Source organism: Thalia democratica, chromosome 9, assembly GCF_965202585.1.
Source record: "Thalia democratica chromosome 9, ktThaDemo2.hap1.1, whole genome shotgun sequence".
Lineage (NCBI taxonomy): Eukaryota > Metazoa > Chordata > Thaliacea > Salpida > Salpidae > Thalia > Thalia democratica.
The window spans coordinates 37,492,299-37,564,387 of record NC_139173.1 but is presented as its reverse complement, the minus strand read 5'-3'; the positions used below and the strand labels follow the sequence as shown (position 1 = coordinate 37,564,387).

Genomic DNA, 72,089 nt, shown 5'->3' with positions numbered 1-72,089 from the left:
ACTTAAGTTTTTTTAATTATCTATTAAGTACTGTTTTCAATAAAATTCAATCTATCTGCATAAATATTTTTAATACTAATTCGATTTGAAAATGAAGCGCATTAGCGTTTCTAGCGGTAAATTGTTTTTTTAATTATGTTAATAGTTTTTTGAATTAAATATATTGAAAACTATTTTCTGTGTAAAATGGTTTATAGCTGGTAGTATCAAAATTAATTCTATTCTAAATGAAAGTTTTTAAATAACATTATAGATAAACAACATTGTTAAGTTTAATATCTTATTATACTTGAAAAGGTCGCAATTTTTTCCCACCGAAACCTGGTAGTAAATAAAATATTTAATTTTTTACTAAAATTATTACTTATCTAAATAAAAAACAAAACTTTTAGTCGAGTTTAAAAGATGAAATTTCTGTGAGTAGTTCGCCAAAATGTGATGGGAATCTACCTATAAAGTACTTATTTAAATTTTTAAAGCTTTATTAGGTGATTTTTCAATTAAGATGTTACTTCAAAAGCAAATTCGTTTTAAACTTTTATAGTTTTGTGAGAAATTAAGTTTTGTGAAAACTTTAAAAATTGACTAAATAGATGTTTGAAACTTTATATAAATTGCATTATTTTAGTTAAATACTTTTTGTTGTTTTAAATTTTAGATGTAAATTTAATTAAGAAAAAAGAAGTTTATCAGAACTCGTAAAATTCATCATTAGATATTAATTATTATATTAAAATTAGCTAGACTTATAACTTTCAAAGTTTATTTATTTCATTCACAAAATTTTGAGTATATACAAATACAAGCATGTTTTTAAGAAAAAAAATCTATGATTAAAATATAAACAGTTATAGTATTTATTTTTCATATTAAACTTTTTTTTTTATAAGGTTTTATTATATATCTTTTAAATTATTGAAGTAAAAGCTTCTTTATCTTTATTATAACTTGCTTAAATAAGCAAACAAGTTAGTCTGAGTACAATGTTATAAACATTCGCAAATTAACTATGAGTAACATTTATAAAAACACACTGGTACATATGTTATAATTGTTAAAGTCTTCAGAAAAATTTTTAAAACCATTTGGTTCTTGTTTAAACACAATTTTTGATTGGTTAATTATTGCAAGATATTACTATAAGACATTACTTGTTTATAAGCTTACTAGTTTACTAAAAATAACCTTATTAAATAAACTTTTTGTTTGATATATAGCTGAATAGATCTATTAACACTACCAACTAATGTAGAGTTTTTTAAAGGACAAAACAATGCTTAACTTAAATAACTAAGCAATTTTTTCAAAATTAAAACATTTGTCAACACAGGATTCTACTCATTCAGACAGAGGATATTACTCATTAGTTTGAAAGTATAATCCTAAATGATTAAATAAGCTTTTTATTTTCAGTTTTAAACCAACAACTCTTTCAACACATTAATGATAAATGAACTTAGATTTAAATTAAAGGTCAAATACTAGCGTAAGTAAAAAAATTGTTATTAAAGTCACTTACAAAGAGCTGGAATAAAAGTTTTCTGATAAAGTTTATGTAGCTATAGACCTTATTTTATTTCAAACTTTGGACCAACTTTTCTTTAATTGATAATGTTGTTCATTGATGTTAAGTCTGCTGTCATAGATCTTTAAGTGGTCTTTACTAATACAAATTTAAGCTTTCTTCGAAAATTTTTAAAAGTTGCTTTTGTTTTTATAAAAATAGTTTAAGAACTAATTTTTGAAATAAATTTTATTCGAAAATTAAAATAAATGACAAACAAAAACAAAACTGGGTCTCTTTCATTATTGATTTAACTTTTACAACTACTGTTTTTCTTACTTTTTTGATAATTAAACTGAAAATTTCTATGATATCATTTTTGTTTTTTTAATATTTATGTAGAAAGATATTAGCCTGTTATAAAAACTAATTGTCTATAAGAAAGACTTTCTTATTTATTAAATTTATGATACTAGTTAGTATATTTACAAGCTTGCATAACAATTTGTTTGATTCAAGCAATGTTTCGTATAGATAGAAATTCTAAAAAGTTAACTTAAAAACCATTTGATTAAGTTGATTACTAGCAAACAGATTTTTTTATAAGCATACATAAGTTTAAAATTTAACATATTATATTACATTTCAGCATACTGTATAATACCCTCAATTAACAAGTAAGTTTACAGTTTAGTGTTAACTATGTTTTTCACATCAATAAAATAAATGTTTAAAAATCGATTATTTGAATGTTTGATTTAATCGTTTTTAACAATAATTTTTTTTTAGATCGAATCAAACTTAATACATTACATTATATTTTTATACCAAATAGAGGTTATTAACGAAAATAGTATATATGTATTTGTTTACATAATCACATACTTCTAAGAAATAAACTCAATTGAAAAAAATCATAAGTTTTACAAAAGTGGACTTTAAAATTACTAATAAAAATATTTATATATTAAAAATCCGCAAAAATACATTAAATAGCAGTAAAGTACTGGTATCATTGCTCAGTTAATGACATAATTTTATTACTTTACTTTTAAGACGGCCGCTGTTATAAAAGTTCGGTAAAGCTCATTTGAAGTTGTTTGAAAGTAATAATTTCAATGACTGGTGATTTAAAATTTATAAACCAATAATGTTGTTTCAATTCAGAGAATATTCTAATGTTTTGAAAATTTATAAGAAAAAAATTTAGTTTATACAAAGTTATTTTGTGAATTTTAAGATAATTTGAAGCTAAATATAAGATATGAAACGGTGAATTTTGAACTAAAATTTTACTTATCGAAGTTGAGTATTTTTGCATAAAACTTTAGTCTAACTTTATGATTAAATTGATATTTTAGGGTTTTTAAGGAAACAAAAGTTTGAAAACAATAAATGATTTTCTAACGATACTTCTACGTTATATGAATTTATTACTAATAAAATTATTTAACAAATTTCTATAACTATATATACATATTGACTAGCAAAAAGTACTTTAAGTTTAGTTTTTTTAATTGAAACACATTCAATTTGTAAAAATATTTTATCACTTAAACAGCATAAATTTTATTTAACTTAAATCTAAAGACTAAAAAGAAACTAAATAGTCTTATATATCTATTTTGTAAAATCTACAGTTTTGATTATGGTTAACAAATTTAGTTAAAATTAAGTTTTGTTTTATTTATCTTGTTTTTAAGTTTAAGTCGCAGTTGTTTTTTAACAAGCTATGTACTGTAAATATAAAACAGGTTAGTTGAGTTAAAGTTGTTTTATTAAATATTTTGTTAAACTTAGTTTGTCCAAACTGTAAAGTAGTTTTTGATTTATGAAAAAAAAAAAGTTATTTGCTTTGTATAATAAAAACATAATTTTAAATCTAGTTACAATAAAGCTGTTTTCATACAACATTAATAACAGCGTAACTTTATATAATTCAAGCTTTACTTTCATAATTGAAAAATAATGTTCATCAGTAAAGAATTTATCAATAATAGTATGCTTTCATAAATATAGTAGACAGAGATTTAGTAATGCTGCAATATTAAACTTTTAATAATAATGCAACTAAACTAGTTGAATAAAATATTTTTTTAAGTTGTGTGCTTAGATAGAAAAAAAGTTTTATAATATCTGTTGAAATCTAAATCTGATTACTTAAATGTTGAAACTTCTTTTTTAAATAGAAATTAAAAAAAACTAGTGCAAACATGAATTTATATTGTATATGTTACTTATTAAAAATAGTTGGGTACTAAGAGTTTAGTAGTTTTGATTTATTTATTAAGTTCAAGTTTTTCAAGCTAAAAACAGAAGTAAGGGAAGAATGCTTTTTTAAATATTTAAATGTTTATGTTCTTGATAAAGAAAGTTTAAAGAAAACTTTCAACAGTAACTGCGAGTTTTAATTATATCATTGTGTATAGTTTATTATGTAAGCCTAGTTTTAGTTTAAGATAGAAATACTAACTAGTAGATAATTAGAATTTATGCTGTCATAAAAAGTAATAATATTAGAAGCACTTTATAGTTTGATACTTAGATTTATTTCATCAAAAATAAGTACTTTTACAGTGATTGTAAAACATTTTACTAAGTTGTATAGTTTTGTTGTGTTAAACTAGTTTTAACTTGAGTTAAGAATAGAAGTATTAACTATTGTTAGGTTATAATTTCTATCATAGAAGATTAAATTAGAAGCACTATAAGTTGAAAGTACATGAGTATTGAAATATTACATAATTTAGCTGTTACAAGGCAAGTAAGGAGAAATGAAGGTATAAGCATACTTCTAGTGCTCCAAGTAGTGTTTTTGCAAATATATAAACGCAATAAAGCAATTACCACCGTAGTCCTACATGGTCTAGTGGTTAGGATTCCTGGCTTTCACCCAGGCGGCCCGGGTTCGATTCCCGGTGTAGGAACATTTTTATTTTTAAGATTTTTGTAGTGAAGTACAAATTCAAGTTTAATATTTTTAATTTTTAGACTTGAAATAACAAAGTTTAAATTATGAAAAGTTATGAACTAGGTTTGAACTAAATAGAAATTTATTACTTACATGTTTAACTTTTTCTTGTAGTTTTTTATTACTTAGTTACTGTTTGAATTTAAAATTACAACTTATACATAAACTTAACCTCATGTAATTGAGTGTAGTTTTACAACTGGAAGGCTATGTAGATTAAAAATGTTTTGTTTGATTTTCTAATGTTATAAATCAAGCTTAAAATTCAACAGTCATACTTTTTTGATAAAAAGATAAAGCATATGTTGTTTATTTAAGGTTTTTTGGTAGTACACAAACAAATAAAAATAAAAAGGAGCCTGACAGGGGACTTGAACCCCTGACCGTTGGATTAAAAGTCCAACGCTCTACCGACTGAGCTAGCCAGGCTCACGTACTATGGCAAGTTAAAACGTTTATAAGCTTGTAAAATTCGGTCTACAGTGTATCAGTTTCATAAATGTTTTAGTACTGATTTACTTTCATTTTTATGTAAAGCTTACTACAATTAAGTGCAGCTCTTTAAACTACAAAAGTTTTATACACTGCTATTATTTGGTCTAAACTAATTAAGAATTTTTTAAGGGTTTTAAACAAAAAGGTAATATCACTAAGCTTTTACTAAAGTATCAATTTATTCTTAGCTTACTCAAATAAAAAAAATAAAGATAAATGTATTTGAGGTTTTGAAACTAAATACCTTTAAAAAACGACTAAAATTAATATAAATTTGTTATTTATGAAGTCTTGGTAAGTTTAATTGTGTTTGTTTTCAGTTTATAAACAATAACTACTAACAATTAGACAAAACTATAATTATGGTTATTTTTTAATATCTGATGCAAATTTTATTATAAAATAAATTTATATAAAAAACTTTTTGTTTGATTAATAATACAACTTTAAAATTAAATACTCGAAACTAGTCGTAGAAACAAGCTAATAAAAAGTATTGCAGATTTCATTTGTAACTTTTGAAATATAACTTCCAAAATAACTTGAACACGACAAAGTAAAAAAAATCCAATACAAAAAGATTTTGCAAAATGGAATAGATGATAATAGGTAATTTTCACATTATTTTGTATTCTGTAAACTTAAAAAACTCATACAAATTACATTTGCTTTATTTTTCACAGTTTGCTTAAGCCTAGGTGTTGCTTAAACTTACTAAATACTTGGTCTACTACCAATTAACTTGATACTTTTGCATAAACCGTTGATATCAAAATATTTACTTATTTTATCATCGTATAGCTATTTATTGGGATTTTTCTGCATATTTTTGGAACATTTTTATTGCTACTGAAATATTTTGAAAAAATAAAATATTTTAGTAGTCTTTTTTTTTAAGAAAATGAGGTCCTACCGAGACTTGAACTCGGATCACAGGATTCAGAGTCCTGTGTGCTAACCATTACACCATAGTACCGCACGTTCAACTACAAGTTTAAGCGTTTATAAATCTTCTATAAGTGTTTTACCGCATTGTAAAAAAATTATTAAAGATTTCTTAAAAAACATTCCTTCTTTTTCCTATTAAAATGAAACATGTCTATTAGATTAAGAGTTTAAATAATCATTTTACAGCAACAGTGTATATTTTATTAAATTTTGCACAAAGTTTTTCACTGTTAAAGTAGCAGCATACTTATGTTATTGTTATGATTACCTTAATTTTTGCGAAATAATCTATCAATTTAGGTAGACGACTGTTTTTTATTAAAAAAGTTGTTACCGAGAAAACATATAGTTAACTATTTATAATTTCAAAAATATTACATTATTTAACGCTTACAGGGTTGAGAACTATTAACTCTTTTCTTGTTAAAAAACAAACTATAAATTATATTACATAAAAGAAACAATATTTTTTGTGCACTTAACAAAACAGTGCCTCGACCCGGGATTGAACCAGGGACCTTCAGATCTTCAGTCTGACGCTCTCCCGACTGAGCTATCGAGGCAGATGTTAGTGATTATGCACCAGCGTTTATATACTAAAATATATCGTTTAGTGCAATTCAAACTGATTTTGAACTTTTGTAATCAATACTAGAAACAAAACATAAGCAACAAAAAATTTAAAGTTTTTAACTTTATATTTTTTCAGTGCCTTAAAAAGTTTAAAGTTTTGAAACTTAGATTAAACTTTTTGTCTACTTTTATAAATTTAAAAATGAAAAGCTGATTAGGACTTACAGATTAAAGAAAGCTAAAGTCATATTTGTTTGATTATGATAAACAAACTAATGAAAGTTTAAAAATTTCCTACTTGAAATGTCTATACAAACTATTAATCTAAAACTATCTATATGTACGAACTTAGTTGTTTTAACTTGTCAATATACAAAAAGATTACCTAACAAATCAATTAAAACCTCTAAATATTCAAGTGTTTTTTATTTATTTCTAGCAATATAAAGTTCTACACTTTTAAAGTAATTAAAATTTGAACCATAAAGCGTGGAGACGCCGGGGATCGAACCCGGGGCCTCAAACATGCAAAGCTTGCGCTCTACCACTGAGCTACGTCCCCACTTATTTGGTTTACGCTTGTACAGTCTATATACTTAAAAACACTTGATTATTTCTCTTTGTAAGCATAAACATATGCATTTGTAAACTATATGATGCTTACATGACATTGTTTCAAATCTAACTGAAAACATGTTCTTTAAAAAGGTATAACATTATATTTTTTTGTGATTTATCAAATTATAAAACTTCTATACCAATAAAAAATACTTATGTTATTAAAGGAAGCTTATACAAGTACAGTTATATACTTTTAATATTAACCATAACAGTTGTAATGTTTTATCTTGATCAGTTTAGATTATGATACATATATTTATAAATTTACTGATATGTTGCTAGTATTTACTTATTTAATTAGGTTTTATTTGCATTATTTTTACAAAATTTGAGATAAAGATTACAGGTCAGAGCTTAACATAAAACAGTTTTTTGTTCACAAAACCTTTACAGTTTGACAAAACCTCTGAAAAAAATTATTATAGTTAATTAAAATTGATTGTATGAACAAAAATTAAATTAAGTTCACTAAATAGCAATATACTTTATTCTAGCAAAATAAAAAACTAAAATAATGTAAATTAAAATCAATACTATTTACTCAAAAAAACATGTTAAATTTAAATTACGTATCTTGGCTCTAATTCAGCTAAGAGCTTTATGAAGCCAGAACAACATTTACATTATTCAGGGTTGTCACTCTTTAAGTCAATAAACTGCCCTGAATGACCTTAAATTGTCTTGAGTCACCTCAAGATTTTTCAAATCCTTAGAAAAAATTAAATATCTTTTCGACATCAATAAAAATAAAGTTCTTAACAAAATTGGTTATAAAATAAAGTGTTGAAATTAAATCAACTAAATCTCATTCAAAGTCTATGAAAAACTAGGCTAAAATTTTTAAAGCCTTAAAACTAACCTGAGATATCTATTAAAATTTAAAACAACCTTGAGTTTTCCTGAATGTCTAAGATATTTTCTAAAATTTTAAATTACCCTGCGTAATTAGATATCTCAGGTTAGTTTTAAGGCTTTAAAAATTTTAGCCTAGTTTTTCATAGACTTTGAATGAGATTTAGTTGATTTAATTTCAACACTTTATTTTATAACCAATTTTGTTAAGAACTTTATTTTTATTGATGTCGAAAAGATATTTAATTTTTTCTAAGGATTTGAAAAATCTTGAGGTGACTCAAGACAATTTAAGGTCATTCAGGGCAGTTTATTGACTTAAAGAGTGACAACCCTGAATAATGTAAATGTTGTTCTGGCTTCATAAAGCTCTTAGCTGAATTAGAGCCAAGATACGTAATTTAAATTTAACATGTTTTTTTGAGTAAATAGTATTGATTTTAATTTACATTATTTTAGTTTTTTATTTTGCTAGAATAAAGTATATTGCTATTTAGTGAACTTAATTTAATTTTTGTTCATACAATCAATTTTAATTAACTATAATAATTTTTTTCAGAGGTTTTGTCAAACTGTAAAGGTTTTGTGAACAAAAAACTGTTTTATGTTAAGCTCTGACCTGTAATCTTTATCTCAAATTTTGTAAAAATAATGCAAATAAAACCTAATTAAATAAGTAAATACTAGCAACATATCAGTAAATTTATAAATATATGTATCATAATCTAAACTGATCAAGATAAAACATTACAACTGTTATGGTTAATATTAAAAGTATATAACTGTACTTGTATAAGCTTCCTTTAATAACATAAGTATTTTTTATTGGTATAGAAGTTTTATAATTTGATAAATCACAAAAAAATATAATGTTATACCTTTTTAAAGAACATGTTTTCAGTTAGATTTGAAACAATGTCATGTAAGCATCATATAGTTTACAAATGCATATGTTTATGCTTACAAAGAGAAATAATCAAGTGTTTTTAAGTATATAGACTGTACAAGCGTAAACCAAATAAGTGGGGACGTAGCTCAGTGGTAGAGCGCAAGCTTTGCATGTTTGAGGCCCCGGGTTCGATCCCCGGCGTCTCCACGCTTTATGGTTCAAATTTTAATTACTTTAAAAGTGTAGAACTTTATATTGCTAGAAATAAATAAAAAACACTTGAATATTTAGAGGTTTTAATTGATTTGTTAGGTAATCTTTTTGTATATTGACAAGTTAAAACAACTAAGTTCGTACATATAGATAGTTTTAGATTAATAGTTTGTATAGACATTTCAAGTAGGAAATTTTTAAACTTTCATTAGTTTGTTTATCATAATCAAACAAATATGACTTTAGCTTTCTTTAATCTGTAAGTCCTAATCAGCTTTTCATTTTTAAATTTATAAAAGTAGACAAAAAGTTTAATCTAAGTTTCAAAACTTTAAACTTTTTAAGGCACTGAAAAAATATAAAGTTAAAAACTTTAAATTTTTTGTTGCTTATGTTTTGTTTCTAGTATTGATTACAAAAGTTCAAAATCAGTTTGAATTGCACTAAACGATATATTTTAGTATATAAACGCTGGTGCATAATCACTAACATCTGCCTCGATAGCTCAGTCGGGAGAGCGTCAGACTGAAGATCTGAAGGTCCCTGGTTCAATCCCGGGTCGAGGCACTGTTTTGTTAAGTGCACAAAAAATATTGTTTCTTTTATGTAATATAATTTATAGTTTGTTTTTTAACAAGAAAAGAGTTAATAGTTCTCAACCCTGTAAGCGTTAAATAATGTAATATTTTTGAAATTATAAATAGTTAACTATATGTTTTCTCGGTAACAACTTTTTTAATAAAAAACAGTCGTCTACCTAAATTGATAGATTATTTCGCAAAAATTAAGGTAATCATAACAATAACATAAGTATGCTGCTACTTTAACAGTGAAAAACTTTGTGCAAAATTTAATAAAATATACACTGTTGCTGTAAAATGATTATTTAAACTCTTAATCTAATAGACATGTTTCATTTTAATAGGAAAAAGAAGGAATGTTTTTTAAGAAATCTTTAATAATTTTTTTACAATGCGGTAAAACACTTATAGAAGATTTATAAACGCTTAAACTTGTAGTTGAACGTGCGGTACTATGGTGTAATGGTTAGCACACAGGACTCTGAATCCTGTGATCCGAGTTCAAGTCTCGGTAGGACCTCATTTTCTTAAAAAAAAAGACTACTAAAATATTTTATTTTTTCAAAATATTTCAGTAGCAATAAAAATGTTCCAAAAATATGCAGAAAAATCCCAATAAATAGCTATACGATGATAAAATAAGTAAATATTTTGATATCAACGGTTTATGCAAAAGTATCAAGTTAATTGGTAGTAGACCAAGTATTTAGTAAGTTTAAGCAACACCTAGGCTTAAGCAAACTGTGAAAAATAAAGCAAATGTAATTTGTATGAGTTTTTTAAGTTTACAGAATACAAAATAATGTGAAAATTACCTATTATCATCTATTCCATTTTGCAAAATCTTTTTGTATTGGATTTTTTTTACTTTGTCGTGTTCAAGTTATTTTGGAAGTTATATTTCAAAAGTTACAAATGAAATCTGCAATACTTTTTATTAGCTTGTTTCTACGACTAGTTTCGAGTATTTAATTTTAAAGTTGTATTATTAATCAAACAAAAAGTTTTTTATATAAATTTATTTTATAATAAAATTTGCATCAGATATTAAAAAATAACCATAATTATAGTTTTGTCTAATTGTTAGTAGTTATTGTTTATAAACTGAAAACAAACACAATTAAACTTACCAAGACTTCATAAATAACAAATTTATATTAATTTTAGTCGTTTTTTAAAGGTATTTAGTTTCAAAACCTCAAATACATTTATCTTTATTTTTTTTATTTGAGTAAGCTAAGAATAAATTGATACTTTAGTAAAAGCTTAGTGATATTACCTTTTTGTTTAAAACCCTTAAAAAATTCTTAATTAGTTTAGACCAAATAATAGCAGTGTATAAAACTTTTGTAGTTTAAAGAGCTGCACTTAATTGTAGTAAGCTTTACATAAAAATGAAAGTAAATCAGTACTAAAACATTTATGAAACTGATACACTGTAGACCGAATTTTACAAGCTTATAAACGTTTTAACTTGCCATAGTACGTGAGCCTGGCTAGCTCAGTCGGTAGAGCGTTGGACTTTTAATCCAACGGTCAGGGGTTCAAGTCCCCTGTTAGGCTCCTTTTTATTTTTATTTGTTTGTGTACTACCAAAAAACCTTAAATAAACAACATATGCTTTATCTTTTTATCAAAAAAGTATGACTGTTGAATTTTAAGCTTGATTTATAACATTAGAAAATCAAACAAAACATTTTTAATCTACATAGCCTTCCAGTTGTAAAACTACACTCAATTACATGAGGTTAAGTTTATGTATAAGTTGTAATTTTAAATTCAAACAGTAACTAAGTAATAAAAAACTACAAGAAAAAGTTAAACATGTAAGTAATAAATTTCTATTTAGTTCAAACCTAGTTCATAACTTTTCATAATTTAAACTTTGTTATTTCAAGTCTAAAAATTAAAAATATTAAACTTGAATTTGTACTTCACTACAAAAATCTTAAAAATAAAAATGTTCCTACACCGGGAATCGAACCCGGGCCGCCTGGGTGAAAGCCAGGAATCCTAACCACTAGACCATGTAGGACTACGGTGGTAATTGCTTTATTGCGTTTATATATTTGCAAAAACACTACTTGGAGCACTAGAAGTATGCTTATACCTTCATTTCTCCTTACTTGCCTTGTAACAGCTAAATTATGTAATATTTCAATACTCATGTACTTTCAACTTATAGTGCTTCTAATTTAATCTTCTATGATAGAAATTATAACCTAACAATAGTTAATACTTCTATTCTTAACTCAAGTTAAAACTAGTTTAACACAACAAAACTATGCAACTTAAGTAAAATGTTTTACAATCACTGTAAAAGTACTTATTTTTGATGAAATAAATCAAAGTACCAAACTATAAAGTGGTTTTAAAAATATCTAATTTTATGACAGTCTAAATTCTAATTATCTACTAGTTAGTATTTCTATCTTAAACCAAAACTAGTCTTACATAACAAACTATACACAATGGTATAATTAAAACTCGCAGTTACTGTTGAAAGTTTTTTTTCTTTTAACTTTCTTTATCAAGAACATAAACATTTAAATATTTCAAAAAGCATTCTTCTCTTAATTCTGTTTTTAGGTTGAAGTACTTGAACATAATAAATAAATCAAAACTACTAAACTCTTAGTACCTATCTATTTTTGTATAGATAAAACATATATATTCATGTTTGCACTAGTTTTTTTATTTTATTTTTCAAAAAAAGTTCCAACAGTGAAGTAATCAGATTTGGATTTCAACAGATATTATAAAAACAACTTTTTCAATCTAAGCACACAATTTAAAAAAGATTTTATTCAACTAGTTTAGTTGCATTAGTATTTCAAGTTTAATATTGCAGCATTACTAAAACTCTGTCTACTATATCTATGAAAGCATACTATTACTGATAAATTCTTTACTGATGAACAATGTTTTTAAACTATGAAAGTTAAGTTTAAGTTTTATAAAGTTACACTGTTATAAATACTTTATGATAACAGCTTTATTGTAATTACATTTAAAGGTACAATGTCTTTATTACATAAAGTAAATAACTAGTTTAAAATAGTTCAAACACTACTTTATAACTTAAACAAACTAATTTTTACAATGCAGTTAATAAAATAAAACTTTAAACTTAACGAATTTTTTAGCTTGTGTCATATTTAGAGTACATAGCTTGTGTTAAGTTTGAAAAAATACTGCTACTTAAACTTAAAACACAAGATAAAAAAAAAATAATTTCTACTAAATTGTATATACGTTAATATAAACAAAATTTATGTATTACAAAATAGATATATGAGTCTATTTAGCTTCTTTTTAGTTTTTATAATTAAGATAAACAAAGTTTATGCTATTTAAGTAACAAAATGTTTTTGAAAATTGAATGTGTTTTAACTAAAAAAATAAAAAACTTAAAGTTTATTTAGCTAGTCAGTATGTATATATAGTTATAAAAAATAGTTAAATAATTACCTTAATAATAATTTCATATAACGTAGGAGTATCTTTAGAAAATGATTCGTTGTTTTCAAAATTTTGTTTTCTTGAAAACTCTTAAAAAACTACAAAAAAAAAAGTAAGATCCAAACGTTATGTGAAAAATACTGAAGTGAAATTAAGAAAATTTTAGTTTAAAATTGACCGCTATACAATTTATATATAGCTTCAAGTTATCTCAAAATCTACAAATAAAATTTGTAATAAACTAGAAATTTTTCTCATGAATTTTCAAAACATTAGAATACTCCTTGAATTGAAACAACATTATTGGTTTATAAATTCTAAATTGCCGATAATTGAAATTATTACTTTGAAACAATATTAAAAGATTTTTTTACCGAACTTTCATTAGAATAGCCGTTTAAAAAGTAAAGAAGTAACATTACGTCATTAACCCAGTATGATATCTTAACTATACTATTATTTAATATACTATTGCAGATTTTAATATGTAAAAGCTTTTATAAGTAGTTTTAAGGTCTAGCTTTGTTAAATTTATAATTTGTTTTACTTGTTCAGAATTTATTACTTATAAGTATGTGATTATGTAATCAAACACAAATAGTAAGTTAATAATTTGTAGTAGTACATTAATACAATTTTTGTTAATAACTATAACTTAATACAAAAAATCTTCAGTATTTTGAACTATAAGCAACGTTTTTCAAAAGAGATTTATTAAACATAGAAGTAATCTATTTATAACTTTTTTTTATTGACATGGAACATATTATTAACACCAAATTGTAATATTACTTATTAAGGGTGTTATACAAACAGATGTAAGAAAACTAACATGTCAAACTTATTAATTTACTTATGACAGAAAATGTTTGTTAACTTGATTACATGGTTTTTGAGTAAAATTTCTAGACTTTTTATCTGTACGAAACATTGTTTAAATAAAAGGAAGTGGTTATGCAAGCTTGTAAAATACTAAGTAGTATCATAAATTTTATAAATAAGAAAATTTTTATTGTACACACACACAACTTTTAAAACTAGCTAACATCTTTGTTTTATAAAAAAAATAACGTCATAGAAACTTTCATTAAAAAAAAGACAAATAGTAGCGGAAGAAGTTAAAAGGATAATAGTTAAACCAGGTTTTATTTTTATTTATTACATGCAATTTTAAATTTCTAGTGTTTCGGAAAAATACGCCTATAAGTATCTTTTTAAAGTTTTTAAAAGAAAGCTTAAACTTGTTTTAGTAAAAACCACTTGAAAATCTATGACAGCAGACATCAATGAACAACATTATCAATTGACAAAAACTTTTTCCAATAATTGATATAGAATAAGGTTTATAGCTAGAAAACTTTATCCCAGCTCTTTGTAAGTTACTTTAATAATAATTTTTTTATTTACGCTAGTATTTAACGTTTAATTTTAATCCAAGTCCATTTATCGATAATGTGTTGATAGAGCTATTGGTTTAAAACTCAAACTAAAAAGCTTATTTAATCATTTAGGATTATTCTTTCAAAGTAATGAGTAATATCCTGTTTCTGTATAAGTAGATTCCTGTGTCGACAATTGTTTTAATCTAGTAAATCTTTTTATAATTAATAAGTTAAGCACTGTTTAGTCTTCTAAAAAATCTACAATAGTTGGTAGTGTTAATAGATTTATTGAGCTATATATCAAACAAAAGAATTATTCGATGAGGTTCTTTTATAAGTATTTTATAAGAAACGGGCTGATTCATGGAAAAAAAACTTAAACTTGTTTTTCAAGTTAGTAACTGTGCCATAATTTTATTAGCAGGCTACATCTGGCCTGCGGGCCGCAGTTTGACCCCTGGCTCATTGTATCGAAGCAAAAACAATTTCAATAGTTATAAATGTAAAACCAGAGTAAACCTGAACATAACTTTAAACGATATCCTGGTGTTTGAATCGATAACCGGAAAGTTTTTTTTGTACACCAGGTCCTAGGACCAAATATTTGAGCCCATTTTTTTCGTACATAAACATTATTATTATTAACATTGTTATTAAAGTTGGTAGTAATATTCAGATGTTACACTTTTAATTTTGCTGAGTTATTTGAAACGTTTGGTCATTATATATAATACCTAAGTTATTAACTCTGTAATTTTTTATAACACTTCGAAACTATTTTTTGTTTAAATAAAGTTTCAAACAAAACCATTGTTAGTATTTTACACTAATAAACACCACACAAAAATTAACTATAACCGTTTTTATACATGATTATTGACAATAACAAATCTTTCAAAAAGTTTATTAGATCTATAACATGTTTTAGATGGCAAATAATTAAATAAGCAAGTTTCCATCGAAAAATAAGTACGTGATAAGTTTGCTAAACTTAACAAATTAAAATGTAAAAAAAATTGAAAAAAAAATTCTTAGTTTTTAAAACTTATAACATAAAATAAAAGTGTTTTCTATCTAAAATGTAAGGAATTTTTGAAGAATTTCTACTTTAATAGGAGAATCTACATTAAATAATATCTAGAACAAATATTTAGAACTTTTAGATTTACTCAATGCAGATCAAAACATGAACAAAATTATGATAATTATCATAACGGAAATTTTGTTTTCTACTAAAAATTTATTCTAGAATGAGAAGAGCTTCGAAAAACATTGCACAACATTTAAAACATGAAGAAAAACACAAGAAGATTCAGAACCACGAAAATGAAAGAGGACAAAACGAGAGTGCTCTCGAAATTGATTCTCTTCCACGTCGGATGAACATTGAAGAACTCTCCCATGAGCGCCCCCTTGCGGTTAGAATGCGGAAACTCTATTTGTGGTACTTCGATGTCGAGAAATTTGCACAAAGGTCCCCATCCTTGGCTGATGTCGAAAATAAGAAGCTTCTCTGGGGGACAATTCTGTTTGGAAAATTTAATTTTAGATTTTGTATTTTAGATAGCAGATATAAATTTACTCTTGCTAAACCATATGTGGTTAACTCTATTACTACTTAAAACTTTTAAATAAAATGCATTTGATAACATGTTTTGATTTTTTCCGTGTAGCCATCTATTAAACAGATATTAACGATTTAATTATTGAAAAGAAACTTTTAAAGCTAAATACAGCTATATATTAGTTTAAAAAAAATTAAAAATAAATAAAAAACTAACGCTTTTGACATAGTCATTGTGCATTTTGTAAACTTTCTGCAAAAGTGTGTCATTGATAAGGGTCTTCTTGAAGATGCTGCTGATATTTGGACGGAATCCGAAAATTGAGTTATCTAATGTTATTTTTATTCATAAAAACAAAGTTAATTCGTTTTTAACAGTTATCAGTTGGTTAAAAACTAGAAAAGTTAAATAATATTTTTAGATTATCAGTCAAATAGTAAGCAGTTAAAATGAAATAATAATGCAAGCATAATTGAAAATTAAAATAACTTACATAGCTACTATTAAAAAAAGTTAGCATTGAAAAATACCATAAGGCCAACTGGAAGTTAGAAAATATTTCAACTAAAATTTTTATTTATTAAAAAAGTAGCAATTAATATCAAACTTAAAAATACTTTACAAAAACTTTAAATGATTTTGTGATAAAAAGCAATTTAAAACTAACAGGAAGTTTCAAAGTAATTGTCATGATGCCAACTTGTCGGAGAGAAGTAATTTTTCCAGTTCTCAGTAGCTTCTTGAACCTCGTATTGCTTCAAGTAACTCGCATACCATTTTTCCATGGGTCGCTCATAAAACACCACCTAACGATTAAAATACTTAATAATTATTTATTAAAATATCACTTAAAAGACCACTTAAGTTATTGCATTACTCACATATGAAATGCATTTCATATCTGTTACAAGTAACAAGTATATAAAACAATAGAATACATATCATTAATATAAAAAAAATTTGAAAATCCACAAGTAGTTTTAATTCCTTTAACTAAACCGTTTAAATAAGTGAAAACACATAAAATGTGAAAAATACGAAACTAATTAAATTTAGCTTCAGGAAAAGCCTCAAGTAATTCTTCCAAGTAATAATAAACAGGTTAATAATAAACTATATTACAAACAAACAAAACAAATCTTACTTTAGCTTCAGGGAAAGCCTCCAGTAATTCCTCCCAGTAATAATAAACAGGCATTCCAGTAACGGCGTCGACCCCATCATACATCTTCCGTAATCGCTCAACAGTAGCGCCGTCGCGGTAAATTTTCATCCAATCAGAAGCGAGATGCTCATAGTGCTCCATGAAATCGTACACTTTCATGCCCAATAAGCGAAGAGCTTTGGCCATGGATTTGGTGGCGCATTTTGAAAATCCCGCGTAAATTACTTTCATGATTGTACTATTTATGAACTCTTAATTAAATTAGTAGTTTTTTATTATTCATTTTAAATTTTATATGTCAGAATACTGTAAGTATGTGGTAAGCTTTTCAATAAAACATTTTATGAGTTTTCCATAAATTAACTCTAGTGTATTTGTAACTATTGTGTAAATAAATAACTTTCTTGTTTTTCCTGTTTAAAATTTAACTTAAAACTTTAAATTATTAACTTTACTTTTTGATAATAATAAAAAAATTTGCACTATAAGTTACAGCACTTAAAAACTTTTGTGAACGGCGTTTGTACTATTGGTGAACTGTAAATGTTTTTTGTTGTTTTCTATTTAATATTTAGAAAACAAACTTTTAAGTTTTTAATCAACATTTTCAAAGTTTTTGTCAGCAGTGTCAATTACTTTCATATTATTTATAGTGTTAATAGGCAATTTTTTCTACAGATTTAATTCATCAAGATTCATAAGTCGAAAGTGAAAAATTTACAACTATTTTTGAAAAATGTTCAAATTTAATTTGTTCTAAAATAACTGAACACTTAATTAAGCTACACAAAAAAAAAAACTTAAATATTGAAGCAGAGGTATTTTGTTTTACAAAGAGTTTTATCAAAGTAACTGCTTATAGTTATAAAATATTTGTAAACATAATAGTTCGAGACTAAGTAAACTAAAATTCTATCAAATACTATATAAAACAAAACTGTAAACGCTTCAATAAACATAAAACGGATTGATTAGAAGTTTAACATAAACTAAATACATTTTAAATAACTGTAATGCAAACTTTAATTCAGTTTAGCTCTTGTAAGCACATTATGGTGATAACTTAGACTGAAAAATATGTTAATATTATCTACGAGGCATAAAAAACATAAATATAAACAGCTGTTGTACAATGAAAATATATATTTAAGTTATTAAATTAAAGTTTCCCAAGCCTAACAACTACCTAAAGTTAGGCATTAATTTCATATATATTTCTAAACAACACTTTCAACTAATTAAAGTTATACTGCCAAAGTTTAAAACGTTAAAAGTTCATAGTCATAAAATAAATTAGAAAAAAATATATTATATGAAAATTAAAAAAATTTACTCTTACAAAAAATAATACTTTTTGTTACTGCCATCAAAACAAAGGAACTACAAACTAATATAAGTAAAACTTTTTTTTTAAATTAACAGTTTCTTCACTTTTAATACTTATTTGCTTTAAAAAAGTTTCTATTTATAATAAATTATTAGGTAAATGATATGAGAAATAAGTAGATGTAATTAAAACATCATCAAAATTTTTGTAGTTAAAACAAAAACAATTTCTAAAAACTATTCTAATAACTTAATAAAAAAACCAATACAGAATTTTTACAAATATTTCTCAAAACTGTAACATTTAAACAATAAACATTCTAAGAATTTTTGGTATACAATTTTTGAAAACAAACGAAAATGTAAGTTAAATACACAAAAATGATACATGATAACTTACAAAATAATAAACTATTTTTATAGAACATCCATAAAATTAATATTCAAATTTTTAGTTTTTAAATTTCCTTCATTTCTATCCAAAAGATAATTTTATTTTTAAAAGTTATTAGTTTTTTTAACCCATTTTATTGTATCGAATTCCGAACAAATACACATAAACAAAACAATTTTAATATATATACTGTTATAGTAACAATAAAATTACTGTACAATAATATTTATTTTATTTTATGCCACGTACATTAGGTATTTAGTTGTACAGTGCAAATTATTACTAATTAACTCTTGATAATCATATTAAAACTTAATTTTATAATAATTATTTAATTACTATGCCTAGTTTATGTTTAGTTTTCCTATACCTGTTCTAATTTTGCACTTGATTATTGTAATTACTTAACTTTATAATTTTTGTAAGAAAAAAAAGTATTTAACAATAACCTTTCAAAGAGTTGTGTTAGATTAATAGTAAATAATCGAATGATTTTTAAAAAACTAGCAAGCACAGTCTTTATTAAAACTATCTTTTATATGTTTCTAAGTAATGCCTGACTATTCTTAAGATTTTTTAATTAATCTGTATCTTTTATGATTGAAATACATAATCCATTTTATCAACCAAAATCTTTGTACACATATCTTATCTACCAATAATCTTAATACTTTATACTATAGTTTATAAGAAAAAATAAGCTAAATATTTTTGAATCAAACTATTTTAAGTTAAGTTAATTCACGTTTTCATATTTGTGTATTTCTAAAATCTTATTCAACATAAAAAACATATAAGTATTGTCGTTTAAGTGTTCACTATAAACTTATTAAGGCTTATAACAATAAAAATAAAATAAATAAAAATATTAAGCTGATAATAGAAATCTGGTTGAATATAACCGTGGATTTAACACAAAGAATTTTTATCAAACTACTTTCAAATAAAACACTATTTTTGATTTTTGGTAACTAAACTTACACTTTTAGCAAAAAAGTTGCAAATTGAAAAATCTAGTCCAAGCTTTAAATTGCAACTAGATAAAAATCTAGTTCAAGTTCAACTGTGTTTCTATGTTTAACTTCTAAAACTAGATTTAAAACAACTGAAACTAAAAAGTAAAGTTTCGACTTCCAACTAGTAATATACTTGTTATATAACTTGTTACATCATGCAACAGTATGTTTGATGGTTAGAAAATAAATAAAATCACACAAATATAATACAAACCAATAAAAATTTAAATAAAGCAGTTAAAAACAGAAAACAAAACACTAAAATACAATAATCAGTCTTTTAGATACATATATAATATACATTGCTTCAGTTCATATGCTTTTTAAAAGACAAAAAATATAAAATTCAATAGTAACTATAACTGAAAATTATATAAGTTGTTATTTCTGCAAAAAAAATAATGACTTGCAACTTTTGAAGTATCTCGATCATTAAATAAAAGTGCTACTGTTAGAGATTTAAGCACAAATAAATTTTGAAGTCTTAGCATTACTCGTATTAGTAGTTATTAGCTAACAGGTATTATTAAAATTAAAAGTTAACAAATTAGCATGTTATTAAACCTAGTTTTTAATTATAACAACTTTAACATACAACTAACAATTTAACCATAAAAAGCAAGAATTATAACAACAAGAAATAATTTGGTTAGGTTTCAATGTTAGTGTAACTAAGTAAATAAATTTTCACTATCCTAATTATGCTATAATTCTAATTTGTTAGTATAAAAAATGTTGAAGTTTTGCTATAATTGTTTTTTATTCAAACACCAATCTTTAAAAAAAACAATTCTTTTGTTTTACATTTTTTAAACTTATTTTCCGTAACAAATAAAGGTTTAATTCGACAGTATCAGGTCTTGTTTAAATCAATATCATAAAAAACACTGTAGCATTTAAATTTACTTTTTTCCAGGTCAAACTACAGGACAGCCAGAAAGTAGCTTAAACTTCTAGCTCTGGTTTTCCACTTTAACTTACAAAAATTTCTCAGGCTAGCATTCTGGCAACCATGCTATATCTATTCAACATACTACTTTATACTTGTCTTCAAGTATTTGTTGATCTTTTATGGATTTTTGAAAAATAAATATTATAAAATGTTAGAGCTTTAAAAATAATGTAAAGGCTTTAACACTTTTCACTAAATTAAAGCTTGGGGCTGTTAGGTTTCTTTTTCATTTTTAGCTCATTATAGTTTTGATTAAGCTTGGGTATGCAACTCGATGACCGAGAGGTCTTTTTGCTATCCAGGTCATTAAACCAAAAAATTTTTGAGCAAGTTTTTTCCGTTTTTGTTCAATAAAACTAAAAATAAAGCTAGCTAAGGAGAAAATGTCAGAATGAGTTAAAAATGATCTATTTTGACAACTGACAATTTGCATGGTTTTTAAAACTAAACAATTACTCTTAAGAAGAAATAAGATTGAAAATATTTAAAGTTATACTATACATCTTTTCAAATAAAGTTTTTATAGTTTTAATTTTTATAACTTTTAATAAATTGAAATACTTTAGTAAATCTTATAGATTGACTATGCATTAGATAAAGATAGTCTAAAACAGTATAAAAAAAAGTTTAAAAAGTTAAAGTTATTTTTGCAAGAAATAATTCTATACTAGTAGTTCTTATAAAATTTTCATGATTTTTTAAGCAATAAAAATATTCAAAAAACTAACCATAAAAAGCAAATTTAGCCTGAAAAGTGAAAACAAAACTGAGTTCAACATGATTTTAATAAAATGTGATGATATTTACTTACCTATAGATACAAAAAACTTTTCTAAAAATATGGTTGTAACTGTATCGATTTTTAGTTAAAAAACACTCCCAGTCATAGGATAAAGCTTCTCAGCTAAAATAAAACTTTCAATTCCTTTTATTTCAAAACTAACTTTTAACGTTTATGTTCAAATACAGCTAAAAACCAAGCCAGTAAATTCCAAAAAACTCCTTCATATTTTGTTTAACTAACACTTAAACCAGTATGGACTTTTAAGAACCTTTAACAAGCTTTAACTGAAGAATGCTATTTTTTGTTAAACTATAATATAGTAGAAAGTAGTTTAATAGTAGAATAATTAATCATTTTTAAAAACTATAAAGATTTTTTTAACTATATGGTAGTATATTAACTTACTAAAGTTTTTATTAAAAAAACTTTTCAACTTTAACCTATGTCTTGCCTTTTTTATGTTTAAAAAATACTTACTAATACATCTTGAAATAACTATAAAATACAAAACCATTGAATAAGTAAAGTTATGAACACTAAATAATTTTGTCCATTTGGTTTGTTTATAAAAACTACCTATTACTAGTATTTAAGACTGAAATAAAATTCTATGTTTTTTATTTATAACTTGAAAACTTTTTTTTTGTCAGAAAGTAAACAGTTTTAAAATTTTATGAAAATTCTAAATGCTTTAGAAAGTTAAATATAATTGCGCATATGTAACAAAGCTAATCAAAAATTAATTCTATACAAAAATATGACTTTATTGCATTTTCTATTATAGATAAAAGAAAAAGCAATAAAGCTCCAAAAATTCTTAATAAAACTAAAAGCAGTATAATCTAACAGCATTGCAGTTTGTTTATTTCCTCAAAATAAAACATACAACAATCAGAAAATTAATTTTTTAAATTCAAGGGAGCTCCATATTATGCATATGCAAAACGCTTCTCTCCTTATAGGTCTCCACGACGTCGACATAAGTCAAATAGATCAGGTATCCGCAGCAACCCAACCCAAATAGGATCAGGGGAAGCAGAATGAAGAATGTGAAAAACCCGAACCTGTTCACCAGTGCTATGATCGCCAAAATGGAAACCAATATGAACACGAAGACGTGGAGGTAGAACTTCAACCCGTCATTCCTGCGGTATCCCTTCTTGAACAAAATGGTGTTTTTGAATATTTCCGCGTCGGTTTTTTTCCAGTTCACTTTGCTGATGAAGTCTTGCAGTTGTTGGATTGCGTCAGTCATTTTTTAATTTGTATGTTTTGTGTGTTCTGGAAAAATACAATTTATTTTGTATCGTTTCAATTAAACAATAAAAAAAAAGTTTTTTATTTTATTTATATTTGCGAAATGCTGACGTTTTTTATGAGGATCAAGATGAACATAACTTATATTACAAGGTTTAATTAGACAGTCAAAAAAATATGATCATCTGTCACGTTTGATTTAAGTACACTTAATAATTTTTAAAAGTGTTATCTATCATTAAAATATTTTAAGCCACTAGCTTTGCTCTTGAAGAAAAAAAGAAACATTTTAGTAGTTCAAACAGATAAAAAATTTTCCACATTTGTGTAAAAGTTTTAGATGGTTATATTTTATTATTAACACGGAAATACTTATTATAACTTTTGCAATTTCCAACTACTTTAAATTTCAGGTTTCACTTTATTTTTATATGCTTGAATCGGATTAGTTCATCTTAAAGTTTTACGGTCAAACCTTTTAGGTATTTAAACTTAAAGTAAAATATTCTTATAATGTTTTAATTGATTTAGTTATTGAAAAACATATAAAATTTTAAGTAAAAGTAACTAAGTTCGGAAAACATTCTAAGTTTATATTTTTTATGAAGCCTGATTCCAGATCTAAATATTATTTAAATATATTCTTCACTTATCTTTAATTTATTATAAAAAATTACCTGAAATAAAAAAAAGTTTAAACTAAGACAAAAAGTATAACATTAAGCTTTTCTACACAATACGAAAATTACTTTATTACTTTTTATCTCCTTGACTAGTCAAATGTTGTTTATGCATATAATCCAACTAAACTCCACAGTAATTAAAAAATTTGATATCATTCCTCAATCTTTCTAAAAATTATGTACAGTTTATCTTTTTAAGCGGTCAGCACAATGTATTATTAAACTAATTAATAATAAAACTTTATTTATTACGATTTGGTCGGTTTTTAAAGTCTAAAAAAGTTTTAGTACAAGTATAAGTACAAAAGTAATTAAGATTTACACTGGTAGTAGATAAAGTAATAGATATGGTTTATAGAAAAATTTATTACTTACCAAGTGCTCAATGTTGAATTTAGTAACTTTATTTTTTTAATTACTGTAGATACTTTAAGAAAAACTGCATAGATATTGCTTTCGGAATAAATTTAAAAATATTGCTTTAGTTTCTATGACTTTTTTTTACCTTGAACGCTTTATGTCTTCTTGTTTCATTTTTGATGATATCTTACGATTAACCACGTAACACACTCTTAAAATACAAACTAGCTCTTAAAAATATATATATGAATTTAACTTCGTAATACATAAACTTAAAATTGAAGGCATCTACCGAAAAAAATTACAAAATTTTATTTGATATATATGCATAATTTTAGTTTTAGCTTTACATTTGCAAAAACTAAAAACATCTTACCCTTTTAAAAATTGTTACATGATAATAGTTTGACTTTGCAGTAAAATAATAAACCGTAATTGTTAATTAAAAATAAAAAAGTCTTACCATAGACTTATACACAAGACTTATAATCATATTATAGGACAGCAGATCAATAAGTAAGTTGTAAAATAATAAATGCTCAAGATACTTATGTACAAAAAAATTCTTAAACAAAAAAAAGACTTTAACAAAAGATGATAAAAAATAGAGTTTCATGTATTGGCTGAATTTGTGTAAAACTAAGCTACTAAAAGAAATATATATATATATATATACTTTAAACTGAAAATTGTTTTTATTTGTATTTTTAAGAAAGACGACTTTAAAAGAATTCAAAACTTCAACAGGGTATACTATAGCTAGTGTAACATAAGATGTATAGAAAAAACGATTTCTTTCTCGAAAACAGTTATCATTAAACAAGAATAATTAAACTTCAAATAATTTTTCTAATAAAAAGTATTTGCTCAGTAGTTACAAAATTACACTTGTTTTAACTTTATAAATATTTTTATTCTTTTTATCAATAGTTCTCTGTATTAATAAGAGTGTTTTTTCTCAGTACTACTTTTAACATGTTTTTGGTAATTCTTACATCTGTTAACAAAAACGCACAATTTTTTTTTTTTAAACTTGCTTTTTATGTATTTTTAGAAGTAATGTGTGTTATATACTTAATGTTTATTTTGTACAATTCTTAAACGATTTACACCTGAAATTTTCATAAAATTAAATGTTTTTTTTTATAAAGTATACAATTGTTTGTTTTATCTACCACGGAAAATTTAGCAAAGAAATTTTTTTAAAATCCATATCTTAACTTACAGTAACTTTTTTTAGTTTTAAAACGAATATAATTTATTGTAATCTAGAATGAAAATTAAAAATGTAAAATGTTTATTATAGTTACTAAATATAAAGTTAATAGTTTAGTCTAACTTGTGTTTTTTAATAATTTTTAAAACTATTTAAATTTTTAAAAGCTCATGGTCATGGGTAAACTACTCGTTTTATTTTTTTTATCAACTGGATTTTTGTAACTAAAATTTGTTTTCTTTGCTTATTGTCGTTTTTTATCCTTATTTTGATCAATTCATCTATTTCTGACAAGCAACGTGATTTAACGAATATAAACAGCTATGTGATGCAAGATTAAGGTTTTTTTTTGTAATAGAATTTTACAAATATGCTTTTTTTTGATAGTTTACAAGGTTCAACCATACCAATTCGATCATCAGACCACAAGATTTCGGTAGACTGAGGCCTAATGACTGATTAGTCCTAATCAGGACGAAACCGGTCTTGCTCAGTCTACCGAATCTTGTGGTTTGATGATTGAACTGGTATGATCAAACCTTGCAAACTTGAGCTTGTCTCACGACATACGAAAGTCTAATTTTTGTTAATCTTTTTGTTAGTGATTAATTTATGCTCATAATTTACGTTCATTCAATTAAGTTTTGATTTGAATATTTAACCTAAAATAGATTTTTTTAGAGGTGCTATGGCCCATACGAAGGACTTTTCTATGTTGAACGCGAAAAACTTTTTAAAATTTATAAATGACTTCCGAAACTTTAATCGATATTCTAAATCTTTTAATTATTATGATTCCTCTACACTTTTTGATTGTTTTTAGACTTTAAGTTCAAGGACTAGTTTTTATACAAACAGTATTCCCAACTTTTAAGGAAGCTTGGATTTCTAATTTTAATTAATTGTATTATAAATTGAAAAAAGTATGTATACATAAACTACATTCATAATAATTGCATAAAAACAAACTAAACTAAAAACAAAAGTGAAACATTTGTCAAATAAATACTTAATTTTTAGGTAAGTAATTGCTTGAAGTATTTTATGACTTAATTTTACAAGGAAATACTGCTTATTATTTTTTTAGCAGCAACCTAACTACTTTAAGGTAAGATATTTAAGGTTTTTTCTAGAAATTCATTATTGTTATAAAACTTCTCAGTTTAACAAACAATAATTTCTATCTTATACAATACTAAAAATTAAGTCTCAAACTGAGTCAAAACTTTAAATCGGCTCGACTCAGAAAAGATTAAATGAAGCTTTTTTTTTAAACGCAGCATGTAAGAAAATGCCATCAAGCTTTAAAATTTTGTTTGTAGCTTGTAGCGCAAATGCATTAAACACAGAAATAATTTAAAATGTGATTAAACCGGTTTGTAGACTATACAAGCTTTTCTACTGCTTCTTGCATTGCAGGACAAAAATCGCTTTTTGAGATAAATTTGCATACTGAAGTAAAAAATTAAACTACAGTTAAACAAAATTGTTAAGTCACAATCACAACCTTAAAACTTATTAAATCCGCTTGTTGAAGTTTTGTAGACTTGTTATTCTTGAAAAACAGTAAGGTATTTTTTTTCTTGTGCATTTTAAAGTTATCCTGTCATACTTAAGTTTTTCAGATTTATTTGTTCTAAGGTTTACTTTAAACTTAAGTTGCTGAAAAAAGTTTTTGAGTAATTGAAATGAGGAGGTAAATGTTTACCAGTAAATTCTTTAAGAACTTTTATTGATTTTCTAGCTTTTTTTTAAATTTCTTGGTACATACTGATATTGGTGAAACTCTTGTAAGAACAAAAAGTTAGTTATTAATATGAAAATAGTAAAAAAAAACAACACAAAGTTGTTGCAAACTTTAAGGGTAAAGTAGAACGCATTAAAAAACATTAAAAGGTATCCTTGGTTTGTGACTTGATAACCGATAGGTTCATTGTGCACCAGGCCCTAGGACCAAATAATTTGAGCGTCTTTTTTTAGTCGTTCAATAAAATAAATATATAAAGCCACAAAATATATCATTATTTGTTATTTGCTTAGCTTAAAAAAAGTGTCTTTTAACAGTCTGAAACTAATTTTCATATAAAAAAGGTTATTTTTTACGTTTTTTACTGTACAGTATACTTGTCAGTACGAACTATTTTCAATTCAACTTGGAAGTTTCTCTTAAACATAACTTAGTAAAACTTTGTTGGTTTTTTGTTGTAGTAGTTAAAATTAAAAAACGACAAATGAAATTAAAAAAAAAGTAAGTTTTAGATAAGTAACAATTTTTTAAAAAATACTTTTTATAAAAAAATCAAATTTTATCATCAAATAACACTCTTGCTTGATTCCGGTTATTGAATTTTATAACGTTTGTTTAAATTTTATTGATAAATTACTAGTTTTTACAAGCTACTTTGGTAAATTAATAACTAAATGCTTTTTACACTACGAAACATGATGATAAAAGAAGCAGTTTAGTTAATTTGATTGTGTGACTTGTATGACGTGATAACCCTTCATATTTCTCAAACATTTTTTGTAAAAGCCATTTTAGTACATTTGTGAAAAAGTTTTTGATGAAGGCAATCTATTTTTACTTGGGTGTTCCAACTGACCCTAAAAGTGGTCCACATCCTATATTTCTCAGATGAGTGAAAAAGAAAAGTTTGTCAATAGAACTCCGGTTCTATTTTTTTTGTATTTTTTATTTGTGCATTATTTTTTGATAAATTTAATTTGATTGAAATTTTTAAAATTAACTAATAAAATATTTTTTGCTATAGGTTAGTCTACAATTTCTTAACAAAATGCAACTATTCTTTTGGTCAAGGCCTAGAATTTTCTAGGAATATTGTTGTAATTGGATTAATGTTTATAAGACTATTTTTATGGCTTAATTGAATTAAGCTCGGGTTACATTTAATACATTCCCTAACCAAATGACAGTTTTATTATTTAAAAAAGTATTAGCTTATCCGTGGTACCCTAAATCTTATTCGGTTTAGGAAAATTATAAACTATAGAAATTACAATAAACTCAATTTTTTTAATTTAGCTCTTTTTATTCAACTCTTTTTGTCTAAATAGTATTTTCTTTGTACTTTAAATTTTCTATATGCCTTAGATGAAGTTTAATCAATATTTTAATCAAATAAAAATTCATTATAAGTTCAAGGCCATAGAGGATCAATAACAGTTTTTTTTACAATCTTGCCTTAAATTTCAGGTTTTTTAACAAACTATAAATTGATTTTTACTGCTTTAAAAAATAAAGGGACTTTTAAGTTATAGTGAATTAAGTAGTTAATAAAGCACCTTAAAAACAATTAAAATTTGTATGGCATTGGCAGAACAAAATAAGTTATCAAAAATCTACCATTACAGTTTTAAACAGTCTTTTCAAATGTTACTGATAGTCCTTATGTGCAAATCATAATCCCAAAAAAAAGTAAGTATGTTGATAACCTGTCCTTACTTTAATTTTTTTTTTAAGTTTATAACAGGGTTGCCACTTTACCTGGAAAAACCTTAGAAAACCTGAAATTCAACATTTAGGCAAAAATAACCTGGAAAAACCTGGAAATTGAGAAATTTTGAAAAAACCTGGAATTTTGATCAAAAAACCTGGAAAAACCTGGAATTTTTAATAAGTTTAATATTTTCAGTACTAAAATTTCAATTTGACACAAAAGATCTATCATATAAGTAAGATTTTTTTGTCATCATCTAAAATTTTTTTTATTAAAAAACACATTTAAAGTAACTTTACAGCATCTTTTAAATGTTTTTGTACTATTTAACTCAGTTTCTTTTATAGAAATTAACTTAAAACTAAAAATAGACCCAAAAGTGTTTACTTTTATAAACCTAGAAGAAATTTGGAAAACCTGGAAAGATTTTAGAAAAATGAGTTGCAACCCTGTTATAATCTTTTAATAAATTCAATTTGTGAAAGCTATTAAGCCAGAAATGTTTAGTTTTCTGGAAATATATGAATATCATATAATACTTATTTATAAGTTAAAGTTCAAAAAAAGATATATTTCATGTAGCTTTCATTTGTACCAAACTAAAAATTAAGTCATAATAATTTTTGGTATTTGAAGAATTTATTTACTGCTATATACTGTACATTTGTTTATTTATTTTTAATTCAATTAGCTGATGATTGTTGCAAGAAGCTACATGGAAAATTTGTTCATTTTTTTTGAACTTTTAGTTTTAAGTAAAGTATTTAAAAGCCCTTCCAAGCAAGCTCAGTGAAGATAGATTCAGCTGAATAAATATAATTTTATTTCATGTATAATATATATATATTCCCTAGAAAATTAAAACACTTTAGTCTATTTTCACAAACTAAAAAAAAAAATTAAGGAAATACAGGTTTTCAACATACTTACTTTTTTAGGAACTTTGATATTTATTTTAGATAAAGTCTATAAAAAGTGGATAGATATGTTACTGAAGTTTTAAAATTCCCCAAAAAAAGTAGTTGAAAAAATGTTGTCTATGTTGGTCTGTTTTAAAAAACTTATACAAAACTAATCTTATTCAAAAAGTTTAGAATTTTATATTGTATAAAAAGTGACTTAAAGTTTATACTTAAAGCCTTGTTATAATAATAGCTAAGTTTTAATTTTTCTAAAAAAAAAAACTCTTAGCCCATTATGGTATATATTAGTTATTTTGAAATTTTTTCCCAAAATGAGAATTTATTAACCAAATTTTACAGTTGTTTCCAGAACTTTTGTATGGATATTTATGAAAATTATGATTTTTAAAAAGTAATTAAGTTTCTTGCAAAACTAATAATAATTGGTCAAAAGGCTTCACTAGTTTTAAAGTTGAATATATCTAACTAAGGTTGCAAAAACAGGGAAGTTCTTTTAATAAATGAAGAGTTGAAAAAAAAAATTAAAGAAAAATAATTTTTATGTATTGCAAGCAACCTTAGCACCCTTAATTTAAATTTTCTCATTTTAAGATTGATCATTTGTATTAAGAGACCCTAATTGATTTGTATATTTGACAGAGATATTAACAAGTATTACCATTTTTTTTAAACAATCACAGGGTTCTTATCAGAAATATTTTAAGAAAATGAGTATTATTTCTTAGTAAGATAATTCATCAGATATGGTTAAAGGATATTTGAGCCATGCTTATATCCTAAAAAAATGAATAATTTTTTATATTAAGATCAGAGGAAATTTGTATTCAGTTTTTTATATGTTAACTCTTATTTTTATAATTTATTATAAATAATAAATAAATAAATTATAATATATTATAAATTATTTTTAGTCAATTTTTATATTCTAATACCACATTAGTTGATACTAAGTTTTTAAATTTGTTTATTGCTTAACAGTATGTTATTTAAATGTACATTGTGATTAGTTGTATGTAATTTTATCCTTAAATCATAGTCTTTTTAATCAAAAAAAAGTCTTACAATTATAATATTACTTTTTTATTGTTATCAATTAAAATGCTTTTTTAAAGTCGAGATTAATAAATATTTTGTTAGATTTTGCTTGTAATTTGATAATATGTAAAAAATTAAATTTTAAAATGTTAAATTCATCAACAATTTTGTGATATTGGAAAATTTCAAGCTGTTTACTATTATAAGAAGCTTAAGTTTAAGCTAATTTAAAAAATTAGCTTAACTTAATTTCATCAGTACTAATTATTAAGAGATTAAGTCTTTAAAAAAAGATTAAAGTTGAAAAGAAAGGTTTACCTGTATCAGTTTGTAAATATTAATAGTTCCAAGTTTTTTTTATATAGTTGAAAATATATTTAAAGTTAAAGCTATATATTCAAAAAATTATTTATTTACTTGAAAAATAAACCTATTTAAAAAACTATACACTAGTTCAAGTTAGTTTTTTAGGTTTTGTTTCTAATATTTACATATACTATAGCCTACAACTACTAACTCAAGCTAGTTGTGGTTTTTGTTTTTGATCTGATAAATAAAAACCTCCACAAAAACTATTTCAAGTGAAAAATATCCAGAGCAAGTGCAAGTTTTCTCACATCAAAAAAAAAAAGTTGAGTGCAAAATATTTTCCAAAAAAATTCTGACAATAAGTTTCATCATGAATAAAATAGTGCAAAATGTTAATTAAAAAAATCTGATGAAATGCTTCATAATAAATAAATTTAGTTGAATTTTTCCCCATTAAATAAAAATGATGCAAGCTTTTAAATGAATGAAACATGGTGCAAAATTTTCCTCATATATCAGGGTTGTCAAAAAACCTGGAATTTGACAATTTAGGCTAAAGAAACCTGGAATTTGAGAAATTTTGAAAAAACCTGGAATTTTGAACAAAATTCACTAAAAAATCTGGAAAAATCTGGAACTTTAAACTAATTTTACATGTTAAAATTTAGATTTTGCACAAAAAATTATTATATAGATGAAAATAGTTTGTGATCATCAAAAAAATTTTTATTAAAAAACACATTGTAATAAACTAAAAGATATCTTTTCAATGTTGTTATGTTATTAAATCAGTTTTTTATCTTAAATTAATTTTAAACTAAAAACAGACCCTAAAACTTGTAATTTTTAAAACCTGAAAGAAGTTTTTAAAACCTGAAGAAAATCTTACAAAAACATTTGGCAACCCTGATATATGCAATTTAAAAATTTCTCACATGAGAAAAACCTAGTGCAAGTTAGTTTCCAAAAAAAGTTCTGATTAAATGTTTAATCACAAAAAAAGAATAACAAAAATTTCCTCATTAAACAAAAATGACCCAAATATCCTCACAAATCAAACAAAGTGCAAAATTTCCCACATAAATGAAATTGAAAAATATCCAGAGCAAATGCAAAACTTCCAACATGAAAAAAAAGTTAGTGCAAAATATTAATTAATAAAAATGCTGATGAAATTTTTCATCATGAATAAATCTAGTTGAATTTTTCCCATTAAATAAAAATGATGCAGATTTCCTCATAAATCATACATAATGCAAAATTTTTACCCAGATAAGCAATTTTACACTTCCTTCTGTTAGTTCTAAAATTTTTTTAATATATTAAGTTTTGAAAATTTAAAAGGTTCTATAAGTTTTATTTTTCCCACCAAGTGTAGTAAAAATTTCTCACTAAAAGACCAAGTAAATGATAAATTTTTATGTTGAATTTTCTACATTCAAGTTATTAATGTTGTGTAGAGATACCAAAAAAGGTTCTGATGTAAAGTTTCATCAGAAAAAACAGCAGTGCAAAAATTTCTCCATTAAACAAAAATTATGCAAATTTCCTCCTAAATCAAACAAGATGCAAAAATTTCTCCACATATGCAATTGAAAAATACCCAGGTCAAAAAACTTCCCATATAAGAAAAAAGTTATTGCAAAATATTAGTTTAAAAAAAATTTGATCTAAATGTTTCCTAATAATAGTTGAATTTTCCCCATTAAACAAAAATGATGCAAACTTTGTCATAAATCAAACATAATGCAAAATTTTTACCCAAATAAGCAATTTTACACTTCCTTCTGGTAGTTCTAAAAGTTTTTAAAAATTTAAAAAGTTCTTAAATTTATTTTTCCCATCAAGTGTAGTAAAGTTGCTCACTAAAATACCAAGTAAGTTACAAGTTTTTATGTATAATTTTTTTAATGCCAAGTAACATTTTATCATTTTTTTGTGCATACCATTCTTAAATTGCTTAAAATAGTTTAACATATTATTAAACAGAAATTTGAGACAAGTTCTATTCAAAAACATTTTTATTGAGCTAACAAGTAAAATGTAATGTTTTAAAATAGTTATAGTTAATAAAAAAGCAGATCATAAGTTCTTAAAGTTTATAATTTACTTTTAAAATGATAAACAAAAAGTTCATAGTGTTATTAGTCAAATGTATGAAAAATTACAACAAAGTGTTTGAATGTAGTTTGGTATATCACAGGGTTGCCATACACTTAAAATAATTCAGGGTAGTTTGAAGATTTTTGAAAAACTTAAGTTTATTTGAATTTTTTATTAAAACCAGGCTAGTTTAGATATTTTTCCTTGATCAGGCTGGATTTTTCTGACAAAAAGTGGCAACCCTTTTATTAGTAATCTATGTTTTTAATACTACAGAAAAATAGCAATTAATTTACTTGATTTTTAAGCTATGGAAAATGTATGAAAAAACTAAAGCAGTTTTGCAGCATTATCTTTTTTACCTTGCTTTATTCAGTTTTTAATTGTATAATCAAATAGTTATTAAAAAATTGAATAAACAGGTTATTTTAAAACAAGTTATAAAAGTTAAAAAAAATAGTGAAAAAAGTTTTGATTATAATTGAAAAAAAGTTTGTGATTTATTTCATCAGGTTAGTATTGAAAAAGAATTAAGGTTTATTTGTGCTGTTAAGTTTACTTTATAAAAAGGTATTAATTAACTCTTCAAAAAGTTTAGTTTAGGTGCAGTGATGTTCTATTTTATTAGTTCTTAAAGTAAGGGGTAATATTTTTTTTGTGGAACAATTAATTATAATAAATAAATAGGCTAAGTCCATTAATTTTTGCCTAAAATACCACTCATTTCAGGATACCCTGTTCTGTATATTTGAAAGCTAGCACAAAGTAAAAATTTAGTTTTTTAGCTTGAATAAAAAGAATTTTCAATTTATATGAAAAAAATTGCCTTACTAAATTTTATTCCTGCTTATCTTTATTGATTCAGATAATTTACAGTAACTCTTGCCAGGGTTGCAAAAAAAAACTGGAGTCTGGGAAAAACCTGGAATTTGACAATTTAGGCTTAAAAACCTAAAATTTGAGAAATTTTGAGAAAAAACCTGGAAAAACTGGAATTTTAAACATTTTTCACATGTTAAGTAGTAAAATTTCAACTTGACTCAAAAATCTATCATATAGATAAAAATAATTTGTCACCAACAAAAAAGTTTTTATTAAAACACATTTAAAGTCTAGCTTTACAGTATCTTTATAATGTTTTAATTTCATTTTTAATGTTGAATTCAGTTGTTTACCTTTTACTTAATTTTAAACTAAAAATAGAGCCAAAAATGTATTCTTTTAAGAACCTAAAAAATTTTTTTAAACCTGGAATTATTTGCCAAAAAAATTTGGCAACCATGTCTTGCTCTTTTTTGATGACTTTGCTATTTTTGTTAAAATCAAATAAGGTTTGTACAACCACACTACACAATTAAATTTAAATTTAATATAGAACTAAATAGTATTTGAAGGTATTCCATACTAATAAAAACTAGACATAACTTATGGGGATTGTGTTTTATATTAAAGAACATATAAAACACTAAAAAATAAAGAACATCACACTAATAAAAACTAAGAATATGGTCAAAACTTTTACAAAGGAATTAAATCTAACAGGATCATACTATAAGAATGTATAATAAAATTAAGAAAAAACTACTTGGAATTAAAATAAAAAACAATTGTAATTGATAGACATTATTTAAAAAAGAACTTAAAATAAACAATTTACTAACAATTAGGTTCAGTTCTGGAACAGCATCTGGAAGGTTTTGACAAGAATTTCATTGTAATTGCACTGGCTGGTTTATTTAGCTCTATACCTTAAAAGTTGCTTCAGATCAACTTGCTTTCTGGTTGACTGATTACATAGTATTTCATGTTCAACTTTCAACTTAAAATAACATGGTTGATATACACTCACTCTACTCGAGATTGCTCAGGACTTGAAATTTTTTGAAAAAATAAGGCTAAATTGATTTATATTTTTGAATATTTTAATTTTTTTTCTTTATCTCACTCTCAGGCTATTCTTTTTGAACTTTGAATTTTTATTTACTGTACTTTTAAGTCTTTTTGTTATTATTTTGGATTTCCAGCCTTATATACACAAACTTGTCATTTTTTGGCCCATCATACTATTATTTTTTAAGTTTTAACTTGAACTCAAGCTAGCTTAATGTTACTTGGGCTACTTTTAGGTCACTCTTGCTGGCTTTTTTGCTTCAAAGAGCAGCAGTTTTAATTTTGACATAGATTTAGGTAAAAATGTCTCTGCATCAGTGGTTTTTCTCCAAAATGAGCTCTAATGTTAATAAAAAGTTTTAATAAAAAGTTTCAATTAATTAGTTATCAATTAATTACAGTTTTTATAACTCTAGCAAGTTATATGTCAATAAAAAAAGTCTGATCTTTTAATTTATCTTTTTAAAATTTCATGACTTCAAAAAACTATCTGCCAATTTAAAAAGTATCTACTAAAAACAGAAACTGTTGTATTAATAAATTTAAATAATTTTCAGTTTTTGTAACTCAAACAAATTATCTGTCTGATGTTAATCAATATAACAAATATAATTTTTTTTAGTTTTTATGACTCATATAAATTATCTGTCTGATGTAAATCAATATAAAAAATTTTTTTTTTTCAGTTTTTCTAACTTAAATAAATTATCTGTTTGATGTAAATTAATGTAACAAATATAAATTTTTAACTGTTTATAACTTAAATAAATTATCTGTCAAACAAATGTTGTTTTTAAATATTGTAAATATTAATAATTTTCAGTTTTTATAACTCTAATAAATTATCTGTTTGATGTAAATTAATATTACAAATGTATTTTTTTCAGTTTTTATAACTCTAATGAATAATCTTTTTGATGTAAATTATTATAACAAATAGAATTTTTTTCAGTTTTTATAACTTTAATAAGTTATCTGTCAAAAAAATTTCTTTTGTCAATATAGCAAATATTAATGATTTTCAGTTTTTATAACTCTAATAAATTATCTGTCAAAGTAAAAATTATGTCTGATGTAAATGAAATCAATTATAATAGTTTTATAAGTAGTTTTTCCGTTTTTACAACTCAAATAAATTATCTGTCTGATGTAAATTTGTATAATAAATAAAAAAATTTCAGTTTTTGTAACTCTAAAATATTATCTGTCTGATTTAAATTAATGTATAAACTATACTTTTTTCAGTTTTCATAACTCTAATAAATTATCTGTCAAAGTAAAAATTATGTCTGATGTAAATGAAATCAATGATAATAGTTAATATAAGTAATTTTTAAGTGTTTATAAGTTGAATAAATTATCTGTCAAAGTAAAACAGTCTTTTGTAAATACATTAATTAATAATAATTTTCAGTTTTTATAACTCTAATAAATTATCTGTCTGATGCAAATTAAAATGACTAATATAATTTTTTTCAGTTTTTATAACTCTAATAAATTATCTGTCAAAAAAAAGTTTTTTGTAAATATAGTCAATATTAGAAATTTTCAGTTTTTATAACTCTAATAAATTATCTGTCAAAGTAAAAATTATGTCTGATGTAAATTTTTCAGTTTTTATAACTCTAATAAATTATCTGTCAAAGTAAAAATTATGTCTGATGTCGAAGATTGCCCGTTGTGCTGCACCCCCTTCGAATTTGACGAGGAGAAGTTTCTCCCGTGCCAGTGCGGCTACAAGATATGTCGGTTCTGCTGGCACAAGATCAAGAACTCCGACACGCCACTGTGTCCAAACTGTAGAAAAGTGAGTTGGTATTCTTGTTTTTATATTTCCAAGTATAAAAGTTATCAATTTTAAACAAAAGTTAGTGTCCCAATTGTAGATAAAAAAGTCTTGAATTTTAAAATCTACTTTATAAACTTTTTTGATTTAAATATTTAGTGCATCTAAAACACTTTCACAAAAGTGTCTCAACTCTAGACAGATGAGTTTTTATTATTTAATGTTACTATATGTAAAAATAAATTTTCCAAGAGTCCATTTTCAAGTCACTTGTCCAAACTATAGACAAGTGAGTATTATGTTTTTGTAGAATTTATTTTATTTTGTATTTGTGTCCATTGCCCTAATAATAAATTATCCAAACTGAAAACAAGTAATGTAAGCCTTGAGAAAAATTTGCTCTGTGTAAAAATAAACTTTAAATGTTTTACAAGTCAAGAATGTCCCAACTGTTGACAAATGAGTCTTGAATTTTAAAATCTACTTGATAAACTTTTATTGATTTAAAGATTAAACACTATGCATCTGAAGCAAAAGTGTGTGTCCCAATTGTTGACAAGTCAGTTTAGGTCACCTCACTTTCACGACTGTGAATTTTTGCACATACTAAGTACTAAGTAACAATTACTTTATAAATTTATACACCTTTGGGTTCTATCAATTCTATAAGAGTTTATTATTCTCACAACCCTACAGTGAAGACCAAACTATCATGCATAAACACTTGTAAATCCTTACAGCTTATTTACATAGTTCAATGTTTAATTATTTCCACAGTTTATTATATATATTATTTTAATGAAATATTTATTATTTTAGTATTTTGTTTATTTTATAGTAAGTTTTATACTATTATAATTATTTGATGATATTATTTATTCCAGTGAACTTGTTTCTTTATCAGCAAACAAACAACTTTTAATTTTGAATATTCACAATTTAACTTGTGTAGTTAAAAGATTATTATGTGTACAATATATAATTGTATGAATAAATAAATAAACAAAATGAACTTTTAGTAGTTGTAAACATTTTATAATTAAATGTCCTTTAGCGCTACACTGAGGACCCGGCCTCGTTTGAGCCAATGACTTACGAGGAGATCCAAAACTTGAAATACAAAAAAAGAGAGCAGGAAAAGCAGGAGAAAAAGAAGATAACTGAAAAAAGGAAACACTTGGGCACAGTCAGGGTCTTGCAGTCGAACTTGGTGTTTGTTGTGGGGCTTCCCCTGAACCTCAATGATGTAGAAGTTAGTTTTAAATTGAAAAAAGAGTGCTGTTTGAGTAGGGTTTTATTGTTATTGCAAGTTTATTGTCCATTTAAAGACCTTAGCATCGAAACCTAGGTCTTTTGAACAGAAAGACACATAACGAAATAAATCAAAAATAAAAATGACACAAATAATTAATCATGTTTAAAACAAAGATAAAATCTATTTTAATATAATTTAGTTTTGATTTGAAATAAAAGCGCAAGCAACTATTTGAGTAGGGTAGATGTTATTAGGTTGAACCATTTTAATAAAGCAAAAAAATTTGAGTAAAGTGTTGCAGTCTAATTTGGTATTTTTTGTTGAAATTCCTTTGAAAACTTAACAATATATAAGTCCCTTGCTTGTTATGTCAAATATTGTTGGTACTTTGATACCAGAAATGCTATGAATTAAACTTATCAGGGCAACTGATAAGTCAACATTTTATTTGCTTACAATTCATTTGCTGTCTGTTGACTGTATTTTAGAATAAATCATAAATTTTCAAAGACAATCTTTATTGTGGCATTCCCCCTAAAATACACTATGTATCAAATATATATACGATCTTAAATTTGTTTTCTGGGCCGTAACACAAATATACTTCTCTTAAGTCTAGAACTCTTAACTTGAAAATTTTTGGTTTGCCTAGACTGAGCGCATATTGATCCAACTAAGAGATATTATTTTGTCAGATTAAAACATAACAAATGAAAGGTTTTTGTACTTGGATTGTACCTGCATTTCAGTAATGTTAAATTTTATTTTCAGTTTTGTACTAATACTTACTTTAACATATCTGTATCAACTAAAATATTATGAAATTCTTGTAGTTTATTAAATAGGCAGAATTGCCACATTTTTTGCAACTTTTTTCCATCTTTTCTGAACTTCTTAGGTTTTTGAATAAACATGATTTTGATCATCTATGTTTAGTATAAAAATTAGTATAAGGTAAAATCTTTTATAAAGTATAACAACATTGAAAAGATACTGCAAACCCTATTTTAAATCTGATTTAAATAAAAAGATTTTTTGGTAATGACAACTTTTTTTTTATTATTTTGATAGTTTTTTTGTGTCAAGTCAAAACTTTTCTACTTAACATGTAAAAATTGTTTTAAAGTTCTAGGTTTTTTGGTGAATTTGTTCAAAATTCCAGGTTTTTTTTTCAAAGTTTTCAAATTCCAAGTCTTACAGTATTTTTTGCCCAAATAATCAAATTCCAGGTTTTTTCAGGTTTTTAACAACCCTGAACAGGGCAAGTAGTAAACTTTTCTCTGTTTATTTTGTAGTTATAGCATAAAAGATGATTGCCAGTCATTTAGGAAAATTAGTAAAGATTTCCCAACCAGTTTATGAAAGTTTTAAATCTTATTGATTAAGTGCCAACACATCAATGAATTACATAATTGGCACTTTCACAAATTATTTTTAAGTAAAAATTACCAGGAAATTTTGAACCATGATTAAAATCCTATTAAGACCATAGTCATTACATAACTTTTTTTTCACAACTTGATTTAATTTGTAGAGCTTGAGCTTAATTACAGGTTCCTTTTCACAGAATTATAAAATTCAAAACAATTTTTGAGATATAATAGCTGTTTAAAGTCAGAGAGTACAATAGGTTCCTGATGGGAGGAAAATAAACAGCAAATATATAAAAATCATTAAAAATATGTTTTCTCTTACGTTTCTCTGTTTTCTCTGTTTTCTTAAAAATACGTTTCTTGAGCTTAACACCTAAAATTTTCAGTAAATGTTCTTTGCACTATTTAGAAAAATCTGTAATAACAGATTAAATAAAATTTTGATTTTTGATTAAAAAAAAATGTTATGACAATTATTTTAAATATTGCAAAGAATACTTCTTGAAATTTTGAGATAATTATCTTGAAAAACGTAGGAGAAGATGAATATCTATCTTGTAAAATAGACTTCTCTTTTTTTGACCTTTTAGTTTGCGCCTGCCATAAGGAACCTGTTCTGTTTTCAACTGATACCTGCTATATCTCCAAAATGAACTTGAATAAATTTGATATAGATAAAAAAAATTAGATAGTTGCTTAATGGAAATCTCAGTGGTAAAGAAATTGGTACTTAGTTATTTTGTTTGAAACATTAAATTTTATGTGGACAGCAAGTTAGATGAATAAATTCAAGTTTTTAGCTAACTAGAGTGTTTTAAAGTAAAAGTTGAACTCTAACAACATCAATGGCTGAGAAGTTAAATGATAGTATATTAGATAAGTTATACCATTATAAAGTATAATAACTTATCTTAAATATATCAACATAACTGTTGTTCACACGTGCATAGTTTTTTGTTTAATGCAAGTTTTATTTGTAGTATGAATCAGACTTTCAATAACTTTTATTTACACGAAACTCAACTCATTTATTTTCAAATAATCTAAATTGATAACATCACAAGGTTCTACAAAAATTACGTAAAACTGAAAAGATTAACTATCATAAGTAGTATAAGTTTATTAGAAATAATGTTTTGAAATACATTTATTATGAATTGTAACTTGGATTTTGAAAAACTAAAGTTTTTTAGAATGAGGCCAAGTCATTGTTTATAAAAAAAATTAAGTTAAACAAAATTAATAAATCAAAGTAAAACCTTATTGTTAAAGCTAATATTATGGTTTTGTCCGTAAATAGTGAGGAAATTTATTATGGAAGCACAAATAAGTTTTATATATTTGCTTATATGTGTTGTATTGACAAATAACCACATGGAAAATTAAGACACGTCACTAACCTTGAACTTGCTACTAATTTTATCAAGATCAATACTACACATTTGTCCATTAAATTTTCTATATTTGTTAGCTAAATTTGCTCATAAAATATTTTTTTAAATCTAGATCAAACTGTTATTTATGTTTAAAAAGATAAGTATTTGTTTTAAATTGCTAATAATTTTATCAAGATCAACACTACACATTTGTCCATTAAATTTTTGTACGTTTCTTAATAAATGTTCTATCTTAATTAACTAAATTTGCTCATAAAATATTTTTTCTAATTTAGATCAAGCTGTTATTTATGTTTAAAAAGATAAGTATTTGTTTTAACTTGCTAATAATTTTATGTTTAAAATGATAAGTATTTGTTTTAACTTGCTAATAGTTTTATTTTAAAAAAGATAAGTATTTGTTTTAATTGTTAATAATTTTATCAAGATTAATTATCTTCATTTGTCCATGACTTCAACAGCTACAATTGCTAATAATATAGTTTTAGGTTTTAAATACAGTTGTTTTTGTTTTATGTTTTTATGATGAAAATTGTAAATGCAATGTTGTTTTCTTATTAACATAATAGAGATATTACGTGGCTTACAGTATGTTATATCTTTTAAGTTAAATTTTATAAATTTTAACCAAGTATCAAGATATATGTTTAAAAATAAAATCAGAGTATTTCAAAAATTACAAAAATTATAAAAAACATTAAAAATATAAAAAGTTAACATGGGTAGCTTTTAGAGGAATTTAATTTTAAATCTTTTTTTTTTGTAAAACTCCACTGAATTTAGTTTAGTAAAAACTTAATTTTAACTCACTCTGGTAATTTAGTGTTAATTTTAATACTACTTAGCCTAAGCTTATTTAGTTAAATAACTAATAATTTTTGTAGTGATTTTAATCTACAGAATTTAAAATATTGTTTGCAATTACTTAAAAAAATTTAAGATAACTGTTGTTTGTTTTTAATACGCACAAAAATTTGCAGTGTTTACAATTTGTTTAAAAACAAATTTACTAATTAGAACTAACTTTGCTCAAAATTTTTCTGTAATTTTCCATAACTAATCAAAATCTATTATTTTTGTTGTTTAAAGTAATAGTTAAAAAATATTTACAACAAAAACTAAAAGTTTATAAATACTTTTTGTTTTCTTTGAATAAAAACTTATAACTGTGTTTGATTTTAATATCAAAACTTGTTAGTATAAAATCTAACTTGTATTTAAAATCTTTTTAGTCGTAAATAAAATTTAATACCAATTCACTAGTTTTCTAGAAATGAGAAATACTTGTTTTAAGTATAAAAATGTTTTATTCACAACTTAACATTGTTAATTTTCTTTAATTCTTTTAATAAAAAATTATCTAGCTATTAGGAAAAAAAAAAATAAATTAATTATATTAATGGTTTATATTGTACGCACTTATCTTGATTGAATAATTTTTTGTTACAGAAATTAAAAACAAACCAGTATTTCGGACAATACGGAAAAGTAAAGAAAATAGTTTTAAATTCACAAACAGCCTACGCTGGAACACAGGTAATAATTACTATTTATTTTACTGTCAGTATACTTGTGTGGCTAGTATGTTTTTAAAAATTAACAAAAAACTATTGTATGGCTAATAGAGTGGTTTGAAATAATTTTTTTTTCAAATACGTTTGCGTAGTACATTTGTAAATTTATTATTTACTCCTTTGACGCAAACAGCATTGCATTAAATTTCGCGTTTTACTTTTATAAGCTCTCTTCTAAGTTCTACAAGTAATTCTTTTATATAATTATAAAACTGCTGTTAGGATCCATAAATTTTTAACATCTTATAATTAAAACTTAAATTGAATCATAATTCAACTTTAAAAACTTGAAAATATTATTCAACCAAGGAAAAGGAGCTTTACAACATATTTTAATAAGGGTATACATACAAGTTTTGTTTACAAATTTTGCAAACTTTTCTTCTTTGACAGCTGTTTTTGTTTTTGTCATTCGTCAGCAGTATTTTTGTTCGCTTCAAAATTAGAAATAGAAAATTAAAAGCAAACTTGTATAAAAATCAGCTGTAAGTGATAGTGTAAATTTATATGCATGAAAAGTAATTAATTGTTTATCTTTTTAAAACAACATATTTCACAAAAAGCTTGGTTTTTTGATACCTTCTAAACCAGGGTTTACAAACCTTTTTTTTTCAAAAGGTCCCTTTAAAACAATTCAAAAAGCTATGGCCCATCTAACAAGATTTCTCAAAAAACTACCAATAAAAACACATAAGACCTTTTTTTGCTCTTCATCACCAACCTCAGCATATTTAGTGCAAGTTTTAAATTATGACATCAATTTCCTCCTTTGGTTCCTTTGCTGCTTATGACCCCTCTTGGGGGCCACTTGACCCACTTTGGGAAACCCTGTTCTAAACTGACCCATCATGCAAGATTGACAGGGTTGCCACTTTACCTGGAAACCTGGAAAAACCTGGAATTTGACAATTTAGGCTAAAATAACCTGGAAAAACCTGGAATTTGAGAAATTTTGAAAAAAACCTGGAATTTTTAATATTTTTAACATATTCAGTTGTAAAGTTTCGATTTGAGACAAAAAACCTATCATATAATTAAGATTTTTGTCATCATAAATTTTTTTTGATTAAAAATCACATTTAAAGTAACTTTAAAGTATTTTCTCAATATTTTTTTACTATTTAACACAGTATTTTAAATAGAAAATAACTTAAAACTAAAAATAGACCCAAAAATGTGTACTTTTAAAAACCTGGAAGAAATTTGGAAAACCTGGAAAAAAATTTGAAAGAACGAGTGGCAACCCCGGATTGAGTAGTGAATATAAATTCATGTTTTCTAATACTGTAAGTTTCTTCGTAGACTGATATTATTAATAAATGTGCACCTGTGTGCAAGGTAAGTTTTGGGAAACACTGATATGATTAACAATTTATAAAGATATGTTAGACAGACTGCTGGTGTTTATAACAATTGAAGCTAAACGTGTTTTTTAAAAGTTTATTGTAATGTTGTTTTTTAATATAACCTTTCACCCCACACCTTATGTTAAGAAGGATAGTAATTTTTACCTAGTTTTATTTTTTTAATTAATTTTTACTTTTACATATAGGCTCCACCCTAACGGCCTATACAGTAGAGATTAGTAATTTAAACAGTTTTTTTTATAATTTGTTGATATTTATTAGTTTTTAACATCATGTAGGCTCCACCCTAACGGTCTATACAGTAAAAATAAGTAATTTAAACAGTTTTTTTTTCATAATTTGTGGTATTTATTAATTTTCAATGCCTTATAAGTGCCACCCTAACAGCATATCTAGTAAAAATTAGTAATTTTAATAGTTGTTTTTATAGATATTTTTATATTAATTAATTTTTAACATCATGTAGGCTCCCACCCTAACCGCATATGTGACTTTCTCCAAACAAGATGAGGCTTTGCACGCCGTCAAAGAAGTCAATAACGTGGAACTGAAGGGAAAAACTCTCAAAGGTGAGATTTGCCAGCATGAATGAAGTGGTTTTCGGTAAAACAGTTTTTTATGAAACCTCAGATTTGCACAGGGTCTCAATCAGGAAGTCCTAAACCCTAACCATCTTGAGTTCTTTTACCTCATACCTAATTTTTTTCTACAAATCCCATAACCTTAAATCATATACCACTTTTTTACTTCAACACTCAAGCCCTAATCTCAACTGTGACCTGCTAGTATAAGTTCCTAAACTTCAAAATTAAACTTTTAAACTTTGTTTAAGTTTTGTATGTTAAATCTAAGTTTTTCAGTCATATTGTTTCCAATAACCTTAAGACCTTAATTAAACCACAAAATTTTACCCAATGTCCCTGAAAACACCCCGTGCAAATCTGAGTTACCGAAACTAACGGACTGTTGGTAGTCTTCCGTTACCAAAGAGTAATTATGTTCAATGAGTTCTTATGAGAACAATGACTTTGTATTGCAAAGAGTTCTTATTTACAAGAGAACAAGGATTTGATGAAAATTTAAACTCCCTTTTAGTTCAAAGTTATGGTTGGTAGAACACTTTAAGGACACTCTGGGTTGCTCCAGCTATTTTTAACTTTTTGAAATCTCAGGATAATTTTGAACTTTTAATAAAAATATCATTATAGTTTAAAGTCTTCTTGAACACCTTACGACATGTTCTAGACCTAGAATGAGATTCAATTGGTTTAGTTTCAATGTTTTGTTAATTTATTACCAATTTTGTTGAAAAACTTTATTTTTATTTAAAGTAAAAAAAAAATTAAGGATTAGAAAAAACTCAGGATGACTAATAACAGTTTGAGGTCACTCAGGACAGTTTTTTTGACAAAAAGAATGGCAGCCCCGATAAAAGTAGTTGAAAACAGTGAACAGAGAAATTCGACCTTCAAAGTTACAAGGTTGCCACAAATTCAACAAGTTTATAAATTTGAAAACCTCAGACTACATAATATATATTTTTCTTAAATCTCAGGGTAGTTTTTAAAAATTCGTTTATTATTGTGTTAACATTCTCCAAATATTAGGTCTTTTTTGTTATTATTTGTTTCTCTTTAGGTGATTGAGCTTCAAGTGTTTTCATCTCAGGGTAGTTTTTGGTTGCTCAAGCATTTTTTCTTCAAAGAAAGGCAACCCTGAAATCAACTTTAATGATTGTTTTCGGGGCTCAGATTTTTTAAAAGTTATTTTTTTAAAGGAACTTGGTTTCTGTAACTTCTGGAAAGTTCTATTTAAAGCTAAGTTTTTTATTTTTTTACCATTAACACGGTCATCAAATTGAATGTTTCTTTTTAAATTTCAAGCGTTGGCAACCTTAGTATATCATACAGGTAGTTTTTTTCTAATTCAAATAAATATTTTGTGCATTCGATGACACTGCAATATGTTAATTACAATTCTTTCTAACTATTTAATATTCCAGTACCATAACTTCAAACTTTGTTGACTTGTTATATTCGTTTCCAGCAAGCCTTGGAACGACAAAGTACCATGGCCTGGTGCATTCTAAACACTTTTCATTCTAATCAAATTTGTTTAATTATACTTCTTAACAACTGTACTACGATATGGTACCATACTAGAAACTTTAAAAAATGTAACTAATTATTGATATATTTGTGCAGCAAACCTTGGAACGACAAAGTACCATGGCACATGTGCATTCTAAAAACTACATCAAGTTTTATTAATTATAATTTTTGTTCAACAATATGGTACCATACTAGAATTGCTTTTAAAATGTAACTAATAATTGATATATTTGTGCAGCAAGCCTCGGAACAACAAAGTACTGCAGCACGTGGCTGAAAAACCAAACTTGTCAGAAGCCAGATTGCATGTATTTACATGAACACGCCCCAGCAGAAGCCAGTTTCACCAAGGAAGATATGAATGTACGTTTGTTTATTATATTTAATTAATAAAAAATTTCATCCATTTACACGATTATGCGGCCCCTGAAGCTAGTTTCACCAAAGAAGAAATGAATGTACGTTTGTAATAACATAATTAATTTTATAATTTTTTTACGTATTTTGATAAATAAGCTGTCCCAGAAGCCAGTTTCACTATTAACATCTAAATAGTTGAGAAATATTTTTATTTTAATAAATTTCAAAATGAAAAGGGCAAAAAATAAAAGTTATGTTTGTTTCATTATTAAAATTTAATGTATTATAAATAATTTAAATTATTTTGTAATAGTAATTATTTCGGCCATCAGTGTTTGTTTATTGTACTTGCTTTAAATTAAGTGTATTAAGAAAACCAATAGATTTCAATGAACTTGCTTTTTGGCGAGTTCAAGTTTTGCCAAAGGGTATATGAACATATTAATGAATGTTTGATGTATTATTCATATTGAAAATAATAAGTTTCAGTAGTAAATCCAAATACTAATACAGATGGTATATTTGTTTTAGTATGCATATATGTATTTTAGTCAACTAAATTAATATTAATTAAATTTGTATATGTACCGAGTTCAAGTGCTTATTTGCTATATATATATATATAATTTATCTTAAAGTTTTGAATATAAGTTTATTTTCTTTTTCTCTTTTTGTGTTTCCTTTAAGTGGCTCAGGTTTTGATGCCTGAGTGCAACATTGAACAATAAACAATATAATAATAGTAATAATATACCTGTCAAAATTTGAATGTATTAAAGTGTATTGTCTATTAGTATTGGGTTAAAGATAAAAGTTTTTAATATATAAGTATAGTAGATTATTAATAAATAATTGAATAATAATTTTATCAGATGGAAAAACACAAAATATACGAGAAAAAATTAATGGATGAAATGATTGAACGAAACAAAAAAGAACAAAATAAAACTAAAAATGTGGAAGTTCCTTCGACGTTAGTTATTAATGTTATAATAAAATTTTATAAAAAAATATAAAATTGTGTTATAACCCAAAGCAAAGTCATTCAAAGCATTGTATAATTATTTTGTTTTGTAAAAAGTATTTAAAATACTTTAGTCGATTATTTTAAACTGATGAAGTTTAAGTTAGTTTTAAAAAATTGTTCTTGAATGTCGCATACACAAGGTTAGTTTTTTTAACAAGTGGCTACAGTTCCTATAAAATAATGAAAAATCAAATACAATCTAAATTCCCATATTTGTAAACCTTTACAAACATTATTAGGTAAACTTATTTGTTTTTCTAATAGAACTAGGTCAATAAATGCAAGAAGTTACGTCAGACTAATTTTAAAAACACTGGAAAGTACCATAAAAAAGTGCTAAAAGTAGTAATTTTTCTAAAAAGGAAGTTAATTTTAATTCTAGTAACATGAAACTGTTAAATTTTTTTATGGCTTTTGTAGTGGATTTATGACCAGATGAGAATATTGATGTTGTAGCCTTTTAAACTTGATAGTTTAGAAAATGCAAGAACTTTGAAAAAAAATCATCAAGAATAGTGTTTGACTATTTCGTAGTGAGAAATATGTGAATAAGTAGTTAAAACAAATTTTGGTTGTTTTTTTAAATTTATTTTTAAATAGTTCATCAATTGAAAAAAGACAGAAAAAGTTATGATAACCGAAAATACAAGTTTATTATCAAAGTTAAATTATCTTCAATGCAAAAATAGGCAATAATTTAAATATTTCACATTTAAACCTGGAACGCATTAATTACAAAAATAATGCTAACAATTCAATATGATGTAAAGCTTGAATACTACAAAATCAGATCAAGAGTTAAAGTATTTCAGGGTTTTAGTAAAATAAATAATAATTATTTTTTGTAATTAGCTTGAATATTTTATAAAACTTGATATTAGGGTGTAAAAATTTCTCATTTCGTAAATTGTTCATCAAACCAACTTTATATGTTTCATGAGTTTATGTAAAAATTTTATCAAGGTATCAATATTTATTTACATGTTTTAAGTATTTAACTTAATACAGTACCAGCTAATATCGATAATTTAAAAACAATTAATTTGTAAAGGAAGTAGGTGAAATTGTTTCCGCGTAATTTAGTTTATTAGTTATTTAATTTAATTTAACTTTGTTTTGTTTGGTATACAAACACAGTATTTATTGTACTTTTTTATTAGATAAATTACTGTACAGTATGCTAAAGTTTAAATTTAAAATCATTTTGCTTATTTGATTAAAAAATTAAAAGCCACACCAACCTTAAATGATTAAAAAAATTAAAATCATAAAATTGAATAATAGATTAAAAAAAAATTCCACTGGCTCGCAATAATATTAATTTAGTTTAGACTTGTTTCCTACCTTGCAAATTTATTAACTTGTAAAGTAAATACGACATTAATGGCAAAATGACTAATAGCAACAAATTTGAAATATATTTAAAGAAAATGAAATTAAATTAAAATACTTAATAGTTCAATTCTACCAACAGGTCCAGACCGGCCTCCACGCGAACAGTCAAATCTTCACAATCCGGAACGAACTTACATGGCAACCTGAGTTCCCATGGCAACAGCTCGTGCAGGAACTCCCCCGACAACCAGCGACGCACTCCCCAGCGACGCACTCCCCAGCAACCCGTCACCCAGCAGAACAGTTACTATGGCGACAAGGAGGACCCGTTCGACGATTGCGAGCTCTCGGAAAACGAGGAACCCCAACCCAAAAAGAAACCCCCCACGAAAGAAGTTGTCACGGAAACGAAAACGGAAGAAGAAAAAGTGAAAAATACCCCGAACAAAAGCCACACAGAAACAACAAACAACAGCGTGAAGGTTCAGGTGACCCACAACCCTCTGACCCAAAACACAAACGCCCAGAATTCCTCCCAACAAAATCTTCCACAAAATCCCCAACACAATCCCCTACAAAACTCCCTACCAACACAAAGCAACCCGCAAAACCCCTTAAACCACATAGAAAATTCCCAACCGAACCCCCTGCAAACACACGTCCCAACAAATCACAACCCGCCCCAACAAAATCCCCCGACGCGGAACCTGATAGAAGGAAACTTAATAAGTAGCGCCGTGGACAAACTAATGAGAAAGGAGCCCCAACTGGAAGTCAGTTCCATAAATGTTGAGGTTAAAAATTATTGATTGCTTTAAACAGTAAATTTTTAAAACCTTAAACTTACAATAATTATTTTTTTAATATTTTAAGCGTAGAAAAATTATATTTTTTTTTTGTTTCTTAAGTTTTGTAAAGCTTTAAAAGTTTTTTTTAAATTGAAATCAAATTAAATACAGTCTATATATTTTAATAAGGTTGAAATGAAACCCATAAAAGCTTGATGTTCCTGATATAAATCGTATTTATTATTAAATTTAATTCAAGGTTGAAAATGTACCAAACGGAATAAACGTTCCCAACGGCATTAACGTTCCTGACATAAACAATTTTATATTCGACGCCGACTTCACAACAGCCAAAACGAAAGGATCCGATCGGTTGTTCGGACAAAACCTATCCAGGTTTGTTGAAATATTAAATAAGATATTTATTAAAAAAACAGTTATATACAAAGATTAACGGTAAAATAAATAAATAAATAAATAGTGAATTTAGTTATCATGTAAGTAAATAAGGTTGTTTGGACAAAATCTGTCCAGGTTTGTTGCCTTTTTATTGAAGTTAATTCATCTGAAAAATATTAAGTTGTATTTAAAGAATAACAGTAAAAAGATAAATAATGATTTTAGTGTATACATTAGTAAATAAGGTTGGTTGGACGAAACATACCCAAGTTAGTTTTTGGTATTTTTTACACCGTTTTATGAAATGTTAGGGTTAATGTGTGAATGAGTTTTATGCGATAGAAGTAATGAGAGCAGAGATAAGTTATACAGTAGTTAAAAATGTTAATTTGTATTAAAAGATTAACAGTAAATAAATAATGATTTTAGTATATATTTAAGTAAGGTTGCTTGCAAAAAACTTATCCAAGTTTTTTTTCTGTTTTTTTTCACATCGTAACGTATAATATTAGGGTTAATGTGTGGATAAGTTTTGACTTGTGCGATAGGAATAATGAAAGCAGAGATAAGTTCAGGGTTAAAAAATCTTGAAACCTGGAAAAACCTGGAATTTTCAACAATTTTTACAAATTAACAAAAAAAAATCGGCGAAAGTCTGCAGAACAGAAGTCCGGACTTTCGTTTGCCGTGAGACAAGCTCAAATATTAATAAAAAACCTGGAGAAAATTTGCCAAAGACATTTGGCAACCCTGAAATAGTTATATAGAAGTTGGGTGTAACTGTAATTAGCCAGAAAATAAATTAATTTTTTTGTTATCATCAAAAAATTTTTAATCAAAAAACACATTTGAAATAGCTTTACAGTATCTTTTCATTTTTTTTATACACTAACACAGTTTTTTACCTTAAACTTAACTTTAAACTATAAATAGACCCAAAAATGTGTACTTTTAAAAATCTGGAGAAAAATTAAAAAACCTGGAGAAAATTTGCCAAAGACATTTGGCTACCCTGAGATAGTTAAATAGAAGTTGGGTTTAACTGTAATTAGCCAGAAAATAAATTTAGATATAAATTAAACTTTTTCACTTGGTAAAAGTAAAAATATATATGTGCTTTAATATGTTGAATGAATCTTTTAGAGTAAGTGAAAAGTTGGCATTATTTCTAAGCTTTTGTCTATATTATATTTAAAACGTATTGAAAGCTAACAATAAAAATAAAACAGTTTTAAGAAAGGTTTAATGTTTGTTAAAATTAACTGAACAAATTTAAGAAAAAAAAAATAAAAATAAAAATATTTTCCTAGTTTGTGTTAAGTTTTTATTTTTATATTTATATAAGATTAGAAACACAATATGGTTTTTATTTCCTTTTAAATGCATTGTATAGTTCTTTTTTTCTAACTCAATTAATCATCCTTTGTTATTAGGATGTTATTAGTAATTCACCCTAACTCGCTCATTAAACTTTGAAAATATAACTTGTCTATATTTTTTGTGAAAAATTAATTGTGAAGTTAAAATATTTAAATCTGGTTTTTGAAATTCTGTAAAAAAAAGGTATTGAAAGTTAAGACAAAGAAACAACTGTAATTTTTTATTTGCCACTTGAGAGTTAATAGTTTGAAATGAACTTTGTTTCCTGAAAACGTGTCGATTTATAATAGTTAATGTAATAGTAAGACTTACTAAATTGATGTCTACTTACTAAATAAATATTATATAAAAAACATTCTAAAACTCTGGCCTAATTTAAGTAAAAGCATAATTTGTGAATTATATGAGCTTCCAAACTATAAATTGTGATAGTGAAAACATTATAAGTTGAAGTAGATTTATGTTTCTTGAAAACGTACCGGATTAATATAGTATTTGGTTATTATTATTTGGAAATTTTATAAGCCATACTTTTTCTGATGAGTTGTGTTAAATATAATGCTTTTAAGAATTCATTTTGGCCTATATTAAGTAACATCCTATAAAATTTCAAGATTAATTTAAATATTAAGATAAATTTATTTCCTTATAACATTTGTATTAAGCATAACACTGGAAATTTTTTATTAATTTTAATTGTAGAGTTTTATTGTAGAATTTTATTGATTTATTTTCCAGATGTGATACGGTTTTTTTGTAGTTTTATTTTTTATTGTAGTTTTTTGTTTTACTGTTTTTAATTTTTATAGAGGCTGATTTGAATGTACTAAAAAAATATATTATACAAAGTTGTAATGGTGGCTTCGTATTCATATGGTTATTTTTAGAATAAATTAATTTAAGAACATAAATTTTCTATTAAGAAAAGCTCTGTAAATAGTTTTTCACTTCCTTCTTGACAATTTATGTTTTTTACATAAATTTTCAACCCTAGATTTAATTCTTTTTCCGGATAGTTTTTACAAGTAAACTATATTGTGAACGGAAATAAAATGAAACTAAATATATATTGTATATAACAAGTGAATAAGTTTAGATGATAAAGTTATAAGTAACAAGATATATAATTATAAGAATATAAATGTGTTTAAACTGGTTAAAAGTTCCAAATATCGTACATTTATCATTTTCTACCTACAAAATATTTTATTCTTAATGTTTTGTTTTCAAAATAACTCAAATTGTGTTAATATTTTTTTTATTTTTATGTAGAAGTACTATAAATAAATTCACAATAGTATAACAATTTTAGAAATTAAGTGTTAATTAAGCGCCTCAATTAGTTTTTTCAAACTAATTTTTCACAATTTTTTAAAAAATAATTAAGTTATTTAAAGAATTTAATATGTTTTATTAATTAACAATTATTTTTTACACAGACTCAACGAAAATAGTCAACTAAATTCTTTACATAGTTCACACACAAATAGTCAATTACCCTGTAAGTTAAATTATCTATTTAAAAAATGTTTATTTATTTAAGTTAAGTTAAGTTTGTCTTTTTTTAAGGTTTTAATTTTTAAAGTTAATGATGATAATTATTATTTATATGAATTTTTTAAAGTTGAAAATAATTTTTTTTGTAAAATTAAATTTATAAGTAAGTTAGTTAGTATTAGGTTATTCAACTTATAAATTATTACTATAAAAACAAATCTTAAATATACTTAAAATCTTTATGTTCTTTATAGTTTATTTTAATTTAAGCTTACAAAAGTTTTTTGGAAAAAAAAAATTGAAACTAAACTTTTTTGTTCCAATTAAGAAATGAAAAGAGTGTTGTAATTAAATTTATATCTGATGAATAATTTTGAAAATTGACAATTTGTTTTAATAACCTTTTATAACCAGGCCATTAAAAATTAAACTGAATTATTTTGAGAAGTACAAATTCACTACTGTGTAAAAACTTGAAACATTATTGCAAAAATTATTTTTAGTTGCAATTTTTTCACATGCACTTAATGGGTATTTGAACATGAAAAAATATACTACGTTTCAACTTTTAAACATGAGAAAATACTTTGTAAATATTCGCTTGAATTCTCAAAGTTTTCTCAAAAGTTTTTTTGTTATAAGTGCATTGCAAACATACAAAATGCTTTTGTTTCAACAAATATGATTTCATCCAATTTGTTTTTTTTGTGTAAGCTAAAATGCAAATTGTGGTTTCTTTTTCTAAAAATAGATCTCTTATAATTTAATAGAAATAATATTTAAAACTTATGTTTCGTACATTTTTAGATAATAGTTATGTTAGAACTAAATTTCAAAAATTGTTTAATCAAACTTTTCTTAATTATTCTACTTAACTTTTTAATAAAACTTGTACTTTTATGTGATTTTGGAAAATAAACCAACTTTTTTTTTTCAGACCCGACAAACAGTTCTTTTAGTTTCGAAAGTTTAATTAGGTAAGTTTTTTTCTCTAGTATTCAGTGTTGCCAAAAAACCTGGAATTTGATTAAAAAAAACTTAATATTTTTAACAGAATTAATAAAAAACCTGGAGTTTTGAAAAAACAAGTCATTAAAAATCTTTGAAAAACCTGGAATTTTAAACAATTTTTACATGAAAAGTAGTTAAATTTCGATTGGACACTAAACATTTGAAGAAGCCTTAAGATAACTGTTCAATGTTGTTATATTATTTAACACAGTTTTTACCTTAAACTTGGTTTAAAACTAAAATCAGACCCTAAAACGTGTATAATAAAAACCTGGAAAATATTTGAAAAAACATTAACAGCCTTTAGTATTATAAATTGTACTAATACTACAATTATAAACATAAAAAATTAAAGTAAAGGTTTTGGTAAGTTTGTTATTGATTTAAATTTTAAATGTAAACTTTGTTATGATATTTTATAGTCAAACACGTTTAACGTAAAACTTTTGTTTTTAGTTTGAAAAAAAATTCACAAATTGTTATAAAACAACAAAAAGTTTTTAATGACTTCTACCTAATTACAGCTAATAAATTACCAGTTTTTTGAAATTCCATTAATTAAAAGTTGCACGATGTAGACTCAAACATGATAATATAAAACATTTACTTTTTATAAATAAATTTATAAACTATAAGCTTAAACAGTTAAAATTCATAATTTTCAGTCGTAAATAGTTTTTTAATTAAAAGAAATAAGAAGTTTAGTCAAAAAAAAAGTAACGGTTATATAATTTAAACTCATGTTGAATTGGTTCATGAAAGAGCACTTAAATAATTTTTTTCCATTTACGTGTTAAAAAGTAAAATTACACGAAAAACATTTAGTTTTCATTTTATCAAATTTTATAAAACAATAAATCAATTTCCGCCTGACTTGTTGTTTTAGTAAAACCCTTAAACAATTTTTAAAAGATAAAGTATGTTTATAAAAAAAGTTAAATTAACAAAATTTTATCTTTCAAAATTTGGACATCAGAATTTTAAATCTAAAGTTTTATAGTTTAAAAATTTTTCAATTAAATTTCAATACAGCAAACGCAAACAGCTGTTATTTATTGGTTCTCGCTAATTTAATATTTGAAAAATGCGGAAAATTTTGTAAATACTATTGCTAAAGTTCAGTTAAAGTTTATTACCAATACGTAATAAAAATTAAACTTTATTTTTTAAACTCAAGTTCAAAATTAGCTTGAGTTTCGTACTCTTTATAAAACTTTGTTTTTATTAAGAATAGTAATAACTTACAATGCTATTTCAAGCAAGCAAACGAAAATGCTGCTTTTTAATTCTAAAAAAACAATTTATTCCTTACTGTATAATTCAATTCACGTATAGAACTCAATACAGCTTCAGACTGATGTTTAAAAGCTGAAAAAAAAATTATTATAAAAAAAAAATTTGGATTGGTTTGTTTAGGATTACAAAAAGTTTTCTTTTAATTATTCAAAGTATCTTATTCAGTTTTTGTCTCACTCCAGATATTCTTTCCAGTTTTATCATAAAATCAGGGCAACTCAGGCTAGTTTTGACCTCTTAAGCTGCCTTTTTTTACCTAAAATTGAGGCAACCCTGGTACATAAAAAGAAGTAAATACCATTGTATAGCTTAAAATTCAAAAATAATATCAATATCTGTACTTAATTCTATTATTATATTTATTAAATCTACAATAAGCTACAAAAATTAATTCTTACTTGTTTTTAACTAGGAATAATAATATTTCAACAGGCAAACAAATTCTAACGACCCCAACACGTTACTTAGCAACAATCCCTTAAATCCGGACCCCTTGAGAAGCAACAATCCCTTACACAGCAACAACACAATGCATAGCAACAATCCCTTAAACCCGGACCCCTTGAGAAGCAACAATCCCTTACATAGCAACAACACGTTGCATAGCAACAACCCCTTAAACCCGGACCCCCTGAGAAGCAGCAACCAAATCCCAAATTTTTTCAACAACAACCAAACTAGTCAATTCGAACAGTTAGCGGCAAATAGGAAAAATAATGACTTTTGGAACAATTCCACGAGTTTCAACGAATTAAATAGGCAAAACAACACTTTATTAGGTTGGTTTGTTTGTTTTATTTGGTTGCAATTGAAATAACATTCTGTAAGTAAATAGTATATATATATTTTTGAATATCTTATAATTGATACAGAAAAATAGTTTATTAGTTTAGTTGTTGTAATTTTGTAACTTTCACAAGTATTAGTTTTATTAAAGATAAAGAAATAACAAGTACAAATTAAAAAATTTTAACTTTTTGCAAGAAAAGTTTTTAGGATCTTTGAAAATGTTAATAACTAAATACACAAGTAAGTAAAGTTCACTTTAGTTATCAGCTTAATAAAGTTTTGTGTGTAACTAAAAGTATTCCATGTTTACAAATCTAAATAAATTATAATTTTAAACTGAAACAAGTCTTTTTTACCTACTTGGTAAAATTTTATTCAAGAAGTTAACTAGCCCATTGGTATTTGAAGTTGTATAAACTTAACTTGGTAGTTATTTTTATGCATTATTAACCATAGCTTGAAAAATAATCGAACCGTTTAATTACATATACAATAAAAGCTTTACTTTTGTCTGTCCATTAAAATTTGTACAATTATTAGTTGTTTTTCAGGGTCTTTTAGAATACAGTTATTAGATTAACAATTGAATTTAATACATATACAGTAAAAAATGTATTGTTTGGGAGAGCCATTAAAATGTAGTGAAAAATTTCATTGTATGTTTAACTAGTAAATAAATTGTAAAATTTCATACTAAGTGTTTTTTAGAACATGTTCCACCAGAATAACAATTACTTTAGAAGGTAACATTTAAGGTGTGGATATAAATTAAATTTTCAAATGTAATGCTAATTCGATAAACTAGTATCATTATCCTAAGATTTTATATTAATTTGCATTTTAACTACAAATACATTAGTTTTAAGTAGTGATGTACCGGACCCACAATTTTGTGTCCGGCCGGACCCGGATCCGGACTTTTTTTTCAAGTTAGAATCCGGCCGGAACCGGACCCGGACTTTTTTTTCAAATTAGAATCCGGCCGGAACCGGACCCGGACTTTTTTTTCAAATTAGAATCCGGCCGGAACTGGATCCGGATTTTTTTTTGAAATTAGAATCCGGCCGGATCCGGATATCAGACAAAAATGGCAATATCCGGCCGGACCCGGATAGTGAGTCCGGTACATCACTAGTATAAACTAGCCTGAGTCAGAATGAGGTTTTTAAAAACTGAAAAAAAAAGAACTTTAATCTAATAATAAATAGAACAGCTAGCCACAAGGTTTACAAATTTAGGTGTTATTTACAATTAAAAATCTGAAATCAAGTTCTTGAACAAAATACACTAGAAAATTACCAAATATTGAAAACTAGATCAGCTCAAACTCATTCAAAATTTAAAAGAAAACTAGCCTGAGTTTTTATAAAAAACTAAACTAGCCTGAGGCAGTCAAAGATTTTCTAAAATTCCCAAAATTTTTCAAACTAGCAGGGTTGCCACTAATTAAGTCAATAAAACTAGCTAGAGTGAGTATAAACAAGCCTGAGTCAGAATGATGTTTTTAAAAACTGAAAAAATTACTTTAATCTAATAATCAGTAGAACAGCTAGCAAATGTTGACAATTTGGTAGTAAAGTTGTGGACTGATTGTGGTACACTTAACTTATTAGTACTACCTATCAAAATTAAATCCTACCTTATTTAATTAATATCTAACAAATACTAAATTCTAACTGAGACTACTTTCTATAATCAGAAACGACAGTTTTGAGTGATGAATCTTTTATATAAAACACAACAAGAAATACTAGCATATACAAAATTATTAATTACTTTGGTAACACTTTGAAAACTGGAAGCTACTTAAATCTATATCAAAAAACTTAAAACAATAAACTAAAAATTAAATAAAACTTTTAATAAAGAAGAAACTGTAAAATTTTTAATAAACTAAAACTATAAACCTGGCTTAAATATTTAAACAGTTAAACACCAGTTGAAGTATTAACTTTCAAAACAAAACACTACTTACAATAAGCATTCACAATAATGTTCAAGATATTTTGTTGCTTCAAGCTGCACACCAAACTAACTAACTGCTTACATATTAACTGCCTGTCGTGGTCTGATGTTTTGTTGCATCAGTATTTAGTTTGAAACATTTCGTCATATGATTCTCATTGGCTCGTACATTCAACTTTAATCACTAAAATTAACTCTAAATATTCTCTGAGCTCAACTTTAAACATTAAATAATGCAAGTATTCATTCAAAAGTTTTCATTTTTACAACATATGTAAAGAGTTGCATTTCTGAAATGTTTATCTCATAGTTTAAATGTAAACAAATGTAAATTAGTCACGTGTACAAAATGAGCCAATCACGGTAGGTGTTTAATTTTAACTGACGAAAATGAATCTTATTAATTTACACAGGGTTTGTTTTTAAAAAATACTTTTCAGTATGCTCTATTTTACTAACTAGATCCGGGTCCGGCCGGATCTCAGTTAGGATCCGGCCGGAACCGGACCCGGACTTTTTTTTCAAATTAGAATCCGGCCGGAACCGGATCCGGACTTTTTTTTCAAATTAGAATCCGGCCGGAACCGGATCCGGACTTTTTTTTGAAATTAGAGTCCGGCCGGATCCGGATATCAGACAAAAATGGCAATATCCGGCCGGACCCGGACCCGGATAGTGAGTCCGGTACATCACTAGTTTTAAGTTATAATTGCAAATTGCAAGCTTAAATTTTTAAACAAATTATGCAAGCTGATTTATGCAAATACAGATGTAACAGATGTTTAGTATAAATTATTTTGTATTTAAATTAAAAAAATTGTAGAACTACATAAAATTGATGTTTGCATAATTTTTCAAAACTTAAACTTTGTTTTAACTTCACATTCATATTACTTAAGTAATACCTTAAATAGTTTTGATAAATTTTGACCTTGTTTCTAAATTATAAATGTATTAAGTATTTTAGGTCAATTAGTACTACTTTTTATAGTCTTAAAAATTTTAAACTTATATAAACTTTTCTGAAGCTGTAAATATTAAAAAATGATTTTCTGTATAATTGTATAGATACAACTTTTGTCTAACAATTTAAGTAAAATTATATATTTAATGGAGACTAACTGTTTATGAAATTGAGTTGTTGCTAGTTAAAGTTTCATGTAAAGCGTGATTATAAATAAAATTTTGTATAATAATAAATTAAGCCAAGTATTAGTTGAAACAATTTATGTTATCTTTCAAAAGTAACACCATCTAATTGCATAACAAACAAAATATTTATGTGAAGTGTTCGCGATATAGCACTTTCAAAAATTAATTATTAACTTTTCAAACTTTAGGCGCTTTAAATTTGTAGTTTGTGTAGCAAAATGTAGTAATTTTAAAAATTTAACGACATACAGTTTTATTTTGAATTTTAAGATAATATTTTACTTTTCTTAAGAAGGTATGTTTTGTATACTATATTTTTTTATAGTCAACAATAATCCTTCATAAATTTTAATTTCAGTTTTTGTTACTTTAAGTGATTTTATTAACTTCAAGTATTTAGAATAAAACAAAAATTCTTTTTTTTAGAGACATTAAAATATCTTTAAATTAAAAAAATATTTCTCTTTATAAATCTACAACAGATAGTTAAAAATACTCAAAAAAGCGAGTTTACTTGAAAAAATAAAAACATGAATAGAAAAATTAAGTCATGGTTTCGTACTAAATACTTAACGGGGAAATTTCTACATTACAAAAAAGATTATATGGTTAAAATAGCTTAATAAGAGTTGGATAAATCAAAAAAAATGTCTCTTTTTAATTTAGATTGTATAAAATTGACATATAAAAAATATCCACCGTAAGAGTTTAAAGTTAATTTTATCCATAGTTCAATCATAATACATGTACTTGATCACCAACCATTAAAGTTAATATTGCAGTAGAAGCTTAAAAGGATTAAAACCCAAAATGTTTATGAAAACTAAAATATTAAAAATCATTTGAAACATATTTTAGTTGCCAGCTAGATTATTAACCAACTTTGAACTTTTAAATAACTAAGTATAAGTTTAATAACTAAATTTAAATGTTTGTATTCTAATAGATAAACTCTAACAGTAAACAAAAACATTTTAAAATAAAATTGAATCCAAGTAGTAATATAAACGTCATTATTTTTGCAGACCAGAACTTAAGGCTTTATACATTTATTTTTTAGTTGAATAAATAAATATAAAAATATTTTTTTCAAATAAAATGTATCATTTTGTTTCTACAAATCATCACAATACACAAAGATCACCAAAAAATTTACAATAATAAAAATTCAATAAAGTTTATTTTGAGATGTTCAAAATATCATGAAATTATACTTGTAAATCTTGAACTGAAAGTTGTATACAAATTTTTCTATTACAACTATAAGTTAAAAATCATAAGTTAAATTAAATATTTTGTACAGATCATCAAAATTTACAAAGATCACTAATAGATTTATTTACAACAATAAACATTAGATAAAATTTATTATACCATGAAAAAAATCCTTGTAAATCTTTAACAGTTTGTTAAGAAGTTGTCGATTTCTTAAGATGAAATTTTGTACAGAGATCACCAATAGATTTACATTTAATAAAAAATGTTTGTTTTTAAACAGATCATCAAAACGTACAAAGGTCGCCAATAGATTTACAGCAATGGCGAAACAACCCCATGCCTTTCAACGCCCCGATACCCTCAGGAAAAGCGTTCAACGCCCCCCTACCCTCGGCCAAAACAAATAACAAATACGACGAGTTCACGGAAAGCAACAACAAGGACGACTTTGACAACCTGCTCAACGAAATCAACAAGTTCAACCCCCAAAACGAACAGAACATCACAAACGACAAAGTTGGTTTTGTTAGGAGTTTTATTAAGTTGTATACTTAAGGTTTTATTTCGTGACAATTAGAGTTCTCAACTTGCATTCAAGAAGATAAATATAAGTATTCCGAAGAATTATCTTGTAAAATTGTCTTTCATTTATTAAATATGTTAAGTTATAATATCTCTAGTTGGTTACACATTTAAAAATTTTTACTTTATATACATACATTTACATAAATCTATAGTAATGGTTTTCCACTTCAAAGATATCCACACAACATCTCTTACTTTCATACTTCAATAAGTTTGTTGTAAGTAATAAATGTTTTATAAGTAAGATATATTACGTTAAATAATTTTTATTTATAAAAGGAAAAAAAAGACAACTGAGCAAAATTAAAATTACTCCTAAATATTTGCAATTTTTATATTTTTTACATACCAAATCTATCATTTTCAAGCTGACTTATCAAAAAATATGTTATCATAAATTTAAACAGAAATAGTTTGACATGATTTTTGTATAAACTATAGCCTCATTAAGTATTTCAAATAAAAATAGCAAAATAGACAAATATCTAAATAACTTGATATCAGGGACTAATTATATAACGAAATACTATCTTTAATTTACGTTACAATAGGTATTAAATTTGTCTGACCCATTATATAAAAAGTTCAACTGTATATTAAGTATATCAAGTTTTTATACATCTATATTTATAATTCAGGTAAAATTTAAAGAGGTTACTGGGTTAGATATATTTTCTGAAAACTAACTTTGTTTTTAATTTTGTGTCAAAAGCATGATATTAATTAATTGATGTTTTTAGTTGAAGTAAGAGACCAAAATAAGATAAACTTGTTTATAATAGAATTTATTGTGAACAAGAAAAAATAGAATAATAAATAAAAAAAATCTTGTATCTATTTTTTGACATTAAACTTTAATTTTGAATAATTTTCACTGAATTAATTTATCCACACTATCCTTGAAAAAACTATACTTAAAATAAATAGTTGAAAATTTTTTCATCTAACTTAGTTTTAAGTTTTATGATAAATACAAATAGATTTCTAATAAATTTATTTATAGTTACGTTAGTGTAACGTTTTATAAATTCAATTTTGTTATAAGTATAAATAATTTTCCAATAAATCTATCCATACATTAATATATTTTCTATAACTAAATTTGTTCAAATTACATTGACATAATTATAATTCAAAAATAGAATTGGAATTTTTTTAAGCTAAATATTTTTTGGTTAATTTATGTTTTATTATGAATATAAATAATTTTCCAATAAATTTATCCATTCATTGACTGCACTTCAACTTTTTTGTGGCTTTCAACAAGTATCATTTTCACATGTACTGAATTAAAAACGTTACATTTGCCTTTTTTTATTTATTTCACTTTTAACTTTGCAAGTAATATTTAGTTTTATTTTAAAGTAAAACCTTATTTAAATTTCAAGAAAAAATCTGTCATTGTTATCAGTTTATGGTTTATTTTCAGAATAGTATAATAACTGTTTATATAATAAGTTACTATAAAAAAAACATTATTTTATTCACAATAATTTTACTTATACACAAGTTTATCTTATTTTTACTTTCTTCTACTAAAAATATTAAGTAAACACAGTAACTTATTATCATAAAAGACTAACAAAAATATATTTCGGGGTTCACCAAGTAAAAATTTATAATTATATATTATTAACTACAAAATCAAATAAATAGTTTTTCACAGATAACAAATAAATTGAATATTGTATTATTACAAATGAATTTATTAAGTATTAACTGCATTTAAACTTTTGTTTTAACCAGTAAGTAGCGAATGAAGATAAGTAGTTCTAAAGTATATTTTGTTTAGTTGTTAAAGTTAAAAATAACAAAGTTGTTTACAATGTTATCATGAGTGTTACAACTTGAAACAACAAGATAAAAATAAGACAAATTTACTTAATTAAATTGAAGTGATAAAAAAAGACAAAACTATTTTTATAAATTGAAGTCACAAAAATAACACAAAAGTGTTTTAAGAGAACTTTAATGAAAATTTAAAGTGAGACAAATTTATTTTAATAAATTGAAGTGATAAAAATAAATCAAGTATATTTTTACAAATAACAAATAAATAGTGTAAAATCTTGAATAAATTAATAGAATATTGACTGCAACAAAACTTGAGATAAAATTAAGACAAGTTTATGTTTACAAATAACAAATAAATAGTGTAAGACAAAATTATCTTAACAAATTGAAGTGCTTCTTAAGTGCAAGTATTAACTTTATTTGAGCCTCCAGCAATTTGCTGCGTTTTTTCTCAAGTTAAATAAAGTTCACTTTTAACATTACAAAAGTTATATAGTTGTTAATTTTCAAAATGTTATCAATATGTGTTGTAGTTTATTAAACAAATTTTAATTTATTTTATTAGCTTAAATTAAAAAAATTAAAAAAAAGGTATTTTTGTAAACTTGCTCAAAAAACTTTTCTTAAGATAAAATATATAGATAGTTTTACAAAAAATACTGTTTAACAAGTTTTTAGAGAACTAAATAAGAGATTAAACAAATGTATTTAAAATGCCTATGCCTATATAAATAGTTAAGATTAAAAATTCTAAGTTTTTATACGATTTTTACTTTATAAATATAAAATTTTATTTCTACAGTTTTCCTCACAACTACAAAAACACAACTTCCAACAAAATATAGAAAATCAAAACCGGACAAATGACATGGTAAGACGTTTTTTATTATAATCAAATAATAGTTTTTAATATTATTTTAACTTCCTTTTAAATTGTATATGGCTGAACTTAATGGTAATTATAAATAACATAAAGACAGCCAAGAGGTTATAAAAAGTATGTTTGCTTTTTGAAAACAATCACTTTTTGCTGCAACAAGTTTGTTGTTTTATTTTGATAAGTTAAGTTCTGAATAAAAATTTTAACTTGAGTGCTGAATCATAATGTGGTAAGAAAATATACTAGAGGTTTAAATTTTCTTTAAATTACAAATAAAATATTATTTTTAATTGTTTTTTAATTAAATAATGTAAAACTTCTCTTGTTTTCAATTATTATTAATACAAAGACAGCTTAAGTGTTATAAAAACAAAAAAGAATTACAACTTCTTTCAAACCAAAAAAAACAACTACTTTTTTAAACCATTATTTTTTGCTACAATAAACGTGTGAAAAAAACATCTTAATTTTCTGCTTGAAAATACTTAAGTTACAATTATTTTCCGTGGTTTTATTGTCAAAACATAAAAACCGTTTAATTAATGTAATTAAGACAAAATGAAGCAATTTTTGAGGTCTAATTTTTGGGTAGTACTTGATTTGGTCTGAACTGAAATTACAAAAATAATAACATTGATTATTCGGTTTAACAGTAGGTAATTTTACCAAAAAAAGTGTTTTGAAATTTAAAAAAAATCTGTTAGGTCTATAATATAGTTCAAGTTTGTTTATATATTTTATCCGAGTTATAGTAAGCAATACTCAGCATTTTAATTAACTATGTTGTTGAAAATTGAATCTGTGTTTATTTTTTAAACACTATCTTAAGTTAACAGTGTAAAAATGACAAAAATTTAAAGTGTTTATTTTCTAATAGCTGCAACTTAATTATTGAACAACAAAAAGTTAAGAATTCAGAGTATTTCATAATATTCAATAATAGAACGTTTAAAGATGTTTAATATTATTGCAAAAACAACAAAAGTATAAAAAAACATTTTTCATTATTACTCAAGTTAAGTAGTTTTTAATGTTTCAAGATCAATTAAGAACTTTTTAATCATTTTAATCTGAATCAAGCTACATGTTTTTTTTTACTTCAGAATTTTAAAATACTTTTTTAAAAGAAATGTTAATTGATACATTAAAAAAATCTCAAATTAAAATACAGTTGTAAATACTATGTTTTTTTTAAGCTTTTTTACTATTAGAAATAAATAGTATAATTATTTATCCATTGGTAAAAGTATTTCAATGTAATTAAATAAGGTAATTCAATAGATGAAAAGATATGGAAAACAAAATAATGCTCTATTTTTTGTAATTTTTTGACCTTTATTACTACAAAAACAATTATTTTTGCTGTTTAAACGTCATAAACTGTATAATTGTATTTCATGCTCAAGTATTAATAATTAATATGTCAATTATAACCAACAAAGTTTACCCATATATATTTATGTCAAGCAATAAAATTAATTCAAAAACATAAATAAATGTTAAACTAAAGTGTTTTCATGTAATTTTATAACTCAATTTTTTATCCATGGTTTAAGTAAGTTGGAGTTTTCAAAAAACAGTTCCACATCATTAAACAGCTATTTTGCTAATTGTTCTGAAAAAATTGACTCAGTTAAAATACCTTTTTAATAATTGGTAAATTTTTTCTTTCTATTGTTAAAAAAGTCATTTGATTCAACTATTTGGAATTCTAGGTAAAGGTACATGTTTAAGAAACTATTTGAATATATTTGTTAGGATATATAAGTAGAATCATCAAATTAGTGGACTTTATATGAAATTTATAGTTTATTGTAAATTTAACATTGGCTATTACTAAAATAAGTTTTAGTTCATCTATACACCATAAGTTTAAACCATATTTTTATGCTCTACTTATTCTTCGCACTTTGGAATGTGATAATTATATTTTTGTTATGATAATACTTTAATATGTTACATTCTGAAAAATTATAAATTTTGTTAACTTTTTAGATCAAATTATTAGCTTTATTTTACTCTTTTAATTTTCACAGTTCTTTGTCAAACTTAAATAAATTACAATATAGATTAATTATCTTGATTACAAACCTAAGGAACTCTTAAAGTAAATTGTTAAATTACTTTTTTTTTGTCTAGTTGTACAAATTCAACATAGCCATTATAAGTTGAAATAAAAATTAATATTTATTGATGTAATCTACGAAATTTGACAAAATGTGCTGACTTTGCAAAATATACTTATAGTGTATCATAATGCCTAGTTTTTAGTGTAAGAAAAAAAAAATTATAAATTACATTTCAATTGGAAGAAATAAAAACTTTTTAGTTCAATAACTTGTTTGTTTACATTTTGAATAACTTTTTGTTATAACGTTGCTCAAATTTAATTGCATTAGAAGTTAACAACATTATATTTCTAATAGTACTTTCTAATAGTTGTTTGTATATCTATTCTAGTTGTTTGCTTGTATTAATATTTAGTATCCAAGTAAACATAAGTGAACGCAACCATCTGTAAACTCAAGGTGTAATGCCGACAGGTGCTTACATAATTAGAATATTTGTTCTTGTCATGTAAAATTGCAGTGAACAGACTAGAGTTACTCAAAATCAATTTTATAATCGCCCAGTTTGGAAAAAAATTAAAAAAACAATTCCCCCTTTTTTAGATTGCCCCTTTACAAATTAATTACGCATTTACTTTATGCCCATGACTTACCAAAGGGGCAATGTCGGCCATTTGGGGAACTTTGATATTTACAACATACAATATAATACAGCTATTATTAATTTACTTAGCTGATTAAACTTCTTATAAATTTATACTGTTACCAACAATTAAATATAATTTTAAATTTTATCAACAGTTCAACAATCACAATTCCTTCTTCCAAACGAACAACCCTCAAACGCCCCAACAACAGTTACCGTGGCAACAACAGAACAAACCCCAAACACCCACACAGTGGCAACAAAATAATCCCCTCAACAGAAACTTCCCCTTCCAAGACACCTCCGCCCAGGACTTCCTCAAAAAGGTATTTTAATTAATTGTTTTTATATATATGTATTTTAATCTTTTGTAATTATTTAGTTTATAATTTATTTATTTTAACTAGTTCTTTTTTTGCTTGTTTATTTTAAATATTAGTTTGTATATTTTTTGTATGTTTATGTTTTTATCTCATTTTCAATTTATTTATTTCAAGTAATTCTTTGTTTGGTTTTTATTTAATTGTTTGTTTATCATACCCATCTCTGGTTGTTTATTATGTTTAATTCTTTAAATATATATACTACGTTTGTTTATTATATTTGCAGGTAGCTCCCAACGCCAAGGTAAAATTCGAATCTCACCAAATGTTCTCTCCCCAGCAACCACAAAACACAACGACGGGATTCCCCGACTGGTTCGGCAGCAACCACGGAAACAAGTCGCTTAGCAACCAGATGGGCGGGTTGAACCTGGGCCAGGAAAAAAGTTCCCTTTTTTCGAGCCAATTAAATTCGGCCTTTTCGGAATACCCTAACCAATCACAACAAAGAAGCAGGTTCCAACCGCCCCCGGGACTTCTCGGTCAGGGGAACACCCCGAATCAAAACCAGCAAAAGCTGGGCCAATCGCCGCAGTTCGATCCCGCCATCGTGTCGATGACGCCGAGAAACTTCACAAACCAGCCAATGGCGTTCCAGCAAAACCAAAACCAGGAGCCTCATTGGATGAAGAGCATCGCCAACCTGACCAACGACAGGAGCCCGTCGCCGACGAGTCAGCCAATGGGAGGCCAGCAACGCTTCAACGGTTTCAAAGACGCGCCAATGGCGAGGCAGGAAATCAGAACCGCCAAGGTCCCTCCCGGCTTCTAATTGAAAGTTTTGTTTTAGGGGGTTTTTCTGAAAAGTGCTAAAATTTCATCCACACATTGTTAGTTTACTAAAAAAGGGGATTTTTTTGGGCTTCATTGGGAAGTTGGGATGCAAAAAGTTTCAGTTCTCTTGACCTTGTTTGATGAATAATTTAAATATAAAATTGAGTGTCTCGTTAAGAGCATTCAACAATTATTATAAAAGTCAAACTTTATCAAGTTTTGACTTTTTAATAAAACTAAAGGTCAAAAGAAATGAAATTTTTGACATTTTTAACTTCTAAGTTGTTCCTTTTTTCAACATTTTCAGTAAAAAGTTTGGGGTTCTTTTGAATTACAGTAGGAAAAAGTTTAAATTGTTGCCAACTTTTTAGAAAGCTGCTGTTTAACAAATTAAAAAGTTTAATTAGTTTATTTAATTAATTATTATTAGAAAGTCTCCCGAAACACCGAAAAGTTGCTGAAATTAAAATTCACTTAACTCACTTAAAAATTCTCGGCATCACGTTAAAAATACACGTTTAATAAAAGTTTAAGTTTAGTGTTTAACAAGATAAAAAAACAACCTTTTTGTTTTTTGATGCCAAATTTACATTTTTTTTTCAGTAGGATTGAAAATTTATATTTGTGGTGAAAGTTATATAAAAGTAAAACTCTGCTAATTAACTCACATTGGAAAATAAAGCTATATAAGTTACAAAATAAAACTTGTTTGTTGTCTATATTTAATAAGTCTTATTAAGTTATAATAAAAAAAAAGTTACATAGTTAATATAACTTAAAAACTTAAATATGTAAAAACTAGAAGTAAAGTTGTTCTGTTTTTATTTAATAGATTAATATTAACTATGAATATTTTTTTATATAGTTAATATTACTTAACATTTAAAAAAAGTAAAATTAAAAAATATAATAACTTACATATATATATAAATGATATGATATGTTAGTTGTGTCTATTAGTAAATTTAAAATCAATTAAAAAACTTGAATCAATTTATACTTACAATTTTTTTCTGATAAGTATCAAGGATAAGAATAACTTAGGGAAACTATATAAAACAGTTGATAATTTTTACTATGGAGAAAATTTTAATGTGAAATAGTTGAATAAATAACAATAGACCTTGAAAATAGATAGTTCAATTAGGAATTTATAAAATATAAGTTGATATAAAATTATTGTAAGCTTTATACTAAAATCCTACAAATTAGTTAAGACTAATAATTTTATAATAAGGATATGTATTTGCTAGTTTACAAAACAATATTTAATTTCAATAACTACATTAATTCTGATAATTTAAACTTTTTGTAGTCAACAATTCCAAGTATTATGTATAAGTTAAACTTCATTCAGTGCTGTAGAATATTTTTTTAAATCCTACGTTTAGACAGTTATTTATAAGTTATTGAAATTTTTAAAGTTAATATACTATATTCGAAAACACGTTTTACTGTGGGTTTTAACTGGTTTTGTTTAAATTAAGGGCGTTCAGCTTTTTTTGTAAATGTTTCAAAAATTTGACAGAGATTGAGTTTTTACTTGAACTCAAGTTTTTATTTTTACCATTAAAGATTAATTGGTATTTAGGATTTACCAAGATTTTTCTCTGCTTAAAAATAAAATCCTAAGTTGCTTGATTAAACATTTATTTAAGTGTCTTTAGGTTTTCTATAATTTTTTTCATTTATTGATTACAAACCAGCTTAGTCCTTAGAAAATTTAGATAACTTAAAATTTTAAAACCATTTTATTGCTGTAATAAATAGTTAAGTCAGTTTAATAGCATTAATCAAAAAAGAGATTTTAGAAACACTTAAAGTTTTATTATTGAGTTAATAAAAAACCTAACATTTAATTTCCTATTTAATAAAATACAGCATCAGGACTAAATTTACAAATACGCTTAAGTAAAATAAAATCTTACTGATAAAATAACAAATTTTAGATATTTTACAACTTCCAATGTAGACACCTTTAAGTAAATATAATAGTTTGTTGATATTATACAGTAGTTTAATGTTTTTTAAGCTTTACTTCATAAAAAATTCACAAGTTTATACTAACTTATTAATTCTCAATGTAACTATTTTTTAATAAGACACCTAATATACAAAAAACACAGCCATAGAGTTTAAAAAGTTTCTTATGGAAGGCACAAAAAAATGCAAAATTATCAGTTTAATTGAAAATCTATCTCAACTTTATTAAAAAAAATATTTATTTGAAATTTGTTTAAAAGTTCCTTTCAGTGTTTATGCATGGAATCCTGCAAAAACTATGAAAAGACTGCATAAAAAATATTCCAAATTATTTTTCGAAAGTTCTAAAATGCGTAACTAAACGAGAGTGCGTAGATTCGCGAGAGGTGACTACGTTGTACCACTATAAGTTGGACTAATGTTTTACTTTTCTTTTTAAAAGCTAGTTGTTGCCCCCAGTTTAAGAGCAGCAAAAAATGTAGGGCGAATATTTCTTTTTTGGGTTTAACATGTCTTGTTTTTTTTTTGTTGAATTTTTTTATATTTACCTGTTCTGGCTTTTTGTTAGCTAAGCCCAAAGTCTTGTTAAATTTATATGTATAAGGCATGTTAAACGAGGTTATAAGAAATACTTGTTTATAGGTTTAGATTTTCAGTTTGAGCAGTAATAGACAAGGAAAACTTGACACTGTATTTAAGGCTTCAGTTTTAAAAAAAGCTTCAAGTTTTCTGAAAGGAAAAAAAAATTCTAAACAGTTGTTTTTGTTTGAAAAAATAATCTTATTAACTCTATGCAACTCAAAATTTCAAATAACTTGTTTCAGTGTGCTAAGAGCCCTGCACAAACTTTTTACTTTCAGTTTGCAAACTGGACTTTGGCATGTGTTTCTTTTACTTTTAATAATAAAATAGTTACTAATCCATATTATACAATGACTATACAAAGAAAAATAAAATGTTTATAGTTTAATATTAGAAAGTCAAAAGCCTTTAATGGAAGACCTAAACTTAAATTTTTCAAAAAGTTTTGGTCCAAAAAACTTTATTTATGTTTGCAAAATTAGCATAACTAACTTTTGTTAGCTGGTTGATAAAATAGCTGTTGGTAACACTTGCAAAATCTTGTTTGGTTAAAATATTTTAGAACGCATTAACTTTGAATAATTTCAATCTGAGGTTTAATTTTATGGCCAAGTTCTTCATTGCTTTAGGTAAAAGTAGTAACATAAAAAAGTCTCTTTATTTCTATGCTTTAGTTTGTAAATAACTGTTAAAAGTCTTAAGGTAAAACTATTATAAAGATGTAGAGCAAACTATTGCAGCCTTACTTTAGTAAAGTATCATTATACCAAAAACTTTAGTTAAAATATTTTTGAAAACTTATTAAAGTTATCTAATTAGTCTATATATAAAAACAGCCTTACAAATTACATTTAATAGTTATATTTTTATCTGGATACAAAAATTTTCTGAAATCCTCATAACTTTGATCTTCTAAAAACTTCAATATCTTAAAGATATCAATTTAATAAACTTAAAAGAATAATAGCATAACTGCAGTAGAAGTAAACTAGACTGAGAGTGTTTCAAAAACTTAAAATAACTTAAAAAAACCAAATAGTTAAACTCTGAAGTTTCAAAAATTTCTAGAAGATACTTTATTCGTTGTCGTATATGAAAGTTTATATTAAAGGTAGTTTATATGACCATATGCTATCTTAGCAACAAAACAAAGTTAACATATTCTTATACGGACCTTGTTAGAAGCATTCGATACTTTTTAGAAACTGCATGTTAATGCAAATAATAAGCAAAGAGTATAATTAAGATGCCAGTTTTTTAAGCTGTACACAGTATGTCTTTGATGAAAATTTAGCATACTGGATAACTTTAAAATTTCTTATTTGTAGAAAAAGAGATATTTTAAGATGTTTCGATATTGTCTATTACTGTATGTAACATTCATAATTTTGAAGAATTATAAATCATTTTTTTGCTGCTTCAATGTAGATATTAATCATTCACAGTTAAAATTCATTAATAAAAACAGTTATATAGCATTCTTTTAAGTTGTATTTATAAACTTGTATAGCATTATAGTTTTAGTTTTTTAATAGATGTTTATCAATTTATTTATATTTACTCCATTTTTCGCTGTGAATGTTTAATACATATATATTGTAGTTACTAAGTTGTAGATCTGTTATAACTATGGCTTTTATTTAGTAAACACACATAATCATCATCTTTTTTTGAAGTTTTTATTATTTTTTACAGAACTCCGTGGAACTGTGTTAATTGTTTTAATTGTTTCAGTTTTAATTAAGTTTTTATTGCGTGAGTTGAATAAAATATATGCTGTGCGGATGGTTGTCATTGTTAAAGAAAATTTTAAAGTATTATAGTAGTTCTTAGATTTAGTACACTTTGAACTGTTTTATTTAAATTCAGTTTTAAAGTTCTTTAAAACGACTTCTACTGTAGTATGTTATATTGGACAAAATACTCTGTTTATTTCTTTTTTTTTAAGTAAATTTATTCAAAAATATGTCAGCTCTACTTGCATTAATTTTTAGTTACTGATAAGCCTAAAAACGTTTATTAACAATTTTAAGTCGTTTTTTTAGATTTACAACTTTTTTTTTCAACATTCGGATGAGGTCTATAATAAAAATCTTGAATCAAATGTTGTATTGACTTTGAGCAGATGATAGATAATGACACCTGATCTAACTTGAAAAGTTAGAATTAAAAGTAACTTGTGTAAAATTTTAGTTGTGCTTAAGTTTTCTTTTTTATTCAATGCAAAAAAGTCTAGTTTTTAAGCACTAAAATAGTTTAAGTGCTTATGTTCAACTTTAATAAATAAATAAAGGTAAATGTTTGTTCAATGTCTAGATTATTGGTTAATGACTGTTTTGTTAAGAACTTTGTCAATAGTTTTAACTTTGAGTATTGTAGTGGTCCA

At 24.9% G+C, this 72,089-nt stretch overlaps 2 protein-coding genes and 8 non-coding genes across 10 annotated transcripts; 4 read left to right on the top strand and 6 right to left on the bottom strand.

The window, feature by feature from the left end:
* Nucleotides 1–4,359: 4,359 nt before the first annotated feature.
* On the top strand, nt 4,360–4,431 carry Trnae-uuc (transfer RNA glutamic acid (anticodon UUC)). The gene has a single exon. It is a non-coding gene; the product is annotated as a tRNA-Glu (tRNA).
* Nucleotides 4,432–4,831: 400 nt separating this feature from the next.
* Trnak-uuu (transfer RNA lysine (anticodon UUU)) lies at nt 4,832–4,904 on the bottom strand. Its single transcript has one exon. It is a non-coding gene; the product is annotated as a tRNA-Lys (tRNA).
* A 970-nt stretch (nt 4,905–5,874) lies between these two features.
* On the bottom strand, nt 5,875–5,946 carry Trnaq-cug (transfer RNA glutamine (anticodon CUG)). The gene has a single exon. It is a non-coding gene; the product is annotated as a tRNA-Gln (tRNA).
* Nucleotides 5,947–6,408: 462 nt separating this feature from the next.
* Trnaf-gaa (transfer RNA phenylalanine (anticodon GAA)) lies at nt 6,409–6,481 on the bottom strand. Its single transcript has one exon. It is a non-coding gene; the product is annotated as a tRNA-Phe (tRNA).
* A 500-nt stretch (nt 6,482–6,981) lies between these two features.
* On the bottom strand, nt 6,982–7,053 carry Trnaa-ugc (transfer RNA alanine (anticodon UGC)). Its single transcript has one exon. It is a non-coding gene; the product is annotated as a tRNA-Ala (tRNA).
* A 1,897-nt stretch (nt 7,054–8,950) lies between these two features.
* Nucleotides 8,951–17,452, bottom strand: LOC145845242 (uncharacterized). The gene is made up of 6 exons (XM_082952665.1): nt 17,201–17,452; nt 16,724–16,862; nt 16,273–16,385; nt 15,835–16,017; nt 9,557–9,633; nt 8,951–9,062 (listed from the first exon to the last, which is right to left on the bottom strand). Exons 1-6 carry the CDS (start codon nt 17,450–17,452, stop codon nt 8,951–8,953), a joined length of 876 nt encoding a protein of 291 aa, XP_082808791.1.
* Nucleotides 10,096–10,167, top strand: Trnaq-cug (transfer RNA glutamine (anticodon CUG)). The gene has a single exon. It is a non-coding gene; the product is annotated as a tRNA-Gln (tRNA).
* On the top strand, nt 11,138–11,210 carry Trnak-uuu (transfer RNA lysine (anticodon UUU)). The gene has a single exon. It is a non-coding gene; the product is annotated as a tRNA-Lys (tRNA).
* Nucleotides 11,611–11,682, bottom strand: Trnae-uuc (transfer RNA glutamic acid (anticodon UUC)). Its single transcript has one exon. It is a non-coding gene; the product is annotated as a tRNA-Glu (tRNA).
* A 19,093-nt stretch (nt 17,453–36,545) lies between the features above and the next one.
* Nucleotides 36,546–67,798, top strand: LOC145843903 (uncharacterized). Its single transcript, XM_082951174.1, has 15 exons — nt 36,546–36,734; nt 37,768–37,965; nt 42,188–42,274; nt 44,146–44,248; nt 46,029–46,153; nt 47,023–47,123; nt 48,652–49,306; nt 49,560–49,696; nt 52,519–52,580; nt 53,514–53,553; nt 55,316–55,662; nt 60,288–60,523; nt 63,189–63,257; nt 66,137–66,307; nt 66,591–67,798. Exons 1-15 carry the CDS (start codon nt 36,582–36,584, stop codon nt 67,134–67,136), a joined length of 3,030 nt encoding a protein of 1,009 aa, XP_082807300.1. The 5' UTR covers nt 36,546–36,581; the 3' UTR covers nt 67,137–67,798.
* The last annotated feature ends 4,291 nt before the right edge of the window (nt 67,799–72,089 follow it).

Excerpts from the sequence above, each read along its gene's own strand:
- LOC145843903 (XM_082951174.1), top strand. The coding sequence starts at position 36,582 with ATGTCTGATGTCGAAGATTGCCCGTTGTGCTGCACCCCCTTCGAATTT. Across the intron at positions 46,154-47,022 it reads TCACCAAGGAAGATATGAAT|ATGGAAAAACACAAAATATA; the intron begins GTACGTTTGTTT and ends TAATTTTATCAG. Across the intron at positions 49,697-52,518 it reads TTCGGACAAAACCTATCCAG|ACTCAACGAAAATAGTCAAC; the intron begins GTTTGTTGAAAT and ends TTTTTTACACAG.
- LOC145845242 (XM_082952665.1), bottom strand. The coding sequence starts at position 17,452 with ATGAAAGTAATTTACGCGGGATTTTCAAAATGCGCCACCAAATCCATG. Across the intron at positions 16,863-17,200 it reads AGGCTTTCCCTGAAGCTAAA|GTGGTGTTTTATGAGCGACC; the intron begins GTAAGATTTGTT and ends TTTAATCGTTAG. Across the intron at positions 16,386-16,723 it reads CAATTACTTTGAAACTTCCT|ATAACTCAATTTTCGGATTC; the intron begins GTTAGTTTTAAA and ends AAATAACATTAG.